The sequence below is a fragment of the Tursiops truncatus genome, unplaced genomic scaffold (assembly GCF_011762595.2).
Source record: "Tursiops truncatus isolate mTurTru1 unplaced genomic scaffold, mTurTru1.mat.Y mat_scaffold_173_arrow_ctg1, whole genome shotgun sequence".
Lineage (NCBI taxonomy): Eukaryota > Metazoa > Chordata > Mammalia > Artiodactyla > Delphinidae > Tursiops > Tursiops truncatus.
The window spans coordinates 1-72089 of record NW_022983222.1 but is presented as its reverse complement, the minus strand read 5'-3'; the positions used below and the strand labels follow the sequence as shown (position 1 = coordinate 72089).

Here is a 72089-nt window from a genome sequence, read left to right as displayed (position 1 = left end):
TATTGCCACATGGAAATTCAACATTCCCTGGGCCATTCACAACTTTCCTTTAAAGGACTCATATTCTATGTGGGGTCTTAACACCTTCAAATAACAGAAAATACAAGTCTTTACGCCTTTTTTTCTGTAGCTAATTTTGGCATCTTTCACCTCTGTCCACTTAAGTGTTGGTTTAGCATATTCTTGTCACACAAAGAAGCTACTTCCCAAAGAGAGGAACAATGTGTCAAGTGACAAAGACATTGAGTGAAGTCTTTCACATCCTAGATTGTCCACGGTACAGCTCAGCTGGTCTCTGGGTTGGAAGGCCTGGGTCTACTTTGCTCGTCTGTTACAGGGGAAGGGACATGGTCCTTAGCATGTGCTCTGTGAAACAGAGGCAGCTGCTGGTAGAAGTATAACACAAGCAGAACTGGCTTCAATTCTTCCTTCTTAGGTCTTTTTCTTCTTGTTCAGCTGTTCAAGGAACTTGCCTGCCCTCTGTCCCTGCCAGGACGATGTTACATCTGCCTGGATAAGTAGGTCACCATTGTATATCAGGAAAGGTCTTATTTGGAATCATCAGGAACCGGATACGGCTAATTTGAGCAGAAAAAGAAACTTTTGGAAGTTTATGGTGAGGTCTCAGTAACTACAAGCAGACTAAACAACCGTAAGCCAAGCCTATGCTATTGCAATTATAGGATCAGGCCGAAGTGATGTTATAAGTCCTAGCTGGCCTTGCTACCAAGCAGGAACAGGAAACAGGAGGTTGACCCAGCACTGTGGGCCTTGCTTCTTAACATCATTTATTTGTCATTCAAAATCCAAGAGAGGGGTGCAGTTGGCCAACCCGAGGTCGCCCGACTGTTTTCCATCTGTAAGGGAGACTGAGCATGTGAATAAACAGTGTATCTGACATGTTCAGCTTGTATAACGAGAGGAAGGCTCTGTTTCTCACCAAGACCCACAAAGTAGAAAATTCCCCAGAGAAAGGAATTTCAGATCAGATGCTTGGAAAGTTAAAAACAACAACAAACAAATGCAGATGTGGAATTAAAGACATGGAGTCATTAAGAACCTATATGTGGAGTGATTCAGACCTGAGTTCACATCTGGAGCAAGCTACTCAATCTTGCTGAGCTTCAATTTTCTTTAAAGGAAACAACGTGGAAGATGATATCCACATGTAACTTGTGGTACACATGAAGGAGGGTAGTACAGTATATGATGCCTGGCACATCCTATGCATTTTCTAAAACTACTACTAGTCCTATTATTATTGTTACTTATTATACAATTTATTGTAGAAATTAACACGGAGAGTATCAATAAATGTTAATACAGTGCTAAGTGTCACACTTATGATCTCAACTAATTATTTGTTGATTCAACAAACATTCCACATATCAGAAAATAACCTGTTAGTGTGTATATATATATATATATATATATATATATATATTTTTTTTTTTTTTTTAACAGAAGAAAAGAAACCCTGAGGCTTAGAAAGTGTAAACAATGTACCAAAAGTCACTCATTTAAGAGGTAATGGAATATTATTCAGCCTTAAAAACATGAAGGAGATCCTTTCATTTGTGACAATATAGATGAAACAGGAGTGCATTATGCTGATGAAATAAGCCAGACAGGATAAATACGAATTCTATCATTTATATATGGAATCTAAAAAGAAAAAAAGCCACACTCATAGAAACAGAGTAGAAAACTGGTTGCCAGGGGCTGGGGTGTGGGTGGGGAAAAGAGGGGAAGACTGGTAAAAGGGTACAAACTTTCAGCTGCAGGATGAATAAGGTCTGAGGATCTACTGTATAACATAGTTACTACAGTCAATAATACTGTATTGTATAACTAACATTTTCTGAGAGAATAGAACTTAAGTGTTCTCACCAAAAAAAGAAAAAAAGGAAAAAGGTGTCATGAGCTGTTAGATGTATTAATTAACGTGATGGGAAGGATCCTTTTACAACACATATGTATATCAAATCATCATGATATACTCTTTGACTATCTTACAATTTTGTCAATTATACCTCAATAAAACAGAAAAAAAAAAGAAGTAATAAAGAAGAGACTCCAATCCAGGATTATCCAGCTCAAAAAACTACACTCTTAACCATTACAATATAGTATCCATCCATATGTTATAACTGTAAAATGCTTAACACAAAGGAAACGTTAAATAAATGGTATTTATTCTAACTCTAATGCTTACTAGATATTAGTTATGTGGTATGCTTTACTTCTAACTACAAGGGTATAAGGTGCAAATTCTTGCTACAGAACATAAAAGCCCCTGTGGTACCCTGTACGATAAACACAGTACCTGTAAATCTCTCATCTCTCAACCCAGAGTCTCCTCAAGTTGGAGGTCTTTACCCCCTTTATAATGTGGGAATAATGCCTTTCCCACATTTGCACTGGGCATGAAAATCCATACTTCCAGGTGTATACTGAACCTCCACTTAGCTCCTCGTCACCTTGGAATCACCAGACCAAAGATCATTTATTCCATTAATATAAATGATGTAGGGATAGAAGTACAGAATATACAGAGAGTGTTGGAGGAATCCAAACAACAAGTCCTCCACTCTCAAAACAAATTTTAGAGTTCCAAAAGTAAAGAGCAATGTTTGGAAATAAAACTAAAAATGAAACTAACATCTACAATTAGCCAAGTATTTATTATGGGCCAGGCTACTTACCAGGCACTTGATAAACATTACAGCTCATCTTCCTGCAGTCCTTCATAGCATATAATATTGTTTCTATTTCATAGAGAAGAAAATTGTATCTAAGCAGGTTAGTGATTAGCCCAAGACCACAGGGCTAGGCTGTAAGAAAAGAAGGCCAAGTTTCAGTGGTCAAAATGGTGATGGATGTTATAACTAGAAGATTATGGCTAATCAAATAAAAATATTCAAAACGGTCCTAATGTATTATTAGGATTTCTTTAGAATAACTTGGGTGCCTTAGTGAATACAGTAGTGGTAGGCACTACAGTCTCTTTAATTTGCTAATCATACAAATCTACTTTAATATTCTTGGTGACAAGGAGCTAACTACTGATAAGACAGCTTCTTCAGTTTGGGGCTACTCCAGGGTGAAATGCCGGAACGTCTTACTGCCTGCAATGTTACCTAGTTCTACCAGGGGGAATAAAGCAGAACAAATGGCCACTGTTCTTGACAAATGGATACAGTTTCAGTTTTTCAAAATGTCAGTGTCAGATTCATTCACTGTATCAGATAGATCTGTCAAATGGCTTTGCCCATTTACTAATGGATGGCACACTGCAGACACACGTTGGGTCAAAGGACTCAATGTCACCTCATTGATACTGTCATCAATATAATTTGTATTGGCATTTTGTCTCACCCTGACTTTAAGGACTATGTGAGGAGATCCAAGTCTCCAGACCATGGACTGATCACCTCTGCTTGACACAGTATTCTCTGCTCATTTCCAGAGGGGACCAAGGATGAGCTCTTGTACTTCTGAGTCTATTCACCCTACCTGGCAACACATACTAGCTGGGCTGATTGGATCAAGCAGGAGCCCCAGAGTTTAAATTTCCAGCTGCATTGGAGGAAACAGAGGCTATGCCCCAATCCCATAACCCCTCACTTCTTACTGCTAGCCTATCCTAGGCTGTTCTTGCTGATCGGAGTACTTCATGCTAAAAATTAATTTTGCTTACCTGATGGCAGTCACACAACCTCAAATGCCATTTTTATAAATAAGGCAACCACCAATGGAGTGTGATTTAGGGTTTTTTCTTCTGTAGACCCTGCCTACCCTATAAAATCTCCCATTACTGCATCATGGAGACTATAATCCCTTTCCGAGGGAATAGATTCTTTCCAACCATAAGATGAAATAAGAACCTACATTTCCATACTGCCCAAAAGGAAATACATTGATTACAAAATGCAGGAGAATGACTGATTTTCCACATTTGTTGTGTTCATTAAAGGGTTTTTGAATAGACTTGACAGTATTAAAGAAGTTCAACACACACAAAATAAAAATTAATAAATGAAGAGAAAAAAATTGCATTTACAACAAACAACAAAATAAACACATTGATATATAAAAGGTTGTTATACATCGATGAAAAATGGATGCCATAAAGTCACAAACTAAAAAGTATTAACAGCCAATAAAGATATGAAAATATGTTCAACCTTGCTATTATTAATCAAAGAAATACAAATAAAATAATTCAGGTGTCATATTTTACTGAGCTAGAATGACAAAGTTTTAAAAAACTTGATAATACTGGTATTGATATTGATAATACTGGTACTGATGAGTGTGTGTAAGAAACCACATTGGATGTTAAATTCTTGGTAGAAATAAAAAGCACGGTAACCTTTCTGGAAGACAATATGTCAGTATGTACCAGAACTGACAACCAGCCATTCAAGTTCTAGAAGTCCATTCTAAGGAAGTAAACAAATGCTCAAAGACATATGAACAAGGATGCTTGTCTCATTGTTTAGCAAAGCAAAACAGGAATAATCTAAATGTTGAACAGTAGGGACTGGTTCAATAAATAATAGAATGCTGTTCAACCATTAAAAATGCTGCTGCAGATTTTTATTAGGTGATGAGTAATCATACTTATATTACTAAATAAAAATGTTATAGAACTGTTTTGTAGTTTGATATAATAATTAAGGTATTTTATACTTGCATTGTATTTATATGCACCCCGTCACAAAAAAGTTTCAAAAGATACCCTCAAAAATGTTACAGAGATGATTTATCAGAAATGGGATTTTGAGTTATTTTTCCTTTTTTCTTTAAATCCTTTCAATTTTGGAGTTTCTGCAATGAGCCTGTATTATTTTTACAATTAAAAATATTTAAATTTACAACAAAAGGATCTAAATTCCTCCAGTTTTCCATTTATTTTCCACCCTGGCTCAGGGTATTTGTGTAAAAAAAAAAAAAATCAGCTTATTTTCTCTTTTGTATCAATCTAAATTTACTTTTCATAAGTTAACTATTTTAGTCTGGCAAAAGTTTCACATAGGAAAATTGTTAAGGTCTGAGTATTCTATTACCTTTAAAAGCACTGGAAACTTTGAAATTATTTCTTTCAGAATTTTCATATAATACTGAAAGGCGGGGGGGAGGTAGCAAAATGAAGGGAAATAGATAGTAGTAGTCAACTTCAATTAAGAAAAAGCAACAAGAGGCAGTTTGTACTCTTTTGATACGGCAGAAGCCCCATGTGTCAACTCATGCTAAAAAATGGATATATACACACACATATATATGTTTGTGTGTATTATATGTATATGTGACACACACACATAATTAATCCACAGCCTTAGGCTAATCACTCATTGTGGCAGAAACAACGAGCTGTTGACTACACTTTAATTAGCTCCTCCAGCCTGTAGAGGCATCACTAGGACCAAGATAGGAACAACATTCTCCATCTCCGCTTGCATCTGGGTATGGTTCTATCCCAAAGAATGTGACCAGAGGTGACCTGAAGAGTTTATGTCTGAAGGATAACGAGTTGATAATTGTAGCTTGCAGCTTCCTCTCTCCTTTCCTTTTTAGGACAAACGTAGAGCCACTTGATGAAGGTGGTGGGTCCCTGAATAACTGAGCAGAAAACTGACCCTCAGACCACCAAAGTCCATACTACACTCCTGAGTGAGTGAGAAATGAACTGTCCATGTGTTGCTCCACTGAGGTTTAAGGTTTATTATTTAGTGTTTAACTAACGCATTTTTTCTTTAAACCTCAGTTGCCTTCTCTGTAAAATAAGTCTTTGAAAAGGATCCACTGTAAGTTTTTTCCATTGCTTATGTTTTTACCTTAGTTTTTAACTCTCAGAAACATTGCGCGCATTCTACCTTTTAAGTTAGTAAGTCTACTTTTTTTCCCACAAAGACGGGTTCTTCAAGTTATGGAGAAGTCATAGCAGACTGTTGCTTCAGTTTAAGATACGCATTCACATATGAGATGAGAAGGGTGAGGACCCAGAGAAACGCCTTTGACAGAGGGGAGTGAGAGCATACTGAAGAATGTTTAGTAATAAAGAATTCAGATGGGAGAAACGGATGGGTTACATCTAACAGATTTGCTCAAAGGAATTCTGGAAAGGCAAATATGTGAAAATGTATAGCAAAGACATGGAATGCCTTTTGGTCCCTAAATGGATTTCATTTCAAAGACGTGCATATTGCAAATACATGTACCATAACACTTCTCTGTCCACTTCTAGAATCTTCTAAAGCCTGACAGAACATCTGCAGAGAGAGGATGTCATTCCAAGATAATCGACTGCAAGTGACTAAATTAAGATAAAAATGTCCTTAACCTTGAACAGTTTTTTAAAGAGATTTTAGAAGAAAGGAGCCCTCCAGGGGGTTGTATAACTATATAATTGTACCCTTTCTAAAAGGCTATTTACAGATACATAATGTTTCCCCTCCATTCTTTAAAGTAAAATATAGGATAAAAAAAATAGTTTGGGGATAATATTTGTTTGGGACAGCAGGCACTGCTAATCAGTACCACTCTCTCCTTATTCCTTACTATCAGAGCCCTGGTTTAGGAGACCCCATTATCCTTAAGGCTAAGGTGGCCAGTTTAAAATCCGAGCTGATGAGATCTAAGTGCAAGTCTGCTGACCATCTGTGGTAAAAAATTTGCTCTCTGAGTTAGACACTGCCTTTTTTTCTTACTTAATTTCTTTTTTTTTTTCCTTTTCTTTCTTCCTGCCCCAATTGTTGGAACACTATTGGAGATTCTGGGGTCACTTTGAAGCTATGTGGACGTGCTAGAGATGTGGAAGCTGGAAGAGTGAAGCAACCCAGTCCCCTGGTGATGCCCTTCAGCAGCTGCACTAACGCTAGAGGGACTATCTCCAAACGTTCCTGCTACCCGTGGAAAGTAAGGTAAATCACTCATTCACTTTCTGTTACCTACTAACTGATCCAGAACTCTAACCTCAGGGTTCTAGAACCCTTCTCAGTATCCCATAGTCATACTCATGTTCCGGACTCCTGATCATCAGACTTGCTTATAGCAGATGTATGGGGAGGGCAGGGCTCTTCTGGAAGCCCTCATACTTCCTCCCCTACCCCCACCACACACAAATAATGATCTTTATGTCCACTCATCCTTCTATCTACACTCAGAGGCCAGGGCCCCCAGGAAGGCTTCACTGACAACCCTTTACTCCTCTCTACATGCAGAAAGAGTAGAGGTGTGGGCTCTGGAATCAGACTTCCTAGACTTGAATTCTTAACCTGTTACTTACCAGTTTAGGACGTGGGCAAAGTAGTTACCTTCTCTGGACACCCTGTAAAAGAGGAACACTAAGTAGCACCTATGTACCTTACTGAAAGGATTAAATGAGCAAAAGCAGGTAAAGTTCTTATAATTTTTTCTTGGGTCAATCAATTCTAGCTGCTATTGTTACCTTTGGCTAATTTAGGGCAGAGTCCCTTTGCCCTCCTTTGGTTCTCTGGGCCCGTCTCATTCACAACACACACAACCGCATACTGCAGTTTTGAAAGGTGGTTCTCAAAATGTGGTCCCTGGGCCAGCAATATCAGCCACACCTGGGAACTGGTTAGAACTCTGGCACTGGAGCCCAGCAATCTGTGTTTTAACAATACTCTCAGGCAAATCTGATGCACACTAAAGGTTGACGACAACTGAGAACATCTGTCTCAGACTCTCCTGGAGGCATTCACCAAAAATAGAGTTACAGGACCTTACACCTGACCAGCTGGAGAAGGGGTCTAGTAATTGCCCTGGTTATCATGCTTGTCATGATTTCTCAGCACATAAATGTTTGAGAATCACTGCCATTTTGAATGTGTGTTTCACTTGTCTGTGTTTCCAGTGGACTTTACTTCCTTGCAAGGAAGGTTTGTGAAGATTTGTTGCTGTTGTTTGCATTATTAGTTTTATTATGCTAATTCTAGAATCTCTGGTGCATAGTGCAATCTCAGGCAGGAAGTAGTGGCTCATTAAAACAGGATGTCCCAAAAGTCTTAGTAGAACTTCAAGATTAATTCCTTCAGGAAGAGGTAAAATTGTCATTAGATGCAGATGATATGATACTATACAGAGAAAACCCTAAAGACTCTACATGAAAACTACTACAACTGATAAACAAATTCAGCAAGGTAGCAGAACACAAGATTAACATACAGAAATTGGTTGCATTTCTTTATACCAACAATGAAATATCGGAAAGGGAATGTAAAAAAAACAATGCCTTTTAAAATCACAACCCTCAAAAATAAAATACTTAGGAATAAACCTCACCAAGAAGGCAAAAGACTTATACGCTGAGAACTGTAAGACATTAATAAAGGAAAGTGAAGATGATTCAAAGAAATGGAAAGACATCTCATGTTCTTGGGTTGGAGGAATTAATATTGTTAAAATGCTCATACTACCCAAAGCAATCTACAGATTTCATGCGATCCCTATCAAATTACCCATGACATTTTCACGCAATTAGAATAAATAATCCTAAAATTCATACAGAACCATAAAAGACCCAGAATTGCCAAAGCAATCCTGAAGAAAAAGAACAACGTTGGAGCATAGCCACCCCAGACTCAGACAGTACTCCAAAGTCACAGTAATCAAAACAGCGTGGTATTGGCACAAAAGCAGACATATGGATCAATGGAACAGAATACGGAGCCCAGAAATAAACTCACACACCTCAGTTAAAGAGACAGTCTCTTCCGCAAGTGGTGTTGGTAAAGTTGGACAGCCTTATATAAACCAGTGAAGTTAGAACACATCCTTTCACCATACACGAAAAATAAACTCAAAATGTCTTAAAGACTTAAACATAAGACATGACACCATAAAACTTCTAAAAGAGAACACAGGCAAAATATTCTCTGACATAAATCATACCAATGTTTCTTAGGTCGTCTCCCAAGACAATAGAAATAAAAATGAAAACTAAACAAAGGGGACCGAATCAAACTTACAAGCTTTTGCACAGCAAAGGAAACCATAAACAAAATGAAAAGACAACCTACAGAATGGGAGAAAATATTTGCAAATGATGCGACCAGCAAGGGCTTAATTTCCAAAATATACAAACAGCTCATACAACTTGATGACAATAAAAGCAAACAACCCAATCAAAAAATAGGCAGAAGACTTAAAGAGACATTTCTCCAAAGAAGAAATACAGATGGCCAATAGGCACATGAAAAGATGCTCAACACTGCCAATTATTAAAGAAATGCAAATCAAAACTACCATGAGGTACCACCTCACACCAGTCAGAATGGCCATCATTAAAAAGTCTACAAATAACATATGCTGGAGAGGGGTGTGGCAGAAAAGGGAACCCTCCTACAACACTGTTGGTGGGAATGTAAGTTGGTGCAGCCACTGTGGAAAACAGTATGGAGGTTCCTCAGAAAACTAAAAATAGACCTACCATATGATCCAGCAATCCCACTCCTGGGCGTATATCCAGACCAAACTATAATTCAAAAAGACACATTCACCCTGATCTTCACAGCAGCAATATTCACAATAGCCAAGACATGGAAACAACCTAAATGTCCATCAACAGATGAATGGATAAAGACAATGTGGTACATATATACAATGAAATACTACTCAGCCATAAAAAAAGAATGAAATAATGCCATTTGCAGCAGCAACATGGATGCAGCTAGAGATTATCATACTAAGCAAAGTAAGTCAGAAAGAGAAAGACAAATACCATGATACCACTTATATGTGGAATCTAAAATATGACACAAATGAACCTATCTATGAAACAGAAACAGAATCAGAGGCATAGAGAATAGACTGGTGGCTGCCAAGGGGGAAGCAGGTGGGAGAGGGATGAACTGGGAGTTTGGGATTAGCAGATGCAAACTGGTATATATAGATTGGCTAAACAACAAGGTCCTACTATATAGCACAGGGAACTATATTCAATATCCTGTGATAAACCATAATGGAAAAGAATATGAAAAAGAATGTATATACATATGTATAACAGAGTCACTTTGCTGTACAGCAGTAATTAACACAACGCTGTAAATCAAGTATACTTCAATAAAAAATAAGTTAATTAAATTTTTAAAAAGATTAATTCCTTCAGAAGAACAAGTACTACACATTCACAAAAAAAGCACCCTTTGAAAGTTTAAATTTTTGAATTTCTTTGCCACTTCCTTAGTTTTGATCATCTTGGACAATATATTTTTAATATTGACTTTTAAAAAGAACTGTGTTTCAGTGTTTGCTATCCTTAGACAGAAAGAGATAAGTACAACTAAATACTTATTTTTCAAAAGTCTCAAAAGTATAAGGGAAATGAAAGTAATTATATCTTCAAATGATTTTGGGGTATGTTTCTAATTTCATACTTCTGATGCGATTAAAGACTAAAACTGTATTAAGACATTTGAGACATGCCGCATTGGTATTAAATGAATTTAATTTTGTGTAAAGTGGTAGAAATATTTTCTTCAGCGAACATGCCTGCAAATATAAAATCACAACCATAAATCTACAAAAAAGCAAGCTATTGAATGAAATCTGATTGGTTATTTCCCTGCAGTATGGATCTGCTAATAATTTAATTTACTACTTGCTAACAGAAGCCAAAATTTAAATATACATAAATATATATGTGTGTGTATATATATATCTCTTCAATTTTAAATCATTCATATATATGAACAAGTATACATACACATATATAACAATTGTTCATATATATATAGATAGATAGACAGATAGATAGATATACAATTTAAATTAAAGAAAGTACATCTGGTGGCCTATTTTTTCCCCCCGATTCCTAAAGAACACCATATTCTATTCTAGGCAGTGGAATGTCAATCCACCTTAAGGGTTGTTCAATGAGCATATCTGAGAAACCACTGGTTTAGCCAATGATGTACTTATTGAGGGAGGCCCTAGTGCCACTGTCAAGAGCTTATCCACAGGAGAGATAAGAAGGTACTTGTTTGGTTTGTGAAAAGAAGGAGTAGTGAGGAATGGCAGGTAGCTGCAGGCTGATGACACGTGATGTCCATATATATGTAGAACCAACACGCCCATAATTGCACCCCTTTTCCATACCCAAATCCAAAGCCTTTATATCATTAATCCCAGGCAAAAATGGTAAGATTCATGTGTGTTACTATCCCACGGCTTCAAGACGCCTATAAACTAATATGAGTATGTCTTAGTTTTATCAGTGGAGGACAAACCAGGCTTCTATCACCAAGCCCCATTCCATAACAGGCAAACCAGTCCAAGACTTCTCTGAGTGCTGCAGGAGAGTCTATGGAAGGGCGCTCACTCCACTGTGATGCCTAAAATGCCTTTGCACAGAGCAAACATTCAATACATGCTGAGTGAATGAATGAGTGAACTGGTGTCATAAAACAGGCTTATTTGAGGGAAATTCCATTCAACGGCTGGCATTCCTTCCTACCCATCTTAACTGTTAAGCTTGCCATCAGACAAAAATTTAATTATAAAACGTTAGAGTTGAGGAAATTTTAGAAACTTTCTACTCTCCAGAGGTATACAACTTTAATTTAGTGGTAAAAATCACTAGGAGTGATTTAGGAGTCTATCAGACCTGAGTCCAAATTCCACATCTACCATATTTTCGTGAGCAAATAACTACTTCTGAGGCTCTGTTCCATGTATGCATTATGGGATATCATAATAATACATACATTAATTGTATGACTATCAGGGGATGAAATGACACAACCCATTTGCCATGGTCGGCTAAGTAATTTGCACCAAGTAAGCACTCAAGACATTAGCCAATATTAATAGCGGAGAGATGAAAACAAAACTCTGGGACTGATGCCTACCTTAGTGGCCCCAGTGGTCATAATGACTTTCTTCCATTCAGCCTGCTCTCTTCTCACTAAGACTAAGGAAGAGAAGATGAACAAATTAGGAATAACAATTTGAAAATGGTTTTATACTCCTGAATGAATGGAATTATAATAAAATGATTCATGAGTTCTGCAGAAATATGAGACTTTAGATCTTTACGTTAGTTCTCTACAAAACCAATTTATGGCCCTAAGATGTACCTTCCCACCCAGCCCCATCCTTACCAGGATCAAATATCATTGTAAATGGAAAAGTCAACAACACATAATCAACAAGCTAAGTTACAAGCCAGTGAAGTCTCGGAGGTTTGATAGAGAAAATTCAGATTTATCATTATATGTAAAAATAAGATGATATGAAGAACTCAATCTAAAAAATATTACCTGGAGATCTATAATCTCTACAATAGTGCTATAAAAAGTAAAGAGCTAGAAATCTATTTAGATGGTTTTCCTTATAAGAAGGCACTTTCTGTATAACTTCTAATGTACTATTGATGAGAACAATTCAACAAAATTCAAATAAATACCTGCAGATGTCCTACAAGAAGAAAAGAACAGAGTTAGATGTGACAGGGGATAACTGGACTTCAGGATGAGTAAGACCCTATACTTGACCTCAATAAATTAACATGAAATACAGTGGATGAGTCATGTACAGAATGTCAGAATTCTAAAAGGCCAAGCTAAGTACCAAAAGGAACATGTGGGGACTCTTAAGAAGGAAATAAAATATTGGTTAGTTGATTACGAAAAGGCAGAAGGGAGTAGGTTCCCTTTGGCTGCTCTTTGAAGAGATCACTTCCTTTCCCCCCTAGTCCTGAGGCTAGGGTGGCATGGGCAATAGAGGAATGTGGGGACTGAGAATCATTTCTACTCTCACCAGAGTGGCTGGAAGCAGATTTTCTTACCAGGATGTCATGTAGTAGTATGCTAATATTTAAGGGTTCTTGAGGTCAGAGAGAAGGGTTTGAATACTCCGGCTCCATCTCTTGCTGTGGGTCAAGTTTCTTACCTTTCCAACACCTCGGCGTCTTTATCTGAAAATTGGGGATGATGATAATGTCTCCCACCTGAGTGTGAGAACTACATGATATAGTGCATACGCAGGGCTAAATTTGGCGCCTGGCAAACAGAAAGTGCTCAGTACGGCAGGCGAGTGTAGTGACAATAAAGGCAAAGATGACGGGGGTAGTGCCGGTGCTGCTTCTGCCCCCAGAAACAGGCTCTGACTGGGAGAGAGTTAAAGCACCTTTGGGTTCATGGGGGTTTATATATAAGCAACGGTTGATCAATGTGAGCTGGTTGTCCAAATGATTATGTGCAATCTAAGAAAAAATGGGCCTCGGATCTGCTCAGCTACTTAATAATATTAGCAGCGGTAGTAGTCAAAGAAGCTAAATTTTATTAAGTGTTTATATGCCAAACAACGTGCTGAACGTTTTAAAAGGATTTACTCACTTATTACAACGAGGCTATATGCTAGGTCCTGATAATGTTATTCGTCTCTTTCAGATGTTGACTGAGCCTCAGACGGGTTACAAAAGCACCTAAGATCCTGTTGTCAGTACGTGATGGAAATGAGTTCAAATCCAGCCTGTCTGACTTGTTCTTAATCACTAAGGTATGAAATTAAGCATGTTGCCCTTTGCCTGATTCTCCTCCTGAGGCCTGAATATTTCACTTAGCTGAGTGCAGAAGAGAGAAAATTCTCTCTCCTTGACCCAACTTGGCATCAATATCCAACTCCCCTTCTCAAAATGGGTTGCTTCAATGAGCAGCAATGAATGCCAGGTCGTGGACCAGTCACCTTGATGACTAAGAGTCAGACACTAGGGAAAGAAAATGCTCTGTGACAAACCTACCCTTGTACAGAAACAAGACGGAAATGGGGGGACAGGGCAGAAGATAATGGAATAAGGCATAGGAAAAATAGCACCTGGCATCGTGACAGTAATAATAATAATAGTAGTAGTAGTAGTAATAGTAATAATAATAGACTTTACTATGCTCTAGGCACTGTATTAAGTGCTTGGTGTAAGTGACTTCATTTTAACATTGAAAACAAGTCTATGGGGATGAAATATTATTAACATCATTTTATAGGCAGGAGTATTGAGGTTCAGGTAATCAGGTAAATTGCCCAAGCTCATATGGTTAGCAAGTGGAAAGCAGAGATTTGAACCAGCACCTACACTCCTAACCATTATGCTATAACCATTATGCTGAAGACATAAGAATTCCAATGGTCTTTCCCCATAACCCACTCCTGCACTCCAGACTTAAATAGTCCAAGATCAAGAGAGAGCAAGCTTGGAGTTGCCACTCTTCAGTAAGTGTCAATCATTTCAAAACAGTGTATTTGCTAACAAGATGCAGTTCCTGTCATAATCTTCTCAACCAGGTATCAAGAAACAGGAAGCAAAGATTCAAGTAACAGTACGTTCCTACTTACGAGGAAGGTGGGACAGCATAGTTGACACTGGGCTTAACTGCTCTGGAAAACGTGGTCCCAGTAGGCATACACGCTGGTACATTTTCCCCACCTACCAAATACAAAAGAAGTATTTCATTTCCATGTTGCTCTTCAAAGTTCCACCTCATTCGTGCCTGTCATTCATCCTCTGGCCTCTTCCTGTCTCCATTTCTGTACAGAAAGGTGCTGAGTCTCTGCTCTCGGATACGAAAAGGGTGTGTTAGGAGAGGGAGCCATGGTACCTCGATGTCTTTTTTTTTTTTTCATCTTAATTCTATTATGCCAACTCCACTGAACTTAATTAGAGTGAATACAGAATTACACAATTACCCTCTGTTCTATTCTTCAGATGTTATATTTTGATAAAATTTACGACATGCTGCTCTCCCCCTGAACACCAGATGAACACTAGAAATGGATGTGTGTTGACATAAAATCTGTTATAATTACAATTAAAGTACAGCTTACATAATGATAGTGTTATCATAAAATTATAGATGTGTAGAGACAACGTGGTCATGCATTTTTTAGTATAAGTACATGCTTAGACCAATATCTGTTAGCGGAATGAAGATGGAAGAGAATTTTGGTTAAGCCACAAAGGCTGTTTAAGGACTTGCAGATAGCTAAGGGAAACTCAAAGACCAGTAAGATAATATTTCCCCTGCCATGTTTTCAATTGCAAAGTGAAGGGAAGATGTGAAAGTAAGTACCCCTATGGAAATTACAAGACAAGTACATTTTTTTCCTTGAATACCTGGGTAAATGCTTAAATTCTAATGTATATCACTGATGCAATTTTCAACTGAGTTTGATAAATCATAAAATAATAATTATACATATATGTATATAAAACTGCATGGAACTAGACAGTTCAGAATTACTTCTAATTAAAGAGGTACCCTATGACAACTAACTTAAACCTTACAAAATATGGTTCCAAGTACCCTATCAGAGTGAAAAGTAGGAGACTGAAAGGTTTACTGTAAATGTTTGTAGTCATGGTGTCTTAACTAAAACTACTGTCTCACAAATACTATTAAAATAATTGTGACATTTTATTCACTTTTACTGCAAACAACAAAACAAACTATAGGTATTTTTTCATTTCAGGTAATTATTTTAGCTAACAGTTATTAAATGTTTTGAGAAGACAGAGTGCTAATTGCATTACTTCATTTTATCTTTAAAATAGCGCTTCCATGTAATTATTCTTAATATCTCCATTGTATTAAAGTGTATCTCTAGTTTAGACCTTTCTTCAGAACTGCAGACTTGTGTATCCAACTGTGTACTCAGCATCTCTACTTGGACGTCACGAAAACATCTCAAATCTTATACCTCCAAAACTGGTCTTTAATCCCCCAAACATGCTCTACCCCAAACTTTTTCCATCTTAGGTGACAGTAACCACACCTTTCCAGTTCCCCAGGCCCTAAATCTCGAATTCACCCTTGACCCCCTCTTCCTTTCCATTCTTGCATTCAATCTACCACGAAATGCTGTCACAACCTTCCCAATGTGCCACTTCTGAGAATTACCAGCCGCTAGCAGCCTGGTGCAGGCCACCAACATAGACCTCGAGGATCCTGTAGCCACCTCCCGAGATTCTCCCTGACTCCACTCTCTCCCCACATCCTCAAGGCCACAGATAGAGTTACGCTTTTCAAACAAGAGACAGTTCATGCCACACCTTGGCTAAAATCCTGCCCCTGGCTGCCTACATTTAGAGTAAAAGACACAATGCATGTGATGGCCTCCCAGGACTTACCCAATCCATCCCATCACATATCCGACCTCCAGCCCTCCTGCTGTCTCTTCCTCCCCACTGGCTAAGTCAGCCAGGGTGGCCTCCTTGATATTCCTCCAAGCTGCCCGGCATATTTCTGCCTTAGAGTTTTGGGACTGGTTATTCTTGCTCCCAGGGAGTGGTCTCCCCATCATACATTCTGACAACTCCCTCACTTCAAGTCTTTGCTCAAATGTCAACTTATAAAATCCACCCTGACTACCCTATTTAAAATCAGAACCTACCTGTACACTCCTCCAGCACTCCCAACCCAAGCCTCTTCAGGGAGCTTCACATCCTTTTCCTTATCCCGTAGCACCCATCGACTTGTGACAAAGCATAGAATTTATTTACAACATCCGTTTCCACACGAGAGTGTAAGGAGGGAGAAAGCATGCAAGAAGGAGCACGCAGGCAAAGGCTCTTGTCTAATTTATTCATTGATACGTCCAAGCATAGAGAACAGGAAGATGCTTGATAAAGAGTCCTGAAAAAGATACAGATGAGGAAACTAGTAGTAAAGCTCAGAAAGTTTAAGCAACTTCTTCAAGGTTCTAGAGCTAGAAGAGGGTCACAGTAGAATTCACACTTGGGGATGTCTAACTTCAAATCTCTTAGCCGCTCTGCTATCTTTTTTTTTTTTTTTTTCTTTGCGGTACGCAGGCTTCTCACTGTTGCGGCCTCTCCCGTTGCAGAGCACAGGCTCCGGACGCGCAGGCTCAGCAGCCATGGCTCACAGGCCCAGCCGCTCCGCAGCATGTGGGATCTTCCCAGATCAGCTCACAAACTCTCAACCACTGCGCCACCAGGGAAGCCCCTCTCTGCTATCTTAAGTCCATGCAATTCAGGATTTGTTTTAATCAGTGCCATGGAAATTCTCACTCCACTGAATAGGATCACTAAAGTGTTCTCTGTCTAGATTTATATACATATTTTCCATTTAAACAAAGGAAACAGAAGAGGGGAATTCATCATGTGTTATTGCGGTAGTTTTACAGCAATTTTAGCAATAATGACATTTAAGTAATAGTGATATTTAATGATAGCATAATAATAATAAAATAATAGCTCTTAAATGTATTGAAGACGAATCGCATGCTAAAACTCGGTGCTAAAATATTTCCATGTATATTTTGTGCAAAATCCTTATGCATATTCTATCAGATGAGCTTTATGTGTAACTCCACCAGGCATACTTCTCTTATTCCGCTTTCAAAGATAAGGAAATTGATGAGAAGTGTGGTAACCGTTTGATCAAGATGAGACTGGTAATAAGTTGTGAGTATGAATTTAAATTCAGATCTAACTCCAGAATTTGATTCTCAATCCATACATGAAAATTCTGATAATTCCTTTGATAAGGGTATGTTCTCTCCTGGAAAACATCCCCATTATGTCTGCCTGTGCTCATACCTTCAGAACACAGTCAAGTTTGAAACATGATAAAAATGTTTAAATAGTGTGCTTTAATAAATGGAAATATCTTCATCTAAACAATAACACAAAAAGGCAGGCTGAGCCCTTTGAAGTGGCTTCGTTGCTATCCTCCATCCAGAACAAGAGAAGGAATCAACAGCTGCAGAGTAAAGAAAGCATGAAACCCAGAGATGGAGGATTCTGTAAATGACCAATTACAAGACTATTAAGCCACACTTTCATAGCAAGAGGCAAAATGTTCCATTAAACTGAAAATTCTTCTACCCCTCACTCCAAGGCCCACACAAACATTAATGTTGCATTTATTAGGATGTATTTCCTGTGCTCTATCAACGTGACTTTCAGCAACTGTATTAATACAGTCCTTTCGCTTTGCACATATATCTGAATGATGGATTCCATTACTGGAGTTTTGTAGAAAGAGTGGAGTGACTGAAGTAAAGTTTGGGAAGAGCCATCATAATCCATAATGATGGGCACTGAATCAGGACAAGAAGAAACCTCTCTTCTCATTTATTTGAATGAAAATTCTACTATATATTTATTGCCTCTGTACAGGGCCATCTGTTGAATAATGGAAAACAAGCATCTTTCATTTGCAGGTAGGATTTGTGTGCTCAAGTTTCGATGGGCCTGCAGAATTAATCTTGTTTTAGAAATGAAATAAAATGTAATTTCTTACTGTAAGTAGATGTGGTTAAGCAACTGGCAACTTTGATGTCTTTAAATCACTGCAGTTTCAGGGTAGGCAAATCTATAATTATTTCAAGCACTTCTTTATTGGTGCAACAACTGAGCAGTGTACATAGTGGTCAACAACCTGGGCATTGTCAGACGACTTAAGTTTGAATCTAGACTTTGCCACTCACCAGCTATGTGACTTTCAGCTATGAGAAGCACTTTCTTCAGCTTTACAGTGTGGATTATTATATGCCCTTTGCAGAACTACTGTAAGAACTAAATGTATATGGGCACAGTGGCTCATAGTAAGGGCTCAAATTGGTACTGTGGTCACTACTAGTAGTATTGAAAAGAAATTAGAACTTCTATTCTCATAAAGTGGGATATGTGTCCCTTTATCATTGTAATTTCATATCATTTTACTTTTGACCTTATAATTTAATAGCTTGATCCAAGAAACATTTAGCAGTAAATATAATTGAAAGAAGATTACCTGTCAAACATGAAATACTGTAGTATCAAGTGTGCTGGCACAATACTCTTCTCAGATAATTAACCTGTAAAAATATGTTATTGTCTTCTTTTTAATTAAGCACATTGAACATATATATTTACTGTGCCAATTGGCGAAAGGTCCATTAATTAATCAGTCTAACTATATGTTGCATAAACGTCTTCTAAACATAATCGTATATGTATTTTATTTGTTGGGAAAATGTGTTTGAGATTGTTCTTTTCTGCCTATTTAAAGTAAAAGAGGGTGAGAAGTAGAGTTAGGCTTAATGTACTTGGTACTCCATTATGCCATGAAAATGCTTCTGTGCCCTGGAGACAACAACACAAGATTTGCTTTAATGACAAGAATCAAGTATGTTCTAAAGCTTCCAGGTAGGAGGCGTAGAGGTTGCAGTTTATATCAGAAGTATTTGCTCTCTCTCTCAACTGCGTCTAGATGGGAAAGATGTGGTCACAAATGCTTCAAGGTGATATAGTAAATGTTGGAAAGAGGGGGGGTAGAAGGCAGATTTTTGAATATCTCAGACCTGAGCTAGAAGGATTTTATTTAAAGAAAATAGCGGATATGATTTTTCACTTAAGGAATGCCAGTCAGCAAACCTGACATTAATGTAGGAAATTAGCTCTTTTAGCTATGATGCTTTCAAATGCACATTACTGAAAACAAATTCAAAATAGTCAAAGGAAATTTAAAAACAAAAACCAAACAACAACAACAACCTCAACAAACAAGTACTAGAAATTCAGGGATGCAGCCATATTCAGATACAGTTGGATCTGGAAGTTCCAGAGTATCAGCAGGGTTCCAGCTCTCTCTCCATCGCTCAGCCCTGCTTACCTCTGCAAGACTTTATTTTACAGAAAGTCTCTTCTTGTGCTGGATGGTCACTGGGAGTCCCAGAGTCATATCTCCCCAGCTTAGAAATTCCAGAGAGAAAAGACAATTCTTCCATTTCTCTCTGAGACAAAAGTCCTGGGGAGGAGTCTGATAGACTTAGCCGAGGTCCGATGCCTACCCATGAGCCAATCACCTGCTTTACTGGAGTTCAGTCCCTGGGCGACTCATCCCCGGGGCCCGTGAGGAGGCAGGATGGCATTATCTGGCAGTTCTCCAAGAAAAGCCTGCTGTTTTCGTAAGATGAAAGGGGAGAGGACATGGATAATGAAACCCGTATCTGCTTCTGTAAAATCCACAGAATCTTACTCCCTGCCCTGTGTCGATGACCATGCAGTAAGCTGACCCAGGAGGTCATTTTTCCCACAACAGTCTTTATATATATGACTAAGGAACACACTGGTAAAAGAATATGGGAGAAAGTCTGAGTATGACAAGTCAGCTAGACTGATATTAACTAAAAAAGCTGTGTGAAAATATCCTTAAAAAGTTGCCCCCAACTCACTCAAAGTCCAAAGTTGGAGCTGGAAATACAATGTCATGGAGTTTGGATAAGAACAGGTTTTCTCCAAGCTGAACTATATGACACAGAGATTAGAGACTTCTAGAAACTTTACTTTTTCAAAGAAAAAACATCACATGAGAAAAATGAGGCCTAGAAAAATTAAATGACTTAAGCTAACTAATGGCAGGACTGAGACTAGAGTATACTTTGTGTAATTGGCTATGGTCTTTTTTTTTGTTTGTTTTTTTTGTTATCACTTCAGAACGAGACAAACTTAAAGAAAGGAAACACAACCAAAACTCAGTGGTTGGAAAAGAGATGGATGTGAACGCCCACTTGTTTCTTACGTATAAAGTTACCCCTCGCGGTGTTTTGGAGGAGAAAACGCTGGCTCTTCCCAACGTTGGTTACAGACACAAAGATTCCAAAGACAAGACAAGTGCTTTGCAAACAAAGTAACTAGAACCAGCTCAGGCTTCCCCGCGCCGGGTCCTACGTTCCACGGTCAGAACCACCAACTGTATCCCCCCGGGTAACAAGGTGATTCAGAAAAGTTGGCGCCTTCAGAGAAGGGAGAAAACTTAGCCGGGAAGAGAGTCAGGAGGAAACTTGCTCAGCTTCTTGCTGGGGTCTGAAACGATCCCAATAGAGTCCTTAAACCCCTCAGGTTTCCCCAATCAAGCACCCTCGCCTCCAACCTGGGCCACCCCAGATCTGACTATCAGACGACAGAAGTCTGCGGACGCACGGAGAGCTGACCACCCCACGAGAGGGACCCTACGCGCGGCCGCGCCCACTCACCCGCCGCTCCCCGGGAGACGGGAGACCAGCCCGGGGTCCAAGTCCTCGGCGTGGCAGACTCGCCCCTCTCCGGGCCCGGCTCCAGCTCACCTCGGCGCGGCCCGCCTGGGCGCCGCCATCTTGACCACATAGGGGGCCTCGCGCCGGAGGCCCCTGAGCGGGCGCCCTGAGCGGAGCCGGAGCGCCGGGGAGGCCCAGGTCGGCGTCCTACGTCCCCCGCGCGCTCGCGCCCCGTCCACGAGCGACGAGAGTCCCGCACGCAGCGCCCGACCCAGGCTTCCGCGGAAACGGCGCCCCGCGCAGCCCGCACCGCGGCTCAGGCGGCGCCGAGGGCGGCCCGGGCGGAAGAGCGGGCGCGGGGCACGCGCTCGGTAACCTGGCAACGCGGAGCAACCCGGCGTCTCCGGCGAACCCCAGCCCTCCACCGCGAAGAAGCACGGACCCCCGCACCAGCCGCCCAGCCCGCGCCGCCCCTCGGTCGCTCCGCCCGCCGCTGCCCGCTGGCTATGGTCTTTTAAATCCATGATACAACGTCTATATGTAACAAATCTGTTAAACCCTAAATGTTTATGATACTCAAGTAATCCATTATCTGAATTATTCTTGAAGATAAAACATCCAAGACTTCTTAATTGTATGGGTATACATACATAAAATACACGTGGAGGTAACTTCAAATATAGTATGTGCCTGTCTCTATTCCTTCCCTCTCCGCTCTTTTAAAAAATGCCCCTTTAAAAATTGCCCACTCACCATCTGTTAGGTAAATTTGCTGAAACACAGTAAATGTGGAGACAGAAATTGTTATAGAGACTATTCCAAATGACACTGACACCTGTATTTATGAAATTTTTAAAAGGGTAAGTTAGAGTTGTTTTTTTTTTTTTTAAATCCCACTATAGTAACACCACATCATCCTAGGTGCCCAGTTCTATCCAATTACATAAGATAGAGAAAGAGAGAGAGAGAGAGAGAGAGAGAGAGAGAGAGAGAGAGAGAGGAGAAAGAGAAAGAAGAAAGGAAGAAAACCAAGTACTTATGTATAAAATGTTGCTCCCAAAGTTTGAGATTATACTCAAGCATCAATGAACAGAAGGAAAACACTTACAAATTTACAAATGTATTTCATTTATGGTATGAGGGACACAGGTTTAGATTTGCAACACGCTCCCACAAGGGTCAAATTGACCACTTTTTTCTATTAGTTGCTCTCGAGAGAACAAAACAATGGAAACAGATGCCATTCAATTCCAAGTCCATGTCACTGCACATGAAATATTGTTCATTCAGAGTCAGCACATAGCAAGAGTAATTTATACTCTCAGAGTGTTTGCTCTCAAGTCAATAGCAGAGAAGCCTTGAATAAAAACGTTCCCATTACTTTCCATTGTAATAGATCTTACTTATAGCCCATGAAACAGTGGTCAGAGGAGATTTATTCTTTGGACACCATATTATATAATCTCTCCACTTTAAGCCATCCCCCACTCGGCGATTATTTTTTAAATATGTTACTCGTAGTCAATATTAATTTACATTTAATCTTTCTTAGCATTAGGAGAGTATTATTTTGTACAGGCTCAGAAACAAATCTCCCGAAATTCCTCCCTGATGCTCCCTTCAGGCTGAAAATGCATTGCAGGGTGGCTGCAGTGACTTAATTCTAGTTGGCAGAGCCCTGGCCACACACTAATTTCATTAGCCTCAAACTCCTGGATTTGAAAGATCCACTGAATATGATTCCTGTCCTCTGACGTGTCACTTACTAACCAATTCAGTGTGCATACAGAGGAGAGAAAGGACTTGCTCAGCTCTGGCCCACCGGCAGGCAGATGAGAATTCCCAGTCAGAGACACTGTTTACATCTGAGTGGTCATTCTTGCCCGGGTCCTCATTTTCAGGAAGGAAGTTCAATCCAGGCTTTGCCGGCAGCTGCAGCATTTGTTACATCCATTACTAGCTCCTTGTTCCTTCCTGCCCCCCAGTGCTTAGCATCCCCCATTTCAGTCACTAAGTCTTCCTTCCCCCAGCCTAGAAGCTTACCTCACCATAAATTTTTATCTCAAATGATAGGTTTGGCACATTCCCCACAGCAACCCACAGGGAATGGGGAAAAGAAAACTCAAATCTCTGGAGAGCTAAGAATTCAACCATTTAGAGGAGTTTCTTTATACAGGACAGTCTTCATTGAGCTGAACCCTGCAATCCCAGAGAAGATTCACCTACCCGTTCTTTTCCTCTTTCCCTAAAGTGACTGTGTCTTTGAACAATGGGTCTGTGTCCCACTATTCTCTCTATTCATTTTGCAGGTTTACAGAGGCTGGGAAGCTGGGGACTGGACTTACATGCCAGGAGCTTCTAAGATCACACGCAAAAATAAGGCTACTGGAAGAGATTGTTGGAATCTATCTCTGTATATTTGAACATGGGCAGTGGTTAACCAGGATGCTCACACCAAGCTTATATCCAGCTTGCAGCACAAGCTACAAGTTGGTGCATCCCTCCTACTACCAGCCTCTTCTCAATAAATGCAGGTGAAAACTGGGGGCTCTTTTCCCTCAGCTGTTCATTCCAACATGAATAGCTGCAATTTGCAAACTAGAGGAAAATGACAGTGTTTTCTCTGAATGGTTTTGGTCCCAACGCACACTGCTAATGCTGGCATTCAGTTCCTTTCCTTCCCAGCCCAGGGAACGGGGGAACTAAGCATAAGGCAAGCGTTCTCTTTTCTTGCAAGTGCCTCAGATCCACACACCAGAGAAGGAATCAGCTCCCCCTGGAATCTTTTTCAGCAAACACAATCCTTCAGCCTAGTCGGCAAGCTCTCTCTTGACTTTAAGATTTCACTCTTTTTTCGACAGGCAGGCCCATCTGCAAGCTCCCAAGCTCCAAGTGAAGGCACCAAAATAATTTTTAAAATGTCAAACAGCAAATGTGCCTTCAACCCCCAGAGCTTCAGTAAAAATACTGTGAGTTGCCCCTGTGGTTCTCAGGTGACCTCTGGCCTCATCTTCCCTGCAGCGCTGCCTCCTCAGGTTCTCTAGTTTAAGCTCAGAGGTAAAGGAAGTGCTTCTGGGTTTTGCTTACAACAACCCAGGCTCTTCCTGAAAGCATTACCTCAAAGTGAAGGCTGCCCAGAAGCACTTTTGGCCTTGCAAACATCTAGAGGTGGCATACTCAACAGGTGCTAGGGACGCTCAGAGGCTCAGAGGGGCCATACCAGGCTGCAGCTTTAGACAGGCACCCCTCCTTCTGGCACAAACACAAACTTCATACCCCTGGGTGCTGATGTAGTGACAGCTTGAATCTCACAAGGAGTCCCCTCCAGAAACCCAACATGCTTCAGGAAAGGCACTTGAGAGGGAGCCAACTTTTTAGCTACGGGGAGCATAAGGGTCAGCCAGAACATCTGGAGAAGGGACTAACTGAGCTTGGGTCCTACCAGGCAGGGAGAGAGCTGTGCATTAGGAAAGGATCACTTCAAGACAGAGATGAACAAAAAACTTGGAGATAGGGGTAGAGAAGGAAAAGAGAGGCAGAAATTGAAAGGGAGAACATAAAAACAGAGAGACCAAAAAAAGAAAAAAAAAAAAAGCAGGGAGAAAGAGACACAAGGAGAGAGACACACAGGAAGAAAGACAGAGAAACAAGAGAACCCATAGTCACGCAGACCCTGAAACTCAATTTCTTCATCCAGAAGCCATCCATCTATACCCCAGGGCGGCGCAGGAGCCGTGGGGCCGAGGCTGCGGGAGCAGGCGGTGAGAGAGCACTGCAGCACCGCCCACCGCTCAGCGGGCCCGATCCGCCGTCCTCGCGTCTTCCGCCGTTGCCCGCCTGCACCCGGAGCTAGAGGACCGCCCGGCCTTGCTCAGCGCACCCTACTGCCTCCCGCCAGGCGCCTTCTTGTCTGGCTCTGAGAATCGTCCTCAAAACCCAGGACTGGGGTTGGGGGCTGCGTTAGGGAGCTCGTGGGAAAGGATGGGCACAGGGTGGGTGCAGAAAAAGCGACTGTGTCTCGCAGTTAGCATGAGCTCACCTCCGGGCTCTGAGCTGGCAGGAGTAGAAAGCTGATCGCCCGGCTCCTGCCAGTGGCCGGATCGCAAAGGCAGTTTAGACGGTGCAAACAACTGCCCAGAGCAAATCACCTGGGGGCACGTCTGCGGGTGGCTTCTCCCCGCTTGAGGACAGTCCCCACGCCTTCCGCCCCATGCCCTCGCAGAGACAGGTTACAGGTCGGGAAATCCAACCCGAGCGAAATGGGCAATTCACGTCCAAATGTAGGTGAAGACCTAGCCTTCGGTTTAAGAACTGCCTCCCTAAGCTCTTCTCGAAATTTTCCAAGGCAGCTGCAGCTTGTCGGGCGGCTTGGGGCAGGGAAGCTGGGGAGTTGAGAAATGCCTAGTTTCTAGGCGTCTTCTCATCTTCCATATTCCTTGCGCCTAAGTGGCTCTCACAGGAGCCCGGCACTTTTACAAGCCTGTTTTGGAACCATATTTCACTCTAATGAAAACCCATTTAAATCATCGCCTTGTTTTTCGGAGACTGTTTCTTGTCAATGGGACCATAAATCCAGAATGTCAAGCCGAATGGAGTGGAGCGCGGACAGGGGAGAGATGGAAGGGAAATGAATCAAGCACGGAAAGTACCTCCTCGGGTGAGGTGGGAGGGACTCGGCAGGATCTCCAGGGTGGAAATGACCGAAGGCTGACCAGACCCCGCACCCCTGGAATCCAAGCCCGCCTTCAGGATAAAGAGCGCGGGGAGCTACGGCGCGCTCTGCCCCGGAGGGAGCGCCCCCCTACCTGGAAAAGCCTCAGGATGTTGGCTACCATGATGGAGACCGAACTCCCCGAAGCCCCAGTCACTCCAACTACTTTCTCGGGATTGACAAAAACCGGAGGCTCGCCGTTGGTGCAGCGCACTTCGGAGGTGTCCTTCTGGATGAGCGCCTGGACGAAAGTGAGCGACTGTTCGAGCGCATAAGTGTCCCTGGAACAAGTGTCCAGGATCCGCGCTCCCAGCGTCACGTTGGGCAGCAGGTTGGGATCGCTGTTGATCTGGTCCAGGGCGTAGAGCATCGCTTCCAGCCTGTGGATCCCGTTCTCCCTCTTGATGTCGCCGCAGGGCACTCCGCTGGGACCCTTCGCGTGCACCGGAAACAGCCCCCCGAGGGTGACGTCCCCCTCGATCCGAATGGAGTGCGGGGCGTACATCTCCTGGCCGCGAGCCGCCGCCGCCAGCGCGCACAGAAGCACCTCCAGCACGCAGCAGGGAAACTTCATCAAAGTCAGGGCGCGGAGCAGCTTCCCCAGCTGGACCATGCTGCTCCCGCGGCTGCGGTGGTGGCGGCGGCACTCGAGGGGACGGTGGCGGGCTCGCCGGAGTCCTGGCCCCTTGGGGTGAGCTCCTCCGGGAAAGCCCAGGGTCTCCTGCGGGCGAGGAGGGTAGGGGCGCCCGGGGAAGGGCAGCCGGCGAGGGTGTGGGGGGGGGGTCCCGCGGCGCCTGCCAGCTTGGGGCGCCGTGCGCTCTTGGGTTCCCCGGCCAGCGCGCCGCGCTCGAGCTCGCGCTCGGTGGCTTGCAGCTCGAGCTCTCCAACAGCCCAGCACTGGGGAGAGAGCGAGGATGGCTATCGCTTTAAATGCGCGTTCGGCTCCCTCTCCTCCTCCGCCCACTCCCTCCCACCCTCGCTCGCTCTCAGGCTCTCCCCACCCTTCCCAGCGCCCACCCTCCCCAGGGTTTTGCATCATCACGCAGGGAGGGGCTGCGTGCTGAGGTAAGGGGGGAGGGAATGGGTGGGCGGCTGTGGGGGGGGGAGTACCTCTGATTGGGAGTTTCGAGGTCCCCAGGGAATCTGGGGATTGCAGGTCGCAGGCGAAGGCTGAGCTCCTGCTTCGGTCTCACTGTAGCAGCCGCTCGCTCGCCCGCCTGCACCCACACGCACATTCTAGGCACAGGGTGGCATCAGCCCCGGACAGGGCGGTTCTAGCTGGGGCTGACTGCTTCCAACCCTGAGGTCCGGAGCCGGGGCTGTCAGCGCCGGGAGAATGCGAGGTAGTCGAAGGTGATGCCGCCAAGCATGAAGGGTAGTAGGGAGACCCCAGTCTCTACTGCTAATTCGCCTGTGCCAGTTTTTCCTAAGAAAAACACACATACACACAGGAGCCTGATTTATGACCTAAAGAACCTTTACGCAGAGACTTCTCCGGGGCCAGGCACTGGGCTAGCCTGTAGGGAAAGACGCCAACAAGAAATGCTGGGAATGGAAATGCATCTTTGGTCTTCAGGGGTTACTGTGGCCGGAGCCGGATGAAGTAACCCTGGTCTCCAGTAAATCTGTGGCGGATTCGCTCCTTTTCTTCCTTTCATCGCAAGAGGTGGAACAACTGAGAACTCTGCAGAGCGCACTTTCTTCTCTGGCGCTGACAGGTGTAAGGCTCCCTCCTACCCAGTTCCAGAGATGCTTTTGGGCTGATGTCAGGTTTCCTCGGGCAGGAAATAGCAAGAAAGAGGTGGCAGTAGGAGGAGCAGACAGAAATCTCCCCATCGATCCAGTGATCCAGTGATCCATTCTTCTTTTTTTTTTCTGGCTGAAGATTTGGGGGGCTTGGGGAGTGGAATCAGGATGCCAGAGCAGGTTGTAGTGCAGTTAGGAAGCTGTTTTTCAAAGGTGTCCCCTCCTGCAGGTCCAGCCCAAACTTGGCCCATTAAAGCAACAAGTGGCCCTAGTTCCTACACAAGGAAGGGCAATGTATCTGCCCTTGGTGCCCACGTGTACTGCTTATGGAGGTCTCTACTCTTGCTGAGCCTTTCTGTTGGAGTGCAGCGAAACTGTCTTATACAGAATTGAGGGCGCAGAGGAAACCAAAACAAGACTATACTTTCTGTTGTAATGTTAGTGTACTAAAGAAAAATGTCCTTGCACATAAACAAAACAACACACACACACACACACACACACCTAAAAAGTCAGAAGTTAAGAAGTTCTTTTTTTTTTGGCGGTACGCCTCTCACTGTTGTGGCCTCTCCCGACGCGGAGCACAGGCTCCGGACGCGCAGGCTCAGCGGCCATGGCTCACGGGCCCAGCCGCTCCGCGGCATGTGGGATCTACCCGACCGGGGCACGAACCCGTGTACCCTGCATCGGCAGGGGGACTTTCAACCACTGCGCCACCAGGGAAGCCCTATACTTATGATTTTATATTTGCTTATTTACTTTTGTCTCCCCCCTCAGCTCAAGAGAGACTATATTCATCTGTGTTAATCACTGCTGTGTTTCCTGAACATGCCTATAAATCATACTGAAGAATGGTGCCTGAAATTTGGTAAGGGATCAATCAATTTTCTTGGCTGGATGAAGAAATGTGTTCATAAATTAATGAACAGATCTTCGGGGCTTCTGACTTGAGGACTAATGGGAAGAGGATGGCAAATGTTTGGGACAGGGTACTGCAAGAAGTAGTATTTGGAGTACTCTGATAGCTATCCTAACAGATAAGATTGTGTTCATTTAAGTAGTTTTAATGAGAGAGCTGGGAACTAGGGACACACAGCATTAAGGTTTTTATAATGCATTCTGTAGAGTTCTTTTTAAGTCTGTACAAATATCATTGAAAATATATGCATACATATACACCTCTGTTACTTTACTTAGTGCTTTACAAGAGCCCCTCAAGGAAGGGGTAGTAGCAACTCTCAGTATCCTTCCTTTATGATGAGCTTAATTTATTCAAAGTTACATCATAATTTATTTGTAACTGTGAAACTAGACTTAGTTATTGAATAGACCCTCCCTAGAAACGTATGACATTAATAAAACCAACAAAACTTTGTTCAGTTTCCAATGATAGACACACTACAGACTCAATTATGGGCCATCCAGTTTAATGAAGGGAAGAAGTGATTGAACAAATATAGAGCAAACAGAATATGAAGTTTTATCCTCCATTAATATTAGTAACGGATAGTGTGGGCTCCAATGCCTTCAAGATAGCTTGAGACCATCATCTCTGTGTCATGGGCAGGGGGATGTTCAGCCAGGATGTCTTTCTCTGTCACTGAGAAAAATGTCCATAATATATAATGATACCTACTGAAACTGATATGGGGCATTTGGGTAATAAGGAATCCATTAGCATATTTTTCCGGAAGCCTTGACTACAAAATGAAGACAGTAGATTTGGACACTTTCAGCCATGAAGAAGTTGTTTGGATATTCATCTTTATGCCTAATGAAATAAGCTTATTTCATCTCTGCAGCTTCCCATATACCATTTTCCCACCTCTGTTTTATGTTTGGAAAGACTTTTAGAAATTGAAAGTCAAGTTAAAAAGTGAGTGACAACTTAAATGATATATGGAATATTTTGCTGACTTACAAGAGCATGCAGAATTAAATATGACCCAGTTCAAATGTTTATTTTAACGTGTATGTTGAGGTGGAGTTTTCAAGGTGCCAGAAAATGAGAATTCACCTTCCAGTGTGTGTTACCAGTTCTGTTCATTGCACAGAATCATCTTCATAAAACATACTGTTTTCTATGTACCTGGTATATATCTCAATTAGTTTGAAGAATTTCTCAGATACCTCTTAATATGTAGTGCTCCAATTCCAATCTTGCCAAGTCCTGTACCAGTGACACAGCACACAGGAGTTTTACTTCTCTTTATTTCTCTGGGTTGTTCAGCACCCAATGAAAGAACAATGGAATGGGATCAAAGAGATCAGGGTTCTTGTCCCAGATTTACCATAAAATAATTGTGTCCTCTTGGGAAAATTATAGTCATTCTAGGTCCCTTTTCTTTACTTTGACAGAGCTGCACTAGATGACCCCAAATAATATAGCACTCTTTCAGTAGTAGCTTAGATGTTATTGGTTTTCTGAAACAAATGAAGACAATGACACATGAAGCTGTGCAACATCTCTGTAGCTCTGTTGTCTTAGAGTTGCCTGCATTTTACAGATGATAAGATGACTGTGCATAGAAGTAGATGTTTGGAACCAGCGGTTCCAAAGTAAGTGGAGGTAAACCACAAATTTCCTTCCTTCCTGAAGCTCACTTAGCCAAAACATAGGCTTCTGAATATTGAGCTGTAAAGCATATTATCAGTACATTTTAAAAGAAGCTATTCTTCTAGGATTTCCAATTAATAGCAGGAGGTTTTGAAATGCTTAAAAGATCATCTGATTTTGTGAGATTTACAGCTCTATTTTCCTGTCAAGCAAGTTGTATTAGTGCCAGAGAGTCATCTGAGCTTCTGGATGCTTCTCTGAACCTCTTGAAGTTTTCTTCTTGCTCTCTGAAATTCATGCCAGGTAAGCCTTTTTCTAGAGCGTATGTACAGACTTGTGTATTTTTATATAGGAAAGCGATGCAGTGAGTCAAGTCGGGGGTTAAGCCCTCATTCTCAGAGTGGTATTGAGCTCCTGGTGAAATATAATCATCATTTCCTCAGAATCGAATAGCAGTTATCTCAGGTGTATAATCCCATTAACTATTTATACATTTACATATGACACATGGATTTATTGTACCTACGAGGTGTGTTCTCTTTGGGAAGTACAAAGCTCTTAGAGACATGGGTTGTTCATTTTTTTGTTTTCCCACAAATACTGTGACCCTTTGAGCAGGAAGGTCTATATTTTACTAACATCTAGAACCAGCAGCTAACACGGTGTCTAAGATGTAGTCAATAAATATGAAATAGATAATGAACACATTTTTATGTAAGGGCCAGGACATGGACAAATAGAAATTTTTCATTTTCAGTCACAAAGCAACAACAGACATAAAAATGATACAGACAACAAGTGCTACGGTCATTCAAAGAAGGCATAGAATAGATAGAAGGATCTCCTCTATGGCACAGGGAACTATACTCAATATTTTGTAATAACAGCTGTATGGGGCACCTGCTCCACACCAGGCCCTATGACAGGTGCTTACATACTTTCCCTCTCCCCCATCCTATGGGGAAAGTACCTCTGCTATAGATTTAACATTTGCCTCCCCCAAAATTCATACGTTGAAATCCTAACCCCCAAAGTGATGGTATCAGGAGGTGTGGCATTTGGGAGGTGATAAGGTCATGAGGGTAGAACCCTCATGAACAAAATTAGTGCCCTCATAAAAGAGACCCCGCAGAGGTCCCTCGACTTTTCTGCCATGGGAGGTTACAGAGAAAACACGCGAACTGTGACCCAGGAAGAAGATACTCACCGGACTGTGAATTTGCTCGCACCCTGATCTTAGACTTCCAACCTCCAGAACTATGAGAAATAAATTTCTGTTGTTCATAAGCTACCCAGACTCTGGTATTTTGTTATAGCAGCCCAAATGGATTAAGATAACCTCTGTCCTTAGGTTTCAGAGCCAGAAACTCAACTTTGTAGAGGTTACGAGAACCCTAAAGCCACTCAACTAGGCAGAGGCAGATTTGAAATTTAAGTCTCCAATTCCACATGTAAGTCTATCAGACCCTGTCTCCAGACATGATGTCATGAACAAGAGCTAATGCAACAAAGAGTTTACATGCAGCAAAACAATTAGCAAACAAAGTAAGAATATAGTAGACCGACTGTTTTTGTCACCCAATAGCCATTCACCACTCTTCCAGTTGAACAGAAGCCATGCCCCGTGGGCACATTCAGCCCTGCTGTTTTCACTTCCCAGATTTGAGGGGTAGGAAATTATTATCCCTCCTGGCCATCAGCACCCTGACCTCTACCACCCACCGGGCCAGCTTCAAGAACAGCTGGATCCACCTGTTCAAATGAAACAGGTCTGCTCTCTGTGGTGTTGGCTTCTAGTTCAAGCAGCTCTCCCCACATGATAGCAAAACTGGCTCCCAGCAGTTGCAAGCATGAATCTTACCAGCCTAGCAGTCCCAAGAGATACCTTTTAAGTATTTTTTCCCCAAAGCTCCAGTTAAAAGTCCTAGGCTGATTCCAATTTGACCTGCTCTGGACAAACATTTTCTTCAGAACCAAGAAGGCTGCCAGACAAAATACAGGATGCCCGCCTCGTTAAAGCTGAACTTCAGATAAACAGTAATTTTTTTAGTAGAAGTATGTTGCATGCAATGTTGAAGACACCCTAAAAAGTCGTGGTTTTCATCTGCGGTTCAGCTTTAACTGGGCGCCCCGTGTGGGCTTTGCCGGCTGTGGTTGGCGCTGAGCGGGGTCGGCGGGGACCGTGGGGGACTGTGGCCCGAGCCGGGTTGCACACCCAGCCCACAGCGTGCAGGGAGAGAGGGGCAGCCTCGTCTCCGCTGCAGGAGCTGAGACGGAGAGAAGGGGAGCGCCCCAAAAGGAAACCAGGTGCCCCTCCCAGGAGAGAGGAGATGGCTGTTCAGCAGCCAGAAACAGCAGAGGAGCCCGAGCACAGAAGCGGCGGCCTCTGAGGACGCGGCGCACATATTTCTGGTGGGCGAGGGGCACGCGGGCCGGTCCGTGGGAAAGAGGGGAGCCCGCGCCGGCCCCTCCGCCTCCCGAGACTGTGCGTTTCCCTAAAAGAGCAGCAGCTGTGCAAACTGACGGTTCACAGTTGTGATAAATCGCCTTAGGAAAGCACTTCGATTAAAGTCACATCTAACTAGAACGCAAGAAGTCATCCCTGAACAAATCAATTGCGAGAGGGGCAGCTCTGGGCGCGCACCCACGCCGCTGCTGTTTTGCTTTCCCCGCAGGATGAGGGCCGCTCACTGGGTCGCGGGGACGGCGCGCTGTCTCAGCTGGGGAAGAGGCGCTTCCTCAGGACACATGGAAAACGCAAAGTGTGAAAGGAGGCCTTTATTCCATTCCTTTGGGGGATTTCTTAATGACGTAAAGCCCAACTTGGTTTCAGATCTGCCTGTTGTTTCCGTGAGAGAACCTTCCTGGGTGGCCAGGCGCCACAGGGCTGTGCTCTCCTTCCCGAGCCAGTTCATCTCCATCTGTAGTATTTTCAGAGAAACTCTCGGATAGGTTTTCTCCAACAGGTTCTTTTTCCTTCACTTTATAAAGTCATTCTCCTGCACAAAATGAACGGCCTGAAGACATCACTGAGCCTCTTTTTCTCCCAGGGTCAGGGCCAGCACGGCCCCCAGAAGACAGGGGCGCAGGACCTCACAATGGGCTTCAGGCCTTCCCCTCCCCTCCCGCCCCTCCCACCCCGCCCTATCCCTCCCCTCCTCCCCTGCAGAAATCATATCCCTTTCTCCAGACTCCCCACTTCAGCTTGACTTCCAGCAGATCTTTACCCTGCCAGTTAGTAATTCAGGACTAATTAGGTGATTGCTTTCATTTATGGTAGCAGTGGGGGGTGGTGGTGATGAAATGGCTTTGCCCCTATTCTTGTTGGAAAAATAAATTACACCCACTGTCACTTGAGATCTTATTTTCCCCCCAATCAAGCAAATTAGCAGCGTGGTTCATTTTCCCAGCATTCACTCCTGAACAGACGGCAGTGCCCTGGAACGTGGCTTAGAGCTCTGTGGTCAGTGCAATTGTTTGGGGCTGTTTGTGCCGACAATGACAGGAGACGCCTGTCTCCCGAAAGAAGAGTGGCCCTTGTCTTGCTTAGGCCAACGAGCTGCCCAGAGCGCTGCCCGCCTGGCTTCTGAGGAAGATGTACACCGCCATCTAATGGATATGGGAGCTCACTGCAGTGTGCTCGTTCTCCCGCCTTTCCTTCTGGCCGGTAAGAACACGCAATAATGCTTCTTGTAAGTTCCTAAAAATAGGGGAGGTCTTATATCACCAGGAGTGAAATGTTTGCCTCAATGTCTGTAATGAAAGTGCAACCCCATGCTTGCACAACGTCTGTCTTGTCAGTAGCCCTCTTTCATCCCGATGTTTAGGTCCAAGACAGGATCGTCATTGTCTGAGCAATGGGTATTTCTCTGAAGCTGGGTTGTTCTCCCCTGTCCCAAGTAGTGTGGGAGGAGACAGTCAGCACCTGCACAGGCGTCTTCATCTCTGCAGCCTCGCCATCAATCCTCATCTCACCCACAGCAAGCCCGATTCCAAAGTGCACAGGGTAGAGGCGTTCGAAAGTTGGCTTGTTCAACCAGGGGCATTGCCACTTCCCAGAGGGAGCCAGAAACACACCCACATCCTAAGACTCTTTTCAGTCTTGGCATTGAGGGGGTTCCCACTCTGTCCCCTGACTACACACAAGTCAGTGTCTTTTTCCTTTCCGCTCATTCTACCTACATGAAGAGCACGTTGATCTCCCCAGTTTTAACACAGGAACCATGATTTTTTTGGGTTTTGTGTATGGGTGGGGGAGAGAATGGGAGAAGGAGCAAGTACATCCCAATATGGAAGGGCTTGGTGCCCTGGTTCTCAACCAGGGGCAATTTTGCACCCAGGAGACATTTGAAAGTGTCTTGGGACACTTTGGATGGTCACAGCTTAGGGGAGGCTAAAAGTCCTTCCATCACAGGACAGGCCCACAGCAAAGAAGCATCCAACCCCACCCAGCAGTCGTGCTGAGGCTGAGAAAGCCTGGTTTAGGCTCGCAGATATCACCCTCCAGCAAGCTGGTGAGAACACTGATTGTCCTCAGCCCACACTGCAGAGGCTGTGGATAGATAATGCATCCTCTCCCAAGTCAGTACTGACCGCCGTTTTTCTTTTAGACTCTTCCATTTTAAACATAATTTAGCTGTCTCTTTTTGTTCCCTCTGCTCTGCTGAGAAGAGAAAGGATTGGAAAGGGGGAGGGGAAGGTGACAGAAAAGGAGGATTAGAGGCCTGACCTGTTTCTCCTGGAGAAGCTGGGCACATTCCTCTCTCACACGGGCTTTGTGACTGAGCAGGGTACAATTAAAAGCACAATAATTTGCTTGTTATTCAAGTCAGACATTAGTCCGGGTAATGGTGTGCTTGGTGTAGAGATGGATTTCCTTGTTTGGAGCTAAGCACAGGACTAGCTGAATTCTCCATGGAGAAATCTTGATTTGTTCAGGTCTTTCATGTTTTCTACAGAGAAGGGATTATGTCTTCCTAAAGAGGGGCCTTGCTTAAAAAGCTACAAAGTGTAAGAAAAGGATTTAGGGCAGAGAGGCCTGTGGTTACGTAGCTGAGGGGTACAGGGAATTTCAGAGCCAAGGATTATTTAAAGCCATAAAGTTAAAAAAATAATTGCTTTAGGGACTTCCCTGGTGGCGCAGTGGTTAAGAATCCTCCTGCCAGTGCAGGGAACACGGGTTCGAGCCCTGGTCCAGGAAGATCCCACATGCCGTGGAGCAACTAAGCCCGTGTGCCACAACTACGGAGCCTGCGTGCCACAACTACTGAAGCCCACGCGCCAAAGCCCGTGCTCTGCAACAAGAGAAGCCACCCAGTGAGAAGCCCGTGAACCGCAACGAAGAGTAGCCCCTGCTCACCACAACTAGAGAAAGCCCACGCGCAGGAACAAAGACCTAAGGTAGCCAAAAATAAAAATAAATTTTAAAAAATTTATTAAAAAACATTGCTTTAGCACTATTGCATCAGTGCTGGCGAGTACACTGTAAAGGCAATTAAGCATGAGCTAATATTCATTTTACTTTGGCTAATTACTGTATGGATCCAGGAGAGGGAGAGGAAAGAAAACATGCCCCCTCCCTAGCAATCAGGGAGGACGTTGGTTTTGGTTTCTTTGCCTTATAGGCACGCTTATTAGTTGAGGTGCCCAGAATCCAGCCATCACAAGGGCCTTATTAGTTAAAACACAGGAAAATTGTTCTCTCAAGGCAGAACAGTGAATGCTCTGCTGTCCCAGTGACCAAGCAGAAGCCACTATTAGTTTTAACTCCATCGATTATTGTTAGCCAGAGAGGACATGACATACACAGTCCTGACTTCACCCATGTGCCTGCTGAGCCTGGGTCAGGGGCTCTCAACCCAGAACAACTCTGCCCCCCTCCCCCCAGCTCCCCACCCCCCGGACAATTGACAAGTTCAGGAGCCATTTCTGCTGTCACAGCTGGGGAAGGACTGCTGGCGTCCGCTGGGCGGAGGCCAGGGATACTGTAGGAGTATCCCACAATGCCCAGGACAGCCTACAGCAAAGAATTATCGGACACAAAATGTCACCAGTAGCAAAAGTAAGAGGTCCTGGTGTAGACAGAGGCAACTTCCTCTCCTTGAGTAGGTGAAGGTCTTCAGAATCTTCGCTTCCTCAAATACATAATGGACAAGTCATCAGATGACCATATTTCATGCTAATTAACACACTTTTATTCCCCCTTTTCTACACTGGGTATTCATTCTCCCACTTCAGGAAATCGAGTAACACTAAGAAAAACTTGCCCTGGAAGGATGGTCCGCGGGGGTGAACCGAGACCCAAGTCGGTGCCCGCCTTCTCCTTCTCCGATTCACACACACACAGCCAAGAGAGAAGACAGCGAGCTTCTCTGCAATCCCCTGATTCGGAGTTTTGAGAAGTTTTATTCCCTTCTCTGAGATTACCCATTCTTCCCTGCATGAAGCATGTTCAGCGAAGTCATTTGTCCTGCAGCTTTACAGGAGTTAAGAGCCCGCAGCAGTGAGATATCCATTTCCTCCCGGAGAATGAGGACTCCCCCTGAGGGAGGTCAATGCTCAGGACAGGAGCATCCCTGGAGCTGGTTACAGCCAAGGGGCTGTGACTCAGGACTGTCCCAGGCAGGCCATCAACTCTCTGGGAGAGCCTCAAGGATGCACTTAGCCTCTGTTTACAGAAGGTGAGGAGGGCAGAGTGCTGCAGACGGGGAGCGGGGCGGCCACACCCAGACTAAACCCTAGCTGGCACCCTACAAGAGACAGAAAACCTCTCCCCTCAGGTCCCATCAGCCCTGCTCTCCCCTTCTGTGCACCCTCTCCAAATGCCTTTTTCTGCTTTGCCCCCTCCCATTCAATCTGTTCTAGGTACAGCGGTCACGGTGATCCTGGTAAGTCCCAAGTCACATCGTGTCACTCGGAGCTCAAAACCCTTCAGAGGCTCCCATCTGGATTCGAATAAAAGCAGTCTTCTCCCTCTCTCCCCTCCCCATCCCTATCTCTCTCTGTCTCTCTCTGTCTCTCTGTCTCTCTCTGTCTCTCTCTCTCACACACACACACAACACACACCACACACACACACACACACCGTCCCTCCCCTTCCCTCAAGCCCTTCCAGACACACTGGCACACTGTCCCTGGCTGTTCCTAGCAGCTCCCTCCCCATAGCCTCCTGCACTTACTATTCTCTCTGCCTAGAATGTTCTTTCTCTCTGTGTCTACAGGGGCTGCTCTCTCCGGTCTGTCCACATGTCCCCTTTTAATTAGGGTAGCCCTCTTTCCCTTTGATGCTTTATTGTTCCCGTAACCTGCATCATCTGGTAACATGCTAAAAACTTCCATGCTTTCATTTACGGGTCCTTCCCTACCCCACCTCTCACTCCCAGATTGCAAGGCTCTCCGTATAATTTTTTCACAGCTGTCTATCTCGAGGACCAAGTACAGTGACTGGCTCCAGCAAGCACTCAGATATTCGTTGAAGACATTAGGAAATGGACCAGGCTACTTAGCTTCAGAAGCTCTTTCATGGAAGTTCCCATCCCCTCCTTACCAGTTATCAGCAAGTTGACTGAAGACTAGCACCCTGACAATGAGGCAGCTCTAAACTGTGAATGACAAAAATATTTACTGTGTCTCCGAGGGCCACTTGTGTTTGGTGTTTTATTTTTTAAATAGTTTTTTAAATAAATTTTAAAATTTATTTATTTATTTATTTTTGGCTGCGTTGGGTCTTTGTTGCTGTGCGCGGGCTTTCTCTAGTTGCGGCAAGCGGGGGCTACTCCTCGTTGCGGTGTGTGGGCTTCTCACTGTGGTGGCTTCTCTTGTTGCGGAGCACGGGCTCTAGGTGCATGCACTTCAGTAGTTGTGGCACACGGGCTTCAGTAGCTGTGGCTCGCAGGCTCAGTAGTTGTGGCACACAGGCTTAGTTGTTCCGCGGCATGTGGGATCTTCCCGGACCAGGGCTCGAACCCGTGTCTCCTGCATTGGCAGGCAATTTCTTAAACACTGCGCCACCAGGGAAGTCCATGTTTGGTTTTTAATTGTAGTGAAATGCACATAAAATTGTATCATCGTATCACTTATGAGTGTAGAGTTTAGAAACGTTCAGGAGATTCACGTTGGGCGGCAGCCAATCTCCAGAACTCTTTTCTTCTGGAAAAACTGGAACTCTCTGCCCTCCAGCAACCGCTACCCCCAGCCCCTGGCACCCACCATTCGACTTTCTGTGTGTATGAACTTGACCACTCTAGGTGCCTCATACAAGTGGAATCGAGAGCATTTGTCTTTCTGTGACTAGTAGGTTAGCATCATGTCCTCAAGATTCATCCATGTTGTAGCCTGTGTCAGAACTTCCTCTTTAAGGCTGAATAATATTCTGTTGTGTATACACCCCGTTTTGCTTATCTATTCATCTGTCAGTGGGCAGTTGGGTTGCTTCCACAGTTTAGTTATTGTGAACAATGCTGCTATGAACATAGGTATACAAAGTATCTTGGAAAACCTGCTTTCAGTTATGTTGGGTATATACCCAGGAAGTGGAACTGGACCATATGGTAATCCTACTTTTAATTTTGAGGAGCCACCATGATATTTTGCACAATGGCTGTACCGTTTTACATTCTCACCAGTAGTGCACAGGGTTCCAATATCCTACATCCTCATCAGCCCTTGTTATTTTTTGTTTTCATAGTAGCCACCCTAAGGTGTGTAAGGTGGTGTCTCACTGTAGTCTTGACTTGTATTTTCCTAATGATCAGTGATGCTGAGCATCTTTTGAGGTGTTTATGGGCCATTTATGTATCTTCTTAGCAGAAATGTCTAATCAAGTCCTTTGCCCATTTTTTAACCAGGTTGTTTGCTTTGTGGTTGAGTTTTAGGAGTTCTCTGTACACTCTAGATATTAATCCCTTATCAGATATGTGATTTCCAAACATCTCCTCTCATTCTGATTGCCCTTTTCCTCTGTTGATAGGGTCTTGATGCACAGAGTTTTAAAATTTTTCATGAAGTCCAATTTCTCTATTTTCCTTTTGTTGCCTGTGCCTTTGGTGTCATATTCAAGAAATCATTGCCAAAATCTAATGCCATTAAACTTTGGGACACTTGTGCTTTTTAAAAGGACCTTTTAATGACAAGTTCCCCAGTTTGGGGAGTTCAGAGCCCTGAAACCTAACTATAAGTGTTCCCAATGCAGAAAGTACATAAGGACCAGAGTGCTTAATCAACATTTCTGTTGGCAAGCGAGGTCCCAAGGAGCATGTGGAAGCACAGCAGAAGTAACATGGAGGACTTTTAGGAATGTTCTCTGCCACCTTAGTTTCCTCCCTCTTTCTCCATATATCCCTCCCATTTTTCCTTCCTTCCTTTCAGATAACATGTCTGGGGCAGGATATGGTGAAGAAAATGCTTTTACCTCACTCCCCTATAACAACACTGACCAACAACACTGAGCCTTGGAGAAGCAATTTGCCTAATTTGGAGAGAAAAACTCCATTCAAGCCCTGCTGGGAAGCAAGTTCAAATCTGCGTGACCACAAAACCCACGTTCATGGACCCACTTGCCTCTATTGCTTTTTTAAGCTATAGGAATGCTGGATGAGGAATGCTGTCTGTTATCAACTAGAAAAACACGATCCCCCTTTGAGCCTTCATGTCATTACCTATAAGATGAAAATGGACAAGCACAGCACATTTCCAGTGTTACTTTTGAAGTTTTCAGTGCTATCTTACATGAAAATAACATGAAGAAACAGAAGCAAACCTGCCTGATTCCCCCTTATGCCTTGACTACTTGGCCTGCAGAGAGGCCTCCAAGACCCTCCTTGGACGATCCAGCGTTCAGCCCAGCACTGAGCTAGACGACCACGGGCTCCCCTTCTAGCCCAGTGAGTCTTTGCATGACTGTTTTGGGTTTTTTTCCCTAGACTCCCATTTCTTAAAAGTTTGAGAGCCAGTCACAGATCTCCATTTCACCCAAGGGCTGGCATGTCACGAGGTCACCAATATTTGTTTTATGTACTGCTAAGAGATTAAGGGGCAGTATAATTTCAGAGAAAAGTTAGGTTCCCTGGAAGTCAGGAACCCCAGCATCCTGCCCTTAAACACTCGAATGACCTTGAGCAATGAAAGGTCTCCAGACCTTCATTTCTCATCTTCAAATGAGAAGACAAATTGGACTACATCACTGTTTCCTAAAGTGTGGTGTGTACACCGCTGTGGAAAGTAAGCAATAGGTAGAAAAAAGTTAGGTGCTTTTATCTTATGTATATATCTATATATACTTAAATAGCCTCTCAGCTCTACAGTATCTTAGCTATTATTGCTACAGCAAGGCTGAAGTCAGTGACACACACACAAGCAACACCCAATGCTAGTACATGCGGTGAAGGTATCGCACCTTCAGGAATTGTCCTTTCCACCCAAACTGTCCAGAAAGATTGACACCGATGAAATGGATCGCTAGTGTGGATCCTCATATACCAAATTCCCGTGAGCTTTGCTGAGAAGACCTCAGCAGTGCATCAAAGCATCCCTTTGATGCAATGTGAATAAGGTTTAAAGAAGTTATTAATGGGGGAGGCAAATGTTAAATCTATAGCAGAGGTACTTTCCCCATAGGATGGGGGAGAGGGAAAGTATGTAAGCACCTGTCATAGGGCCTGGTGTGGAGCAGGTGCCCCATACAGCTGTTATTACAAAATATTGAGTATAGTTCCCTGTGCCATAGAGGAGATCCTTCTATCTATTCTATGCCTTCTTTGAATGACCGTAGCACTTGTTGTCTGTATCATTTTTATGTCTGTTGTTGCTTTGTGACTGAAAATGAAAAATTTCTATTTGTCCATGTCCTGGCCCTTACATAAAAATGTGTTCATTATCTATTTCATATTTATTGACTACATCTTAGACACCGTGTTAGCTGCTGGTTCTAGATGTTAGTAAAATATAGACCTTCCTGCTCAAAGGGTCACAGTATTTGTGGGAAAACAAAAAAATGAACAACCCATGTCTCTAAGAGCTTTGTACTTCCCAAAGAGAACACACCTCGTAGGTACAATAAATCCATGTGTCATATGTAAATGTATAAATAGTTAATGGGATTATACACCTGAGATAACTGCTATTCGATTCTGAGGAAATGATGATTATATTTCACCAGGAGCTCAATACCACTCTGAGAATGAGGGCTTAACCCCCGACTTGACTCACTGCATCGCTTTCCTATATAAAAATACACAAGTCTGTACATACGCTCTAGAAAAAGGCTTACCTGGCATGAATTTCAGAGAGCAAGAAGAAAACTTCAAGAGGTTCAGAGAAGCATCCAGAAGCTCAGATGACTCTCTGGCACTAATACAACTTGCTTGACAGGAAAATAGAGCTGTAAATCTCACAAAATCAGATGATCTTTTAAGCATTTCAAAACCTCCTGCTATTAATTGGAAATCCTAGAAGAATAGCTTCTTTTAAAATGTACTGATAATATGCTTTACAGCTCAATATTCAGAAGCCTATGTTTTGGCTAAGTGAGCTTCAGGAAGGAAGGAAATTTGTGGTTTACCTCCACTTACTTTGGAACCGCTGGTTCCAAACATCTACTTCTATGCACAGTCATCTTATCATCTGTAAAATGCAGGCAACTCTAAGACAACAGAGCTACAGAGATGTTGCACAGCTTCATGTGTCATTGTCTTCATTTGTTTCAGAAAACCAATAACATCTAAGCTACTACTGAAAGAGTGCTATATTATTTGGGGTCATCTAGTGCAGCTCTGTCAAAGTAAAGAAAAGGGACCTAGAATGACTATAATTTTCCCAAGAGGACACAATTATTTTATGGTAAATCTGGGACAAGAACCCTGATCTCTTTGATCCCATTCCATTGTTCTTTCATTGGGTGCTGAACAACCCAGAGAAATAAAGAGAAGTAAAACTCCTGTGTGCTGTGTCACTGGTACAGGACTTGGCAAGATTGGAATTGGAGCACTACATATTAAGAGGTATCTGAGAAATTCTTCAAACTAATTGAGATATATACCAGGTACATAGAAAACAGTATGTTTTATGAAGATGATTCTGTGCAATGAACAGAACTGGTAACACACACTGGAAGGTGAATTCTCATTTTCTGGCACCTTGAAAACTCCACCTCAACATACACGTTAAAATAAACATTTGAACTGGGTCATATTTAATTCTGCATGCTCTTGTAAGTCAGCAAAATATTCCATATATCATTTAAGTTGTCACTCACTTTTTAACTTGACTTTCAATTTCTAAAAGTCTTTCCAAACATAAAACAGAGGTGGGAAAATGGTATATGGGAAGCTGCAGAGATGAAATAAGCTTATTTCATTAGGCATAAAGATGAATATCCAAACAACTTCTTCATGGCTGAAAGTGTCCAAATCTACTGTCTTCATTTTGTAGTCAAGGCTTCCGGAAAAATATGCTAATGGATTCCTTATTACCCAAATGCCCCATATCAGTTTCAGTAGGTATCATTATATATTATGGACATTTTTCTCAGTGACAGAGAAAGACATCCTGGCTGAACATCCCCCTGCCCATGACACAGAGATGATGGTCTCAAGCTATCTTGAAGGCATTGGAGCCCACACTATCCGTTACTAATATTAATGGAGGATAAAACTTCATATTCTGTTTGCTCTATATTTGTTCAATCACTTCTTCCCTTCATTAAACTGGATGGCCCATAATTGAGTCTGTAGTGTGTCTATCATTGGAAACTGAACAAAGTTTTGTTGGTTTTATTAATGTCATACGTTTCTAGGGAGGGTCTATTCAATAACTAAGTCTAGTTTCACAGTTACAAATAAATTATGATGTAACTTTGAATAAATTAAGCTCATCATAAAGGAAGGATACTGAGAGTTGCTACTACCCCTTCCTTGAGGGGCTCTCGTAAAGCACTAAGTAAAGTAACAGAGGTGTATATGTATGCATATATTTTCAATGATATTTGTACAGACTTAAAAAGAACTCTACAGAATGCATTATAAAAACCTTAATGCTGTGTGTCCCTAGTTCCCAGCTCTCTCATTAAAACTACTTAAATGAACACAATCTTATCTGTTAGGATAGCTATCAGAGTACTCCAAATACTACTTCTTGCAGTACCCTGTCCCAACCATTTGCCATCCTCTTCCCATTAGTCCTCAAGTCAGAAGCCCCGAAGATCTGTTCATTAATTTATGAACACATTTCTTCATCCAGCCAAGAAAATTGATTGATCCCTTACCAAATTTCAGGCACCATTCTTCAGTATGATTTATAGGCATGTTCAGGAAACACAGCAGTGATTAACACAGATGAATATAGTCTCTCTTGAGCTGAGGGGGGAGACAAAAGTAAATAAGCAAATATAAAATCATAAGTATAGGGCTTCCCTGGTGGCGCAGTGGTTGAAAGTCCCCCTGCCGATGCAGGGTACACGGGTTCGTGCCCCGGTCGGGTAGATCCCACATGCCGCGGAGCGGCTGGGCCCGTGAGCCATGGCCGCTGAGCCTGCGCGTCCGGAGCCTGTGCTCCGCGTCGGGAGAGGCCACAACAGTGAGAGGCGTACCGCCAAAAAAAAAAGAACTTCTTAACTTCTGACTTTTAGGTGTGTGTGTGTGTGTGTGTGTGTTGTTTTGTTTATGTGCAAGGACATTTTTCTTTAGTACACTAACATTACAACAGAAAGTATAGTCTTGTTTTGGTTTCCTCTGCGCCCTCAATTCTGTATAAGACAGTTTCGCTGCACTCCAACAGAAAGGCTCAGCAAGAGTAGAGACCTCCATAAGCAGTACACGTGGGCACCAAGGGCAGATACATTGCCCTTCCTTGTGTAGGAACTAGGGCCACTTGTTGCTTTAATGGGCCAAGTTTGGGCTGGACCTGCAGGAGGGGACACCTTTGAAAAACAGCTTCCTAACTGCACTACAACCTGCTCTGGCATCCTGATTCCACTCCCCAAGCCCCCCAAATCTTCAGCCAGAAAAAAAAAAGAAGAATGGATCACTGGATCACTGGATCGATGGGGAGATTTCTGTCTGCTCCTCCTACTGCCACCTCTTTCTTGCTATTTCCTGCCCGAGGAAACCTGACATCAGCCCAAAAGCATCTCTGGAACTGGGTAGGAGGGAGCCTTACACCTGTCAGCGCCAGAGAAGAAAGTGCGCTCTGCAGAGTTCTCAGTTGTTCCACCTCTTGCGATGAAAGGAAGAAAAGGAGCGAATCCGCCACAGATTTACTGGAGACCAGGGTTACTTCATCCGGCTCCGGCCACAGTAACCCCTGAAGACCAAAGATGCATTTCCATTCCCAGCATTTCTTGTTGGCGTCTTTCCCTACAGGCTAGCCCAGTGCCTGGCCCCGGAGAAGTCTCTGCGTAAAGGTTCTTTAGGTCATAAATCAGGCTCCTGTGTGTATGTGTGTTTTTCTTAGGAAAAACTGGCACAGGCGAATTAGCAGTAGAGACTGGGGTCTCCCTACTACCCTTCATGCTTGGCGGCATCACCTTCGACTACCTCGCATTCTCCCGGCGCTGACAGCCCCGGCTCCGGACCTCAGGGTTGGAAGCAGTCAGCCCCAGCTAGAACCGCCCTGTCCGGGGCTGATGCCACCCTGTGCCTAGAATGTGCGTGTGGGTGCAGGCGGGCGAGCGAGCGGCTGCTACAGTGAGACCGAAGCAGGAGCTCAGCCTTCGCCTGCGACCTGCAATCCCCAGATTCCCTGGGGACCTCGAAACTCCCAATCAGAGGTACTCCCCCCCCACAGCCGCCCACCCATTCCCTCCCCCCTTACCTCAGCACGCAGCCCCTCCCTGCGTGATGATGCAAAACCCTGGGGAGGGTGGGCGCTGGGAAGGGTGGGGAGAGCCTGAGAGCGAGCGAGGGTGGGAGGGAGTGGGCGGAGGAGGAGAGGGAGCCGAACGCGCATTTAAAGCGATAGCCATCCTCGCTCTCTCCCCAGTGCTGGGCTGTTGGAGAGCTCGAGCTGCAAGCCACCGAGCGCGAGCTCGAGCGCGGCGCGCTGGCCGGGGAACCCAAGAGCGCACGGCGCCCCAAGCTGGCAGGCGCCGCGGGACCCCCCCCCACACCCTCGCCGGCTGCCCTTCCCCGGGCGCCCCTACCCTCCTCGCCCGCAGGAGACCCTGGGCTTTCCCGGAGGAGCTCACCCCAAGGGGCCAGGACTCCGGCGAGCCCGCCACCGTCCCCTCGAGTGCCGCCGCCACCACCGCAGCCGCGGGAGCAGCATGGTCCAGCTGGGGAAGCTGCTCCGCGCCCTGACTTTGATGAAGTTTCCCTGCTGCGTGCTGGAGGTGCTTCTGTGCGCGCTGGCGGCGGCGGCTCGCGGCCAGGAGATGTACGCCCCGCACTCCATTCGGATCGAGGGGGACGTCACCCTCGGGGGGCTGTTTCCGGTGCACGCGAAGGGTCCCAGCGGAGTGCCCTGCGGCGACATCAAGAGGGAGAACGGGATCCACAGGCTGGAAGCGATGCTCTACGCCCTGGACCAGATCAACAGCGATCCCAACCTGCTGCCCAACGTGACGCTGGGAGCGCGGATCCTGGACACTTGTTCCAGGGACACTTATGCGCTCGAACAGTCGCTCACTTTCGTCCAGGCGCTCATCCAGAAGGACACCTCCGAAGTGCGCTGCACCAACGGCGAGCCTCCGGTTTTTGTCAATCCCGAGAAAGTAGTTGGAGTGACTGGGGCTTCGGGGAGTTCGGTCTCCATCATGGTAGCCAACATCCTGAGGCTTTTCCAGGTAGGGGGGCGCTCCCTCCGGGGCAGAGCGCGCCGTAGCTCCCCGCGCTCTTTATCCTGAAGGCGGGCTTGGATTCCAGGGGTGCGGGGTCTGGTCAGCCTTCGGTCATTTCCACCCTGGAGATCCTGCCGAGTCCCTCCCACCTCACCCGAGGAGGTACTTTCCGTGCTTGATTCATTTCCCTTCCATCTCTCCCCTGTCCGCGCTCCACTCCATTCGGCTTGACATTCTGGATTTATGGTCCCATTGACAAGAAACAGTCTCCGAAAAACAAGGCGATGATTTAAATGGGTTTTCATTAGAGTGAAATATGGTTCCAAAACAGGCTTGTAAAAGTGCCGGGCTCCTGTGAGAGCCACTTAGGCGCAAGGAATATGGAAGATGAGAAGACGCCTAGAAACTAGGCATTTCTCAACTCCCCAGCTTCCCTGCCCCAAGCCGCCCGACAAGCTGCAGCTGCCTTGGAAAATTTCGAGAAGAGCTTAGGGAGGCAGTTCTTAAACCGAAGGCTAGGTCTTCACCTACATTTGGACGTGAATTGCCCATTTCGCTCGGGTTGGATTTCCCGACCTGTAACCTGTCTCTGCGAGGGCATGGGGCGGAAGGCGTGGGGACTGTCCTCAAGCGGGGAGAAGCCACCGGCAGACGTGCCCCCAGGTGATTTGCTCTGGGCAGTTGTTTGCACCGTCTAAACTGCCTTTGCGATCCGGCCACTGGCAGGAGCCGGGCGATCAGCTTTCTACTCCTGCCAGCTCAGAGCCCGGAGGTGAGCTCATGCTAACTGCGAAACACAGTCGCTTTTTCTGCACCCACCCTGTGCCCATCCTTTCCCACGACCTCCCTAACGCAGCCCCCAACCCCAGTCCTGGGTTTTGAGGACGATTCTCAGAGCCAGACAAGAAGGCGCCTGGAGGGAGGCAGTAGGGTGCGCTGAGCAAGGCCGGGCGGTCCTCTAGCTCCGGGTGCAGGCGGGCAACGGCGGAAGATGCGAGGACGGCGGATCGGGCCCGCTGAGCGGTGGGCGGTGCTGCAGTGCTCTCTCACCGCCTGCTCCCGCAGCCTCGGCCCCACGGCTCCTGTGCCGCCCTGGGGTATAGATGGATGGCTTCTGGATGAAGAAATTGAGTTTCAGGGTCTGCGTGACTATGGGTTCTCTTGTTTCTCTGTCTTTCTTCCTGTGTGTCTCTCTCCTTGTGTCTCTTTCTCCCTGCTTTTTTTTTTTTTCTTTTTTTGGTCTCTCTGTTTTTATGTTCTCCCTTTCAATTTCTGCCTCTCTTTTCCTTCTCTACCCCTATCTCCAAGTTTTTTGTTCATCTCTGTCTTGAAGTGATCCTTTCCTAATGCACAGCTCTCTCCCTGCCTGGTAGGACCCAAGCTCAGTTAGTCCCTTCTCCAGATGTTCTGGCTGACCCTTATGCTCCCCGTAGCTAAAAAGTTGGCTCCCTCTCAAGTGCCTTTCCTGAAGCATGTTGGGTTTCTGGAGGGGACTCCTTGTGAGATTCAAGCTGTCACTACATCAGCACCCAGGGGTATGAAGTTTGTGTTTGTGCCAGAAGGAGGGGTGCCTGTCTAAAGCTGCAGCCTGGTATGGCCCCTCTGAGCCTCTGAGCGTCCCTAGCACCTGTTGAGTATGCCACCTCTAGATGTTTGCAAGGCCAAAAGTGCTTCTGGGCAGCCTTCACTTTGAGGTAATGCTTTCAGGAAGAGCCTGGGTTGTTGTAAGCAAAACCCAGAAGCACTTCCTTTACCTCTGAGCTTAAACTAGAGAACCTGAGGAGGCAGCGCTGCAGGGAAGATGAGGCCAGAGGTCACCTGAGAACCACAGGGGCAACTCACAGTATTTTTACTGAAGCTCTGGGGGTTGAAGGCACATTTGCTGTTTGACATTTTAAAAATTATTTTGGTGCCTTCACTTGGAGCTTGGGAGCTTGCAGATGGGCCTGCCTGTCGAAAAAAGAGTGAAATCTTAAAGTCAAGAGAGAGCTTGCCGACTAGGCTGAAGGATTGTGTTTGCTGAAAAAGATTCCAGGGGGAGCTGATTCCTTCTCTGGTGTGTGGATCTGAGGCACTTGCAAGAAAAGAGAACGCTTGCCTTATGCTTAGTTCCCCCGTTCCCTGGGCTGGGAAGGAAAGGAACTGAATGCCAGCATTAGCAGTGTGCGTTGGGACCAAAACCATTCAGAGAAAACACTGTCATTTTCCTCTAGTTTGCAAATTGCAGCTATTCATGTTGGAATGAACAGCTGAGGGAAAAGAGCCCCCAGTTTTCACCTGCATTTATTGAGAAGAGGCTGGTAGTAGGAGGGATGCACCAACTTGTAGCTTGTGCTGCAAGCTGGATATAAGCTTGGTGTGAGCATCCTGGTTAACCACTGCCCATGTTCAAATATACAGAGATAGATTCCAACAATCTCTTCCAGTAGCCTTATTTTTGCGTGTGATCTTAGAAGCTCCTGGCATGTAAGTCCAGTCCCCAGCTTCCCAGCCTCTGTAAACCTGCAAAATGAATAGAGAGAATAGTGGGACACAGACCCATTGTTCAAAGACACAGTCACTTTAGGGAAAGAGGAAAAGAACGGGTAGGTGAATCTTCTCTGGGATTGCAGGGTTCAGCTCAATGAAGACTGTCCTGTATAAAAGAAACTCCTCTAAATGGTTGAATTCTTAGCTCTCCAGAGATTTGAGTTTTCTTTTCCCCATTCCCTGTGGGTTGCTGTGGGGAATGTGCCAAACCTATCATTTGAGATAAAAATTTATGGTGAGGTAAGCTTCTAGGCTGGGGGAAGGAAGACTTAGTGACTGAAATGGGGGATGCTAAGCACTGGGGGGCAGGAAGGAACAAGGAGCTAGTAATGGATGTAACAAATGCTGCAGCTGCCGGCAAAGCCTGGATTGAACTTCCTTCCTGAAAATGAGGACCCGGGCAAGAATGACCACTCAGATGTAAACAGTGTCTCTGACTGGGAATTCTCATCTGCCTGCCGGTGGGCCAGAGCTGAGCAAGTCCTTTCTCTCCTCTGTATGCACACTGAATTGGTTAGTAAGTGACACGTCAGAGGACAGGAATCATATTCAGTGGATCTTTCAAATCCAGGAGTTTGAGGCTAATGAAATTAGTGTGTGGCCAGGGCTCTGCCAACTAGAATTAAGTCACTGCAGCCACCCTGCAATGCATTTTCAGCCTGAAGGGAGCATCAGGGAGGAATTTCGGGAGATTTGTTTCTGAGCCTGTACAAAATAATACTCTCCTAATGCTAAGAAAGATTAAATGTAAATTAATATTGACTACGAGTAACATATTTAAAAAATAATCGCCGAGTGGGGGATGGCTTAAAGTGGAGAGATTATATAATATGGTGTCCAAAGAATAAATCTCCTCTGACCACTGTTTCATGGGCTATAAGTAAGATCTATTACAATGGAAAGTAATGGGAACGTTTTTATTCAAGGCTTCTCTGCTATTGACTTGAGAGCAAACACTCTGAGAGTATAAATTACTCTTGCTATGTGCTGACTCTGAATGAACAATATTTCATGTGCAGTGACATGGACTTGGAATTGAATGGCATCTGTTTCCATTGTTTTGTTCTCTCGAGAGCAACTAATAGAAAAAAGTGGTCAATTTGACCCTTGTGGGAGCGTGTTGCAAATCTAAACCTGTGTCCCTCATACCATAAATGAAATACATTTGTAAATTTGTAAGTGTTTTCCTTCTGTTCATTGATGCTTGAGTATAATCTCAAACTTTGGGAGCAACATTTTATACATAAGTACTTGGTTTTCTTCCTTTCTTCTTTCTCTTTCTCCTCTCTCTCTCTCTCTCTCTCTCTCTCTCTCTCTCTCTCTCTCTCTTTCTCTATCTTATGTAATTGGATAGAACTGGGCACCTAGGATGATGTGGTGTTACTATAGTGGGATTTAAAAAAAAAAAAAAACAACTCTAACTTACCCTTTTAAAAATTTCATAAATACAGGTGTCAGTGTCATTTGGAATAGTCTCTATAACAATTTCTGTCTCCACATTTACTGTGTTTCAGCAAATTTACCTAACAGATGGTGAGTGGGCAATTTTTAAAGGGGCATTTTTTAAAAGAGCGGAGAGGGAAGGAATAGAGACAGGCACATACTATATTTGAAGTTACCTCCACGTGTATTTTATGTATGTATACCCATACAATTAAGAAGTCTTGGATGTTTTATCTTCAAGAATAATTCAGATAATGGATTACTTGAGTATCATAAACATTTAGGGTTTAACAGATTTGTTACATATAGACGTTGTATCATGGATTTAAAAGACCATAGCCAGCGGGCAGCGGCGGGCGGAGCGACCGAGGGGCGGCGCGGGCTGGGCGGCTGGTGCGGGGGTCCGTGCTTCTTCGCGGTGGAGGGCTGGGGTTCGCCGGAGACGCCGGGTTGCTCCGCGTTGCCAGGTTACCGAGCGCGTGCCCCGCGCCCGCTCTTCCGCCCGGGCCGCCCTCGGCGCCGCCTGAGCCGCGGTGCGGGCTGCGCGGGGCGCCGTTTCCGCGGAAGCCTGGGTCGGGCGCTGCGTGCGGGACTCTCGTCGCTCGTGGACGGGGCGCGAGCGCGCGGGGGACGTAGGACGCCGACCTGGGCCTCCCCGGCGCTCCGGCTCCGCTCAGGGCGCCCGCTCAGGGGCCTCCGGCGCGAGGCCCCCTATGTGGTCAAGATGGCGGCGCCCAGGCGGGCCGCGCCGAGGTGAGCTGGAGCCGGGCCCGGAGAGGGGCGAGTCTGCCACGCCGAGGACTTGGACCCCGGGCTGGTCTCCCGTCTCCCGGGGAGCGGCGGGTGAGTGGGCGCGGCCGCGCGTAGGTCCCTCTCGTGGGGTGGTCAGCTCTCCGTGCGTCCGCAGACTTCTGTCGTCTGATAGTCAGATCTGGGGTGGCCCAGGTTGGAGGCGAGGGTGCTTGATTGGGGAAACCTGAGGGGTTTAAGGACTCTATTGGGATCGTTTCAGACCCCAGCAAGAAGCTGAGCAAGTTTCCTCCTGACTCTCTTCCCGGCTAAGTTTTCTCCCTTCTCTGAAGGCGCCAACTTTTCTGAATCACCTTGTTACCCGGGGGGATACAGTTGGTGGTTCTGACCGTGGAACGTAGGACCCGGCGCGGGGAAGCCTGAGCTGGTTCTAGTTACTTTGTTTGCAAAGCACTTGTCTTGTCTTTGGAATCTTTGTGTCTGTAACCAACGTTGGGAAGAGCCAGCGTTTTCTCCTCCAAAACACCGCGAGGGGTAACTTTATACGTAAGAAACAAGTGGGCGTTCACATCCATCTCTTTTCCAACCACTGAGTTTTGGTTGTGTTTCCTTTCTTTAAGTTTGTCTCGTTCTGAAGTGATAACAAAAAAAACAAACAAAAAAAAGACCATAGCCAATTACACAAAGTATACTCTAGTCTCAGTCCTGCCATTAGTTAGCTTAAGTCATTTAATTTTTCTAGGCCTCATTTTTCTCATGTGATGTTTTTTCTTTGAAAAAGTAAAGTTTCTAGAAGTCTCTAATCTCTGTGTCATATAGTTCAGCTTGGAGAAAACCTGTTCTTATCCAAACTCCATGACATTGTATTTCCAGCTCCAACTTTGGACTTTGAGTGAGTTGGGGGCAACTTTTTAAGGATATTTTCACACAGCTTTTTTAGTTAATATCAGTCTAGCTGACTTGTCATACTCAGACTTTCTCCCATATTCTTTTACCAGTGTGTTCCTTAGTCATATATATAAAGACTGTTGTGGGAAAAATGACCTCCTGGGTCAGCTTACTGCATGGTCATCGACACAGGGCAGGGAGTAAGATTCTGTGGATTTTACAGAAGCAGATACAGGTTTCATTATCCATGTCCTCTCCCCTTTCATCTTACGAAAACAGCAGGCTTTTCTTGGAGAACTGCCAGATAATGCCATCCTGCCTCCTCACGGGCCCCGGGGATGAGTCGCCCAGGGACTGAACTCCAGTAAAGCAGGTGATTGGCTCATGGGTAGGCATCGGACCTCGGCTAAGTCTATCAGACTCCTCCCCAGGACTTTTGTCTCAGAGAGAAATGGAAGAATTGTCTTTTCTCTCTGGAATTTCTAAGCTGGGGAGATATGACTCTGGGACTCCCAGTGACCATCCAGCACAAGAAGAGACTTTCTGTAAAATAAAGTCTTGCAGAGGTAAGCAGGGCTGAGCGATGGAGAGAGAGCTGGAACCCTGCTGATACTCTGGAACTTCCAGATCCAACTGTATCTGAATATGGCTGCATCCCTGAATTTCTAGTACTTGTTTGTTGAGGTTGTTGTTGTTGTTTGGTTTTTGTTTTTAAATTTCCTTTGACTATTTTGAATTTGTTTTCAGTAATGTGCATTTGAAAGCATCATAGCTAAAAGAGCTAATTTCCTACATTAATGTCAGGTTTGCTGACTGGCATTCCTTAAGTGAAAAATCATATCCGCTATTTTCTTTAAATAAAATCCTTCTAGCTCAGGTCTGAGATATTCAAAAATCTGCCTTCTACCCCCCCTCTTTCCAACATTTACTATATCACCTTGAAGCATTTGTGACCACATCTTTCCCATCTAGACGCAGTTGAGAGAGAGAGCAAATACTTCTGATATAAACTGCAACCTCTACGCCTCCTACCTGGAAGCTTTAGAACATACTTGATTCTTGTCATTAAAGCAAATCTTGTGTTGTTGTCTCCAGGGCACAGAAGCATTTTCATGGCATAATGGAGTACCAAGTACATTAAGCCTAACTCTACTTCTCACCCTCTTTTACTTTAAATAGGCAGAAAAGAACAATCTCAAACACATTTTCCCAACAAATAAAATACATATACGATTATGTTTAGAAGACGTTTATGCAACATATAGTTAGACTGATTAATTAATGGACCTTTCGCCAATTGGCACAGTAAATATATATGTTCAATGTGCTTAATTAAAAAGAAGACAATAACATATTTTTACAGGTTAATTATCTGAGAAGAGTATTGTGCCAGCACACTTGATACTACAGTATTTCATGTTTGACAGGTAATCTTCTTTCAATTATATTTACTGCTAAATGTTTCTTGGATCAAGCTATTAAATTATAAGGTCAAAAGTAAAATGATATGAAATTACAATGATAAAGGGACACATATCCCACTTTATGAGAATAGAAGTTCTAATTTCTTTTCAATACTACTAGTAGTGACCACAGTACCAATTTGAGCCCTTACTATGAGCCACTGTGCCCATATACATTTAGTTCTTACAGTAGTTCTGCAAAGGGCATATAATAATCCACACTGTAAAGCTGAAGAAAGTGCTTCTCATAGCTGAAAGTCACATAGCTGGTGAGTGGCAAAGTCTAGATTCAAACTTAAGTCGTCTGACAATGCCCAGGTTGTTGACCACTATGTACACTGCTCAGTTGTTGCACCAATAAAGAAGTGCTTGAAATAATTATAGATTTGCCTACCCTGAAACTGCAGTGATTTAAAGACATCAAAGTTGCCAGTTGCTTAACCACATCTACTTACAGTAAGAAATTACATTTTATTTCATTTCTAAAACAAGATTAATTCTGCAGGCCCATCGAAACTTGAGCACACAAATCCTACCTGCAAATGAAAGATGCTTGTTTTCCATTATTCAACAGATGGCCCTGTACAGAGGCAATAAATATATAGTAGAATTTTCATTCAAATAAATGAGAAGAGAGGTTTCTTCTTGTCCTGATTCAGTGCCCATCATTATGGATTATGATGGCTCTTCCCAAACTTTACTTCAGTCACTCCACTCTTTCTACAAAACTCCAGTAATGGAATCCATCATTCAGATATATGTGCAAAGCGAAAGGACTGTATTAATACAGTTGCTGAAAGTCACGTTGATAGAGCACAGGAAATACATCCTAATAAATGCAACATTAATGTTTGTGTGGGCCTTGGAGTGAGGGGTAGAAGAATTTTCAGTTTAATGGAACATTTTGCCTCTTGCTATGAAAGTGTGGCTTAATAGTCTTGTAATTGGTCATTTACAGAATCCTCCATCTCTGGGTTTCATGCTTTCTTTACTCTGCAGCTGTTGATTCCTTCTCTTGTTCTGGATGGAGGATAGCAACGAAGCCACTTCAAAGGGCTCAGCCTGCCTTTTTGTGTTATTGTTTAGATGAAGATATTTCCATTTATTAAAGCACACTATTTAAACATTTTTATCATGTTTCAAACTTGACTGTGTTCTGAAGGTATGAGCACAGGCAGACATAATGGGGGATGTTTTCCAGGAGAGAACATACCCTTATCAAAGGAATTATCAGAATTTTCATGTATGGATTGAGAATCAAATTCTGGAGTTAGATCTGAATTTAAATTCATACTCACAACTTATTACCAGTCTCATCTTGATCAAACGGTTACCACACTTCTCATCAATTTCCTTATCTTTGAAAGCGGAATAAGAGAAGTATGCCTGGTGGAGTTACACATAAAGCTCATCTGATAGAATATGCATAAGGATTTTGCACAAAATATACATGGAAATATTTTAGCACCGAGTTTAGCATGCGATTCGTCTTCAATACATTTAAGAGCTATTATTTTATTATTATTATGCTATCATTAAATATCACTATTACTTAAATGTCATTATTGCTAAAATTGCTGTAAAACTACCGCAATAACACATGATGAATTCCCCTCTTCTGTTTCCTTTGTTTAAATGGAAAATATGTATATAAATCTAGACAGAGAACACTTTAGTGATCCTATTCAGTGGAGTGAGAATTTCCATGGCACTGATTAAAACAAATCCTGAATTGCATGGACTTAAGATAGCAGAGAGGGGCTTCCCTGGTGGCGCAGTGGTTGAGAGTTTGTGAGCTGATCTGGGAAGATCCCACATGCTGCGGAGCGGCTGGGCCTGTGAGCCATGGCTGCTGAGCCTGCGCGTCCGGAGCCTGTGCTCTGCAACGGGAGAGGCCGCAACAGTGAGAAGCCTGCGTACCGCAAAGAAAAAAAAAAAAAAAAGATAGCAGAGCGGCTAAGAGATTTGAAGTTAGACATCCCCAAGTGTGAATTCTACTGTGACCCTCTTCTAGCTCTAGAACCTTGAAGAAGTTGCTTAAACTTTCTGAGCTTTACTACTAGTTTCCTCATCTGTATCTTTTTCAGGACTCTTTATCAAGCATCTTCCTGTTCTCTATGCTTGGACGTATCAATGAATAAATTAGACAAGAGCCTTTGCCTGCGTGCTCCTTCTTGCATGCTTTCTCCCTCCTTACACTCTCGTGTGGAAACGGATGTTGTAAATAAATTCTATGCTTTGTCACAAGTCGATGGGTGCTACGGGATAAGGAAAAGGATGTGAAGCTCCCTGAAGAGGCTTGGGTTGGGAGTGCTGGAGGAGTGTACAGGTAGGTTCTGATTTTAAATAGGGTAGTCAGGGTGGATTTTATAAGTTGACATTTGAGCAAAGACTTGAAGTGAGGGAGTTGTCAGAATGTATGATGGGGAGACCACTCCCTGGGAGCAAGAATAACCAGTCCCAAAACTCTAAGGCAGAAATATGCCGGGCAGCTTGGAGGAATATCAAGGAGGCCACCCTGGCTGACTTAGCCAGTGGGGAGGAAGAGACAGCAGGAGGGCTGGAGGTCGGATATGTGATGGGATGGATTGGGTAAGTCCTGGGAGGCCATCACATGCATTGTGTCTTTTACTCTAAATGTAGGCAGCCAGGGGCAGGATTTTAGCCAAGGTGTGGCATGAACTGTCTCTTGTTTGAAAAGCGTAACTCTATCTGTGGCCTTGAGGATGTGGGGAGAGAGTGGAGTCAGGGAGAATCTCGGGAGGTGGCTACAGGATCCTCGAGGTCTATGTTGGTGGCCTGCACCAGGCTGCTAGCGGCTGGTAATTCTCAGAAGTGGCACATTGGGAAGGTTGTGACAGCATTTCGTGGTAGATTGAATGCAAGAATGGAAAGGAAGAGGGGGTCAAGGGTGAATTCGAGATTTAGGGCCTGGGGAACTGGAAAGGTGTGGTTACTGTCACCTAAGATGGAAAAAGTTTGGGGTAGAGCATGTTTGGGGGATTAAAGACCAGTTTTGGAGGTATAAGATTTGAGATGTTTTCGTGACGTCCAAGTAGAGATGCTGAGTACACAGTTGGATACACAAGTCTGCAGTTCTGAAGAAAGGTCTAAACTAGAGATACACTTTAATACAATGGAGATATTAAGAATAATTACATGGAAGCGCTATTTTAAAGATAAAATGAAGTAATGCAATTAGCACTCTGTCTTCTCAAAACATTTAATAACTGTTAGCTAAAATAATTACCTGAAATGAAAAAATACCTATAGTTTGTTTTGTTGTTTGCAGTAAAAGTGAATAAAATGTCACAATTATTTTAATAGTATTTGTGAGACAGTAGTTTTAGTTAAGACACCATGACTACAAACATTTACAGTAAACCTTTCAGTCTCCTACTTTTCACTCTGATAGGGTACTTGGAACCATATTTTGTAAGGTTTAAGTTAGTTGTCATAGGGTACCTCTTTAATTAGAAGTAATTCTGAACTGTCTAGTTCCATGCAGTTTTATATACATATATGTATAATTATTATTTTATGATTTATCAAACTCAGTTGAAAATTTGCATCAGTGATATACATTAGAATTTAAGCATTTACCCAGGTATTCAAGGAAAAAAATGTACTTGTCTTGTAATTTCCATAGGGGTACTTACTTTCACATCTTCCCTTCACTTTGCAATTGAAAACATGGCAGGGGAAATATTATCTTACTGGTCTTTGAGTTTCCCTTAGCTATCTGCAAGTCCTTAAACAGCCTTTGTGGCTTAACCAAAATTCTCTTCCATCTTCATTCCGCTAACAGATATTGGTCTAAGCATGTACTTATACTAAAAAATGCATGACCACGTTGTCTCTACACATCTATAATTTTATGATAACACTATCATTATGTAAGCTGTACTTTAATTGTAATTATAACAGATTTTATGTCAACACACATCCATTTCTAGTGTTCATCTGGTGTTCAGGGGGAGAGCAGCATGTCGTAAATTTTATCAAAATATAACATCTGAAGAATAGAACAGAGGGTAATTGTGTAATTCTGTATTCACTCTAATTAAGTTCAGTGGAGTTGGCATAATAGAATTAAGATGAAAAAAAAAAAAAGACATCGAGGTACCATGGCTCCCTCTCCTAACACACCCTTTTCGTATCCGAGAGCAGAGACTCAGCACCTTTCTGTACAGAAATGGAGACAGGAAGAGGCCAGAGGATGAATGACAGGCACGAATGAGGTGGAACTTTGAAGAGCAACATGGAAATGAAATACTTCTTTTGTATTTGGTAGGTGGGGAAAATGTACCAGCGTGTATGCCTACTGGGACCACGTTTTCCAGAGCAGTTAAGCCCAGTGTCAACTATGCTGTCCCACCTTCCTCGTAAGTAGGAACAGTACTGTTACTTGAATCTTTGCTTCCTGTTTCTTGATACCTGGTTGAGAAGATTATGACAGGAACTGCATCTTGTTAGCAAATACACTGTTTTGAAATGATTGACACTTACTGAAGAGTGGCAACTCCAAGCTTGCTCTCTCTTGATCTTGGACTATTTAAGTCTGGAGTGCAGGAGTGGGTTATGGGGAAAGACCATTGGAATTCTTATGTCTTCAGCATAATGGTTATAGCATAATGGTTAGGAGTGTAGGTGCTGGTTCAAATCTCTGCTTTCCACTTGCTAACCATATGAGCTTGGGCAATTTACCTGATTACCTGAACCTCAATACTCCTGCCTATAAAATGATGTTAATAATATTTCATCCCCATAGACTTGTTTTCAATGTTAAAATGAAGTCACTTACACCAAGCACTTAATACAGTGCCTAGAGCATAGTAAAGTCTATTATTATTACTATTACTACTACTACTACTATTATTATTATTACTGTCACGATGCCAGGTGCTATTTTTCCTATGCCTTATTCCATTATCTTCTGCCCTGTCCCCCCATTTCCGTCTTGTTTCTGTACAAGGGTAGGTTTGTCACAGAGCATTTTCTTTCCCTAGTGTCTGACTCTTAGTCATCAAGGTGACTGGTCCACGACCTGGCATTCATTGCTGCTCATTGAAGCAACCCATTTTGAGAAGGGGAGTTGGATATTGATGCCAAGTTGGGTCAAGGAGAGAGAATTTTCTCTCTTCTGCACTCAGCTAAGTGAAATATTCAGGCCTCAGGAGGAGAATCAGGCAAAGGGCAACATGCTTAATTTCATACCTTAGTGATTAAGAACAAGTCAGACAGGCTGGATTTGAACTCATTTCCATCACGTACTGACAACAGGATCTTAGGTGCTTTTGTAACCCGTCTGAGGCTCAGTCAACATCTGAAAGAGACGAATAACATTATCAGGACCTAGCATATAGCCTCGTTGTAATAAGTGAGTAAATCCTTTTAAAACGTTCAGCACGTTGTTTGGCATATAAACACTTAATAAAATTTAGCTTCTTTGACTACTACCGCTGCTAATATTATTAAGTAGCTGAGCAGATCCGAGGCCCATTTTTTTCTTAGATTGCACATAATCATTTGGACAACCAGCTCACATTGATCAACCGTTGCTTATATATAAACCCCCATGAACCCAAAGGTGCTTTAACTCTCTCCCAGTCAGAGCCTGTTCTGGGGGCAGAAGCAGCACCGGCACTACCCCCGTCATCTTTGCCTTTATTGTCACTACACTCGCCTGCCGTACTGAGCACTTTCTGTTTGCCAGGCGCCAAATTTAGCCCTGCGTATGCACTATATCATGTAGTTCTCACACTCAGGTGGGAGACATTATCATCATCCCCAATTTTCAGATAAAGACGCCGAGGTGTTGGAAAGGTAAGAAACTTGACCCACAGCAAGAGATGGAGCCGGAGTATTCAAACCCTTCTCTCTGACCTCAAGAACCCTTAAATATTAGCATACTACTACATGACATCCTGGTAAGAAAATCTGCTTCCAGCCACTCTGGTGAGAGTAGAAATGATTCTCAGTCCCCACATTCCTCTATTGCCCATGCCACCCTAGCCTCAGGACTAGGGGGGAAAGGAAGTGATCTCTTCAAAGAGCAGCCAAAGGGAACCTACTCCCTTCTGCCTTTTCGTAATCAACTAACCAATATTTTATTTCCTTCTTAAGAGTCCCCACATGTTCCTTTTGGTACTTAGCTTGGCCTTTTAGAATTCTGACATTCTGTACATGACTCATCCACTGTATTTCATGTTAATTTATTGAGGTCAAGTATAGGGTCTTACTCATCCTGAAGTCCAGTTATCCCCTGTCACATCTAACTCTGTTCTTTTCTTCTTGTAGGACATCTGCAGGTATTTATTTGAATTTTGTTGAATTGTTCTCATCAATAGTACATTAGAAGTTATACAGAAAGTGCCTTCTTATAAGGAAAACCATCTAAATAGATTTCTAGCTCTTTACTTTTTATAGCACTATTGTAGAGATTATAGATCTCCAGGTAATATTTTTTAGATTGAGTTCTTCATATCATCTTATTTTTACATATAATGATAAATCTGAATTTTCTCTATCAAACCTCCGAGACTTCACTGGCTTGTAACTTAGCTTGTTGATTATGTGTTGTTGACTTTTCCATTTACAATGATATTTGATCCTGGTAAGGATGGGGCTGGGTGGGAAGGTACATCTTAGGGCCATAAATTGGTTTTGTAGAGAACTAACGTAAAGATCTAAAGTCTCATATTTCTGCAGAACTCATGAATCATTTTATTATAATTCCATTCATTCAGGGAGTATAAAACCATTTTCAAATTGTTATTCCTAATTTGTTCATCTTCTCTTCCTTAGTCTTAGTGAGAAGAGAGCAGGCTGAATGGAAGAAAGTCATTATGACCACTGGGGCCACTAAGGTAGGCATCAGTCCCAGAGTTTTGTTTTCATCTCTCCGCTATTAATATTGGCTAATGTCTTGAGTGCTTACTTGGTGCAAATTACTTAGCCGACCATGGCAAATGGGTTGTGTCATTTCATCCCCTGATAGTCATACAATTAATGTATGTATTATTATGATATCCCATAATGCATACATGGAACAGAGCCTCAGAAGTAGTTATTTGCTCACGAAAATATGGTAGATGTGGAATTTGGACTCAGGTCTGATAGACTCCTAAATCACTCCTAGTGATTTTTACCACTAAATTAAAGTTGTATACCTCTGGAGAGTAGAAAGTTTCTAAAATTTCCTCAACTCTAACGTTTTATAATTAAATTTTTGTCTGATGGCAAGCTTAACAGTTAAGATGGGTAGGAAGGAATGCCAGCCGTTGAATGGAATTTCCCTCAAATAAGCCTGTTTTATGACACCAGTTCACTCATTCATTCACTCAGCATGTATTGAATGTTTGCTCTGTGCAAAGGCATTTTAGGCATCACAGTGGAGTGAGCGCCCCTTCCATAGACTCTCCTGCAGCACTCAGAGAAGTCTTGGACTGGTTTGCCTGTTATGGAATGGGGCTTGGTGATAGAAGCCTGGTTTGTCCTCCACTGATAAAACTAAGACATACTCATATTAGTTTATAGGCGTCTTGAAGCCGTGGGATAGTAACACACATGAATCTTACCATTTTTGCCTGGGATTAATGATATAAAGGCTTTGGATTTGGGTATGGAAAAGGGGTGCAATTATGGGCGTGTTGGTTCTACATATATATGGACATCACGTGTCATCAGCCTGCAGCTACCTGCCATTCCTCACTACTCCTTCTTTTCACAAACCAAACAAGTACCTTCTTATCTCTCCTGTGGATAAGCTCTTGACAGTGGCACTAGGGCCTCCCTCAATAAGTACATCATTGGCTAAACCAGTGGTTTCTCAGATATGCTCATTGAACAACCCTTAAGGTGGATTGACATTCCACTGCCTAGAATAGAATATGGTGTTCTTTAGGAATCGGGGGGAAAAAATAGGCCACCAGATGTACTTTCTTTAATTTAAATTGTATATCTATCTATCTGTCTATCTATCTATATATATATGAACAATTGTTATATATGTGTATGTATACTTGTTCATATATATGAATGATTTAAAATTGAAGAGATATATATATACACACACATATATATTTATGTATATTTAAATTTTGGCTTCTGTTAGCAAGTAGTAAATTAAATTATTAGCAGATCCATACTGCAGGGAAATAACCAATCAGATTTCATTCAATAGCTTGCTTTTTTGTAGATTTATGGTTGTGATTTTATATTTGCAGGCATGTTCGCTGAAGAAAATATTTCTACCACTTTACACAAAATTAAATTCATTTAATACCAATGCGGCATGTCTCAAATGTCTTAATACAGTTTTAGTCTTTAATCGCATCAGAAGTATGAAATTAGAAACATACCCCAAAATCATTTGAAGATATAATTACTTTCATTTCCCTTATACTTTTGAGACTTTTGAAAAATAAGTATTTAGTTGTACTTATCTCTTTCTGTCTAAGGATAGCAAACACTGAAACACAGTTCTTTTTAAAAGTCAATATTAAAAATATATTGTCCAAGATGATCAAAACTAAGGAAGTGGCAAAGAAATTCAAAAATTTAAACTTTCAAAGGGTGCTTTTTTTGTGAATGTGTAGTACTTGTTCTTCTGAAGGAATTAATCTTTTTAAAAATTTAATTAACTTATTTTTTATTGAAGTATACTTGATTTACAGCGTTGTGTTAATTACTGCTGTACAGCAAAGTGACTCTGTTATACATATGTATATACATTCTTTTTCATATTCTTTTCCATTATGGTTTATCACAGGATATTGAATATAGTTCCCTGTGCTATATAGTAGGACCTTGTTGTTTAGCCAATCTATATATACCAGTTTGCATCTGCTAATCCCAAACTCCCAGTTCATCCCTCTCCCACCTGCTTCCCCCTTGGCAGCCACCAGTCTATTCTCTATGCCTCTGATTCTGTTTCTGTTTCATAGATAGGTTCATTTGTGTCATATTTTAGATTCCACATATAAGTGGTATCATGGTATTTGTCTTTCTCTTTCTGACTTACTTTGCTTAGTATGATAATCTCTAGCTGCATCCATGTTGCTGCTGCAAATGGCATTATTTCATTCTTTTTTTATGGCTGAGTAGTATTTCATTGTATATATGTACCACATTGTCTTTATCCATTCATCTGTTGATGGACATTTAGGTTGTTTCCATGTCTTGGCTATTGTGAATATTGCTGCTGTGAAGATCAGGGTGAATGTGTCTTTTTGAATTATAGTTTGGTCTGGATATACGCCCAGGAGTGGGATTGCTGGATCATATGGTAGGTCTATTTTTAGTTTTCTGAGGAACCTCCATACTGTTTTCCACAGTGGCTGCACCAACTTACATTCCCACCAACAGTGTTGTAGGAGGGTTCCCTTTTCTGCACACCCTCTCCAGCATATGTTATTTGTAGACTTTTTAATGATGGCCATTCTGACTGGTGTGAGGTGGTACCTCATGGTAGTTTTGATTTGCATTTCTTTAATAATTGGCAGTGTTGAGCATCTTTTCATGTGCCTATTGGCCATCTGTATTTCTTCTTTGGAGAAATGTCTCTTTAAGTCTTCTGCCTATTTTTTTGATTGGGTTGTTTGCTTTTATTGTCATCAAGTTGTATGAGCTGTTTGTATATTTTGGAAATTAAGCCCTTGCTGGTCGCATCATTTGCAAATATTTTCTCCCATTCTGTAGGTTGTCTTTTCATTTTGTTTATGGTTTCCTTTGCTGTGCAAAAGCTTGTAAGTTTGATTCGGTCCCCTTTGTTTATTTTCATTTTTATTTCTATTGTCTTGGGAGACTGACCTAAGAAAACATTGGTATGATTTATGTCAGAGAATATTTTGCCTGTGTTCTCTTTTAGAAGTTTTATGGTGTCATGTCTTATGTTTAAGTCTTTAAGACATTTTGAGTTTATTTTCGTGTATGGTGAAAGGATGTGTTCTAACTTCACTGGTTTATATAAGGCTGTCCAACTTTACCAACACCACTTGCGGAAGAGACTGTCTCTTTAACTGAGGTGTGTGAGTTTATTTCTGGGCTCCGTATTCTGTTCCATTGATCCATATGTCTGCTTTTGTGCCAATACCACGCTGTTTTGATTACTGTGACTTTGGAGTACTGTCTGAGTCTGGGGTGGCTATGCCTCCAACGTTGTTCTTTTTCTTCAGGATTGCTTTGGCAATTGTGGGTCTTTTATGGTTCTGTATGAATTTTAGGATTATTTGTTCTAATTGCGTGAAAAATGTCATGGGTAATTTGATAGGGATCGCATTAAATCTGTAGATTGCTTTGGGTAGTATGAGCATTTTAACAATATTAATTCCTCCAACCCAAGAACATGAGATGTCTTTCCATTTCTTTGAATCATCTTCGCTTTCCTTTATTAATGTCTTACAGTTGTCAGCGTATAAGTCTTTTGCTTTCTTGGTGAGGTTTATTCCTAAGTATTTTATTTTTGGGGTTGTGATTTTAAAAGGCATTGTTTTTTTACATTCCCTTTCCGATATTTCATTGTGGTATAAAGAAATGCAACCAATTTCTGTATGTTAATCTTGTATTCTGCTACCTTGCTGAATTCGTTTATCAGTTGTAGTAGTTTTCATGTAGAGTCTTTAGGGTTTTCTCTATATAGTATCATATCATCTGCATCTAATGACAATTTTACCTCTTCCTGAAGGAATTAATCTTGAAGTTCTACTAAGACTTTTGGGATACCTGTTTTAATGAGCCACTACTTCCTGCCTGAGATTGCACTATGCACCAGAGATTCTAGAATTAGCATAATAAAACTAATAATGCAAACAACAGCAACAAATCTTCACAAACCTTCCTTGCAAGGAAGTAGAGTCCACTGGAAAAACAGACAAGTGAAACACACATTCAAAATGGCAGTGATTCTTAAACATTTATGTGCTGAAAAATCATGCAATTACTAGACCCCTTCTCCAGCTGGTCAGGTGTAAGGTCCTGTAACTCTGTTTTTGGTGAATGCCTCCAGTAGAGTCTGAGACAGATGTTCTCAGTTGTCGTCAACCTTTAGTGTGCATCAGATTTGCCTGAGAATATTGTTAAAACACAGATTGCTGGGCTCCAGTGCCAGAGTTCTAACCAGTTCCCAGGTGTGGCTGATATTGCTGGCCCAGGGACCACATTTTGAGAACCACCTTTCAAAACTCTGCAGTATGCGGTTGTGTGTGTTGTGAATGAGACGGGCCCAGAGAACCAAAGGAGGGCAAAGGGACTCTGCCCTAAATTAGTCAAAGGTAACAATAGCAGCTAGAATTGATTGACCCAAGAAAAACTTATAAGAACTTTACCTGCATTTGCTCATTTAATCCTTTCAGTAAGGTACATAGGTGCTACTTAGTGTTCCTCTTTTACAGGGGTGTCCAGAGAAGGTAACTACTTTGCCCACGTCCTAAACTGGTAAGTAACAGATTAAGAATTCAAGTCTAGGAAGTCTGATTCCAGAGCCCACACCTCTACCCTTTCTGCATGTAGAGAGGAGTAAAGGGTTGTCAGTGAAGCCTTCCTGGGGGCCCTGGCCTCTGAGTGTAGATAGAAGGATGAGTGGACATAAAGATCATTATTTGTGTGTGGTGGGGGTAGGGGAGGAAGTATGAGGGCTTCCAGAAGAGCCCGCCCTCCCCATACATCTGCTGTAAGCAAGTCTGATGATCAGGAGTCCGGAACATGAGTATGACTATGGGATACTGAGAAGGGTTCTAGAACCCTGAGGTTAGAGTTCTGGATCAGTTAGTAGGTAACAGAAAGTGAATGAGTGATATTTACCTTACTTTCCACGGGTAGCAGGAAGTTTAGAGATAGTCCCTCTAGCGTTAGTCCAGCTGCTGAAGGGCATCACCAGGGGACTGGGTTGCTTCACTCTTCCAGCTTCCACATCTCTAGCACGTCCACATAGCTTCAGAGTGACCCCAGAATCTCCAATAGTGTTCCAACAATTTGGGCAGGAAGAAAGAAAAGGGAAAAAAAAAGAAATTAAGTAAGAAAAAAAAGGAAGTGTCTAACTCAGAGAGCAAATTTTTTACCACAGATGGTCAGCAGACTTGCACTTAGATCTCATCAGCTCGGATTTTAAACTGGCCACCTTAGCCTTAAGGATAATGGGGTCTCCTAAACCAGGGCTCTGTTAGTAAGGAATAAGGAGAGAGTGGTACTGATTAGCAGTGCCTGCTGTCCCAAACAAATATTATCCCCAAACTATTTTTTTTTATCCTATATTTTACTTTAAAGAATGGAGGGGAAACATTATGTATCTGTAAATAGCCTTTTAGAAAGGGTACAATTATATAGTTATACAACCCCCTGGAGGGCTCCTTTCTTCTAAAATCTCTTTAAAAACTGTTCAAGGTTAAGGACATTTTTATCTTAATTTAGTAACTTGCAGTCGATTATCTTGGAATGACATCCTCTCTCTGCAGATGTTCTGTCAGGCTTTAGAAAATTCTAGAAGTGGACAGAGAAGTGTTATGGTACATGTATTTGCAATATGCACGTCTTTGAAATGAAATCCATTTAGGGACCAAAAGGCATTTCATGTCTTTGCTATACATTTTCACATATTTGCCTTTCCAGAATTCCTTTGAGCAAATCTGTTAGATGTAACCCATCCGTTTCTCCCATCTGAATTCTTTATTACTAAACATTCTTCAGTATGCTCTCACTCCCCTCTGTCAAAGGCGTTTCTCTGGGTCCTCACCCTTCTCATCTCATATGTGAATGCGTATCTTAAACTGAAGCAACAGTCTGCTATGACTTCTCCATAACTTGAAGAACCCGTCTTTGTGGGAAAAAAAGTAGACTTACTAACTTAAAAGGTAAAATGCGCGCAATGTTTCTGAGAATTAAAAACTAAGATAAAAACATAAGCAATGGAAAAAACTTACAGTGGATCCTTTTCAAAGACTATTTTACAGAGAAGGCAACTGAGGTTTAAAGAAAAAATGCGTTAGTTAAACACTAAATAATGAACCTTAAACCTCAGTGGAGCAACACATGGACAGTTCATTTCTCACTCACTCAGGAGTGTAGTATGGACTTTGGTGGTCTGAGGGTCAGTTTTCTGCTCAGTTATTCAGGGACCCACCACCTTCATCAAGTGGCTCTACGTTTGTCCTAAAAAGGAAAGGAGAGAGGAAGCTGCAAGCTACAATTATCAACTCGTTATCCTTCAGACATAAACTCTTCAGGTCACCTCTGGTCACATTCTTTGGGATAGAACCATACCCAGATGCAAGCGGAGATGGAGAATGTTGTTCCTATCTTGGTCCTAGTGATGCCTCTACAGGCTGGAGGAGCTGATTAAAGTGTAGTCAACAGCTTGTTGTTTCTGCCACAATGAGTGATTAGCCTAAGACTGTGGATTAATTATGTGTGTGTGTCACATATACATATAATACACACAAACATATATATGTGTGTGTATATATACATTTTTTAGCATGAGTTGACACATGGGGCTTCTGCCGTATCAAAAGAGTACAAACTGCCTCTTGTTGCTTTTTCTTAATTGAAGTTGACTACTACTATCTATTTCCCTTCATTTTGCTATCTCCCCCCCACCCCCGCGCCTTTCAGTATTATATGAAAATTCTGAAAGAAAGAATTTCAAAGTTTCCAGTGCTTTTAAAGGTAATAGAATACTCAGACCTTAACAATTTTCCTGTGTGAAACGTTTGCCAGACTAAAATAGTTAACTTATGAAAAGTAAATTTAGATTGATACAAAAGAGAAAATAAGCTGATTTTTTTTTTTTTTTTACACAAATACCCTGAGCCAGGGTGGAAAATAAATGGAAAACTGGAGGAATTTAGATCCTTTTGTTGTAAATTTAAATATGTTTAATTGTAAAAATAATACAGGCTCATTGCAGAAACTCCAAAATTGAAAGGATTTAAAGCAAAAAGGAAAAATAACTCAAAATCCCATTTCTGATAAATCATCTCTGTAACAGTTTTGAGGGTATCTTTTGAAACTTTTTTGTGACGGGGTGCATATAAATACAATGCAAGTATAAAATACCTTTAATTATTATATCAAACTACAAAACAGTTCTATAACATTTTTATTTAGTAATATAAGTATGATTACTCATCACCTAATAAAAATCTGCAGCATCATTTTTAATGGTTGAACAGCATTCTATTATTTATTTAACCAGTCCCTACTGTTCAACATTTAGATTATTCCTGTTTTGCTTTGCTAAACAATGAGACAAGCATCCTTGTTCATATGTCTTTGAGCATTTGTTTATTTCCTTAGAATGGACTTCTAGAACTTGAATGGCTGGTTGTCAGTTCTGGTACATACTGACATATTGTCTTCCAGAAAGGTTACCGTGCTTTTTATTTCTACCAAGAATTTAACATCCAGTGTGGTTTCTTACACACACTCATCAGTACCAGTATTATCAATATCAATACCAGTATTATCAAGTTTTTTAAAACTTTGTCATTCTAGTCAGTAAAATATGACACCTGAATTATTTTATTTGTATTTCTTTGATAATAATAGCAAGGTTGAACATATTTTCATATCTTTATTGGCTGTTAATACTTTTTAGTTTGTGACTTTATGACATCCATTTTTCATCGATGTATAACAACCTTTTATATATCAGTGTGTTTATTTTGTTGTTTGTTGTCAATGCAATTTTTTTCTCTTTATTAATTTTTATTTTGTGTGTGTTGAACTTCTTTAATACTGTCAAGTCTATTCAAAAACCCTTTAATGAACACAACAAATGTGGAAAATCAGTCATTCTCCTGCATTTTGTAATCAATTTATTTCCTTTTGGGCAGTATGGAAATGTAAGTTCTTATTTCATCTTATGGTTGGAAAGAATCTGTTCCCTCGGAAAGGGATTATAGTCTCCATGATGCAGTAATGGGAGATTTTATAGGCTAGGCAGGGTCTACAGAAGAAAAAACCCTAAATCACACTCCATTGGTGGTTGCCTTATTTATAAAAATGGCATTTGAGGTTGTGTGACTGCCATTAGGCAAGCAAAATTAATTTTTAGCATGAAGTACTCCTATCAGCAAGAACAGCCTAGGATAGGCTAGCAGTAAGAAGTGAGGGGTTATGGGATTGGGGCATAGCCTCTGTTTCCTCCAATGCAGCTGGAAATTTAAACTCTGGGGCTCCTGCTTGATCCAATCAGCCCAGCTAGTATGTGTTGCCAGGTAGGGTGAATAGACTCAGAAGTACAAGAGCTCATCCTTGGTCCCCTCTGGAAATGAGCAGAGAATACTGTGTCAAGCAGAGGCGATCAGTCCATGGTCTGGAGACTTGGATCTCCTCACATAGTCCTTAAAGTCAGGGTGAGACAAAATGCCAATACAAATTATATTGATGACAGTATCAATGAGGTGACATTGAGTCCTTTGACCTAACGTGTGTCTGCAGTATGCCATCCATTAGTAAATGGGCAAAGCCATTTGACAGATCTATCTGATACAATGAATGAATCTGACACTCATATTTTGAAAAACTGAAACTGTATCCATTTGTCAAGAACAGTGGCTACTTGTTCTGCTTTATTCCCCCTGGAAGAACTAGGTAACATTGCAGGCAGTAAGACGTTCCGGCATTTCACCCTGGAGTAGCCCCAAAACTGAAGAAGCTGTCTTATCAGTAGTTAGCTCCTTGTCACCAAGAATATTAAAGTAGATTTGTATGATTAGCAAATTAAAGAGACTGTAGTGCCTACCGCTACTGTATTCACTAAGGCACCCAAGTTATTCTAAAGAAATCCTAATAATACATTAGGACCGTTTTGAATATTTTTATTCGACTAGCCGTAATCTTCTAGTTATAACATCCATCACCATTTTGACCACTGAAACTTGGCCTTCTTTTCTTACAGCCTAGCCCTGTGGTCTTGGGCTAATCAGTAACCTGCTTAGATACAATTTTCTTCTCTATGAAATAGAAACAATATTATATGCTTTGAAGGACTGCAGGAAGATGAGCTGTAATGTTTATCAAGTGCCTAGTAAGTAGCCTGGCCCATAATAAATACTTGGCTAATTGTAGATGTTAGTTTCATTTTTAGTTTTATTTCCAAACATTGCTCTTTACTTTTGGAACTCTAAAATTTGTTTTGAGAGTGGAGGACTTGTTGTTTGGATTCCTCCAACACTCTCTGTATATTCTGTGCTTCTATCCCTACATCATTTATATTAATGGAATAAATGATCTTTGGTCTGGTGATTCCAAGGTGACGAGGAGCTAAGTGGAGGTTCAGTATACACCTGGAAGTATGGATTTTCATGCCCAGTGCAAATGTGGGAAAGGCATTATTCCCACATTATAAAGGGGGTAAAGACCTCCAACTTGAGGAGACTGTGGGTTGAGAGATGAGAGATTTACAGGTACTGTGTTTATCCTACAGGGTACCACAGGGGCTTTTATGTTCTGTAGCAAGAATTTGCACCTTATACCCTTGTAGTTAGAAGTAAAGCATACCACATAACTAATATCTAGTAAGCATTAGAGTTAGAATAAATACCATTTATTTAACGTTTCCTTTGTGTTAAGCATTTTACAGTTACAACATATGGATGGATACTATATTGTAATGGTTAAGAGTGTAGTTTTTTGAGCTGGATAATCCTGGATTGGAGTCTCATCTTTATTACCTCTTTTTTTTTCTGTTTTATTGAGGTATAATTGACAAAATTGTAAGATAGTCAAAGAGTATATCATGATGATTTGATACACATATGCGTTGCAAAAGGATCCTTCCCATCACGTTAATTAATACATCTAACAGCTCATGACACCTTTTTCCTTTTTTTCTTTTTTTGGTGAGAACACTTAAGTTCTATTCTCTCAGAAAATGTTAGTTATACAATACAGTATTATTGACTGTAGTAACTATGTTATACAGTAGCTCCTCAGACCTTATTCATCCTGCAGCCGAGAGTTTGTACCCTTTTACCAGTCTTCCCCTCTTTTCCCCACCCACACCCCAGCCCCTGGCAACCAGTTTTCTACTCTTGTTTCTATGAGTGTGGCTTTTTTTCTTTTTAGATTCCATATATAAATGATATCATTCGTATTTATCCTGTCTGGCTTATTTCATCAGCATAATGCACTCCTGTTTCATCTATATTATCACAAATGAAAGGATCTCCTTCATTTTTTTAAGGCTGAATAATATTCCATTACCTCTTAAATGAGTGACTTTTGGTACATTGTTTACACTTTCTAAGCCTCAGGGTTTCTTTTCTTCTGTAAAAAAAAAAAAAAATATATATATATATATATATACACTAACAGGTTATTTTCTGATATGTGGAATGTTTGTTGAATCAACAAATAATTAGTTGAGATCATAAATGTGACACTTAGCACTGTATTAACATTTATTAATACTCTCCCTGTTAATTTCTACAATAAATTGTATAATAAGTAACAATAATAATAGTACTACTAGTAGTTTTAGAAAATGCATAGGATGTGCCAGGCATCATATACTGTACTACCCTTCTTCATGTGTACCACAACTTACATGTGGATATCATCTTCCTCGTTGTTTCCTTTAAAGAAAATTGAAGCTCAGCAAGATTGAGTAGCTTGCTCCAGATGTGAACTCAGGTCTGAATCACTCCACATATAGGTTCTTAATGACTCCATGTCTTTAATTCCGCATCTGCATTTGTTTGTTGTTGTTGTTTTTAACTTTCCAAGCATCTGATCTGAAATTCCTTTCTCTTTGGGGAATTTTCCACTTTGTGGGTCTTGGTGAGAAACAGAGCCTTCCTCTCGTTATACAAGCTGAACATGTCAGATACACTGTTTACTCACATGCTCAGTCTCCCTTACAGATGGAAAACAGTCGGGCGACCTCGGGTTGGCCAACTGCACCCCTCTCTTGGATTTTGAATGACAAATAAATGATGTAAAGAAGCAAGGCCAGCAGTGCTGGGTCAACCTCCTGTTTCCTGTTCCTGCTTGGTAGCAAGGCCAGCTGGGACTTATAACATCACTTTGGCCTGATCCTATAATTGCAATAGCATAGCCTTGGCTTTCGGTTGTTTAATCTGCTTCTAGTTACTGAGACCTAACCATAAACTTCCAAAAGTTTCCTTTTCTGCTCAAATTAGCCGTATCTGGTTCCTGATGATTACAAATAAGACCTTCCTGATATACAATGGTGACCTACTTATCCAGGCAGATGTAACATCGTCCTGGCAGGGACAGAGGGCAGGCAAGTTCCTTGAACAGCTGAACAAGAAGAAAAAGACCTAAGAAGGAAGAACTGAAGCCAGTTCTGCTTGTGTTATAATTCTACCCGCAGCTGCCTCTGTTTCACAGACCACATGCTAAGGACCGTGTCCCTTCCGCTGTAACAGACGAGCAAAGTAGACCCAGGCCTTCCAACCCAGAGACCAGCTGAGCTGTACCGTGGACAATCTAGGATGTGAAAGACTTCACTCAATGTCTTTGTCACTTGACACATTGTTCCTCTCTTTGGGAAGTAGCTTCTTGTGTGACAAGAAATATGCTAAACCAACACTTAAGTGGACAGAGGTGAAAGATGCCAAAATTAGCTACAGAAAAAAAGGCGTAAAGACTTGTATTTTCTGTTATTTGAAGGTGTTAAGACCCCACATAGAATATGAGTCCTTTAAAGGAAAGTTGTGAATGGCCCAGGGAATGTTGAATTTCCATGTGGCAATATGTTCTTGATCGGTCATGATGATGATGATGGTAGCATCAGTAGCATTTATCAGTGTTTCCTGGGTGAGAGGCACTTTATCCTAATGACCTTTTATCCCCATGACGACCCTGTGAAGTAGGAAATACTGTTTCAGCATCTTCAGGGTTTTTCTTTTTTTTTTTTTTTTATCAGGAATTTATCCTAGATCACAGTTGGGTGGTAGAACGACCAGAACTGGACACTAGCCTTTCCTGAATTCCAAGAGTGTGATCTTAGCAGTTGTATTGCTGATGCAGAGCCATGTAAATGTTGCCAAAGCAATGAAACGTGTACCTATTTCTAACAGATTCTAACTCAGAAGCTCTGGGGTTAAGTGCAGAGCAGTTGAGTGTGATTGTCTTTACAGACAGTAGATAACTTAAGAGAAGTTGTTTAAAAGTATATTTGCATATTGCACTACACTGTCATATCTGTGATGGTTAGCTATTGAGTAACTAACACAAATCCCAATCCAAATCTCTAATCTAATT

General features: G+C 42.7%; 2 protein-coding genes and 1 long non-coding RNA gene across 13 annotated transcripts; 2 read left to right on the top strand and 1 right to left on the bottom strand.

Moving 5' to 3' along the window:
• Positions 1-25734: 25734 nt before the first annotated feature.
• Positions 25735-26750, bottom strand: LOC141277729 (metabotropic glutamate receptor 7-like). Its single transcript, XM_073799806.1, has one exon. The coding sequence runs from the start codon at positions 26748-26750 to the stop codon at positions 25749-25751; it is 1002 nt and encodes a 333-aa protein (XP_073655907.1). The 3' UTR covers positions 25735-25748.
• Positions 26751-44893: 18143 nt separating this feature from the next.
• LOC141277728 (metabotropic glutamate receptor 7-like) lies at positions 44894-45866 on the top strand. The gene has a single exon (XM_073799805.1). The coding sequence runs from the start codon at positions 45274-45276 to the stop codon at positions 45850-45852; it is 579 nt and encodes a 192-aa protein (XP_073655906.1). The 5' UTR covers positions 44894-45273; the 3' UTR covers positions 45853-45866.
• A 4503-nt stretch (positions 45867-50369) lies between these two features.
• LOC117310770 (uncharacterized) lies at positions 50370-71793 on the top strand. Of its 11 annotated transcripts, none has more exons than XR_004524818.2 (8): positions 50400-50601; positions 51676-51784; positions 52760-52823; positions 54947-55188; positions 57030-57244; positions 59667-59728; positions 64253-64295; positions 68758-71793. It is a non-coding gene; the product is annotated as an uncharacterized lncRNA (long non-coding RNA). The 11 variants fall into 11 exon arrangements; XR_012329498.1 differs by having other exon boundaries at positions 70724-71790; XR_012329496.1 differs by lacking the exon at positions 68758-71793 and adding an exon at positions 65961-67692.
• The last annotated feature ends 296 nt before the right edge of the window (positions 71794-72089 follow it).

Excerpts from the sequence above, each read along its gene's own strand:
- LOC141277728 (XM_073799805.1), top strand. The coding sequence starts at position 45,274 with ATGGTCCAGCTGGGGAAGCTGCTCCGCGCCCTGACTTTGATGAAGTTT.
- LOC141277729 (XM_073799806.1), bottom strand. The coding sequence starts at position 26,750 with ATGCAAAACCCTGGGGAGGGTGGGCGCTGGGAAGGGTGGGGAGAGCCT.